Source organism: Sarcophilus harrisii, chromosome 1 (genome assembly GCF_902635505.1).
Source record: "Sarcophilus harrisii chromosome 1, mSarHar1.11, whole genome shotgun sequence".
In the NCBI taxonomy this organism is placed as follows: Eukaryota; Metazoa; Chordata; class Mammalia; order Dasyuromorphia; family Dasyuridae; genus Sarcophilus; species Sarcophilus harrisii.
In genome coordinates this window covers 573,542,251-573,614,339 of record NC_045426.1, presented here as the reverse complement: position 1 = coordinate 573,614,339, position 72,089 = coordinate 573,542,251, and the positions used below count along the sequence as shown (strand labels likewise).

At 34.8% G+C, this 72,089-nt stretch overlaps 1 long non-coding RNA gene across 1 annotated transcript; it reads left to right on the top strand.

The window, feature by feature from the left end:
* The first annotated feature begins 19,833 nt into the window (after positions 1-19,833).
* Positions 19,834-46,789, top strand: LOC116421350. Its single transcript, XR_004231682.1, has 3 exons — positions 19,834-19,961; positions 40,080-40,214; positions 46,589-46,789. It is a non-coding gene; the product is annotated as an uncharacterized LOC116421350 (long non-coding RNA).
* The last annotated feature ends 25,300 nt before the right edge of the window (positions 46,790-72,089 follow it).

The window sequence follows — 72,089 nt, the reverse complement described above, 5'->3', positions numbered from 1 at the left end:
AGGCAATACTATTCAGGAATCATCTCACTAGACAGTGAAGGACACTATCTGATTAGGGAGTTTAGGAGTTGAGAATACTTTTAAGTCTAGGGCTCCTTGCTGGGGAACAATGCTTTCAGAAAGGGAAATCAGGTAGTCACACCTACAGTATTGAGATTTGTAGGGTACTAAAAGTTCTAACTTTTAAAATATCTCTACTACTGGTCTTCCACTGTACCAAAATTCCTATTATTAGAGATATTAGAGGCATTTGCAGGAGAAAGGAGGGTTGGTAAGAGGGGCGATGGTTGTTAGGATATTGCTCCTGGGAATATACTTTTAAAATAAGTTGCCTTAGAGAAAGTGAACATCCAACAAAAAATCCTTTGGTTGTTTTTGTCTTATCTTTCCCTTTCTAAACCCTAATCAGACCTCCTCTCTTTAGTTAGTACTCTCACCTTTGTGCCTCACCTCTTTTCCAGAATATCACATATCTGGATTTTTCAATGCTTAGAAGTTTTTAGAAAAATATTGTCCAATTTCTTAGCTGGTTGGTGTCTCTCTGCCTACGATTTCAGCTGAGAGAAATATGCCATTAATTTTTCTGAGCTCCCTGAATCATGAAGTGAATGTAGACTCAAGCATCCTAGTGAGGACCTGGAGCTAATTGATCACTGAGTCAGTCCAAAGTTCCTTGTTGGTATCTCTGATTGTATCCCCTCCCCTACCATTCTTGCCTTCCCCTTACCACCCACTTACTACCTTATCTTGTTTTGGAGGTTTATAGGAAAGGGAAGAAGGGAATATTCCATTAAATAGCAAATACTACATGCTAGGCTTTGTGCCAATCACTTTATAGATATTATTTCATTTGATTATATCATAGGATCATGTATATAGGAATAGAAGGGATCTTTGAGGTTATTTAGTGGCACAGTGGGGCAGCCAGGTAGCACAGTGGATAGAGTTTTTGACATGAAGTCAGGAAACTCATCGTCCTGAGTTCAAATCCAGATCCAGACACTTACTCGTTGTGTGACCTGGATAGATCACTTAACTTTATTTGTCTGAGCTTCCTCATCTGCAAAATGAGCTGGAGAAGGAAATAGCAAACCATTCTTTGCCAAGAAAACTCCAAATGGGGTCATAGTCAGATACTATAGAAAAATGAAATAGTAGCAGCAGTGTAGGGGTCACCTAGTTTAGTGGTGTCAATTGTTGTTTCAGTTTGCATTTCTGTTTTTATTTAGGAAAGGGGAGGGGCAGGTCAGTGTACCATTTTCTAGTTGTGCCTGGTTCCTTCTTCTAGGTAGATGGCTTTTAAAGTCCCTTAGTTGTCTAATGCCATGGGTTGTTTCCTTAAATTCCTCTAACAAAAGGGCCTATTATTTTGGGGATTAAATAGATTATTTCTGGCAGTAGATTCCAACATACCTCCATGTGGATTAATTTATCATTGACTAGGATGAAGGCATATTAGGCATGCTTTTTTAAAATCTGCAGATGACAAAAACCTGGAAGGAATAGCTGACATATCAGATGAAAGAATCGAGATTACTAGTTCTCTAGACCAGGGCTGCTTAAACTTTTTCCACTTCTGACACCTTTTGGCCTTTTTTGCTACTTTGGATATGTAGGTATACAAAATAAGCATATAAACCAAACATTTATTGATAATAAAACATGAAGAAATTTATTTTAGACAATTCTTTGATATACATATAATTTCATCATTTATTAAAGACAAAAGTAAATCAGCATACAAATGAGATGGATGTGCTTGGTTATTTTTGCATAAAGAATTAAATATTGGCAGAATACTTGATACCTTTTACTATTGACAATATTTTTACAATCCTCACATTCAATTATGTGACCGATAGTTTAAGAAGCTTTGTTCTAGACTCATAAACTAAATCTAAATCAAATTATATCTAGGAAATTATAAAAGTAAATTTTGATAATTGGTTTAAAATCATCTTCAGAAACAAACAGAAACACAAAGCATGACCAGGCATAAGTGGGTATGAGAAATATCTGAAGGCTTTTGTGTACTTAAAGCTCAATAATGGAGTCAAATATAAGACAAAGAAGCAAAAAAGCCTAATGCTATCTTAAAAAATTATAAAGATAAGAAGAATGTTCAGGACTAGACTAGTAATATGTAATTACTTTGTACTGTGCCAGATCAAACCACATCTAGAGTATAGTATTTTACTGTCACTGTCATATTTTAATAAAGTAATAGATATTACACAGAAAGACCAATAAAGGGTGACTGGGATAATAAAGGACTGGAGCCATATTGAAATAGCTTGAAGTAACTAGGGATATTTAGCTTGGAAAAGAGACTTGGAATGTATGCCTAGAATGTAAATTCAAATTCCACATCAGGAATTACTAGTTGTGTGACTCTGAGGAAGTCACTTTAACCTCTGTCTGCCCCTGTTTCCTTGACTATAAAATAGAGATAATAATAGCACCTGCCTGTCAGGATTATTGTAAGTATCAAATGAGATTATATTTGTAAAACGCTTTGCAAATCTTAGCATGTTATATAATATATATTTAATAATATAATAATATGTGTGTAGTTATTATTAGCACTGCCACAGATGTAGCAGTTTTCTTCAAGTACTTGAAGAAATAGAACATAAAAGAAGGATTAGATTTATTATTCTTGCTCCAAAAGAATAGACGTGTCAGTAATTAGTGCAGAGAGATAGAATTAGATTTGATCTAAGGAATAGCTTTCTAACTTTTAGAGATACCTAAAAAGGTAAATAACAAATCATTGGAGAAGACTTTATTAGAGGTCTTCAAGTAGAAATTAGAAACTCACTTGTTTGGAATGTTATGGAGTGGCATTTTGTACCATTATAGATTGAATTCTATGGGCTCTTAGGTCCCTTACCTGTTCTGTTATTGTTTCACTTAGGATAAAATTTAAAAAGGGCCTGAAGGAAATGAGAAGTAAAATAGGTAATTTTACTCTTTTCTTAAGCTGATAATTTTGGTTTGTTTGGGTCACTCACCTTTCTCATTTATTCCTTATGTGATTTTATTTTGCGTAATATTTTGTTACGTTTATTATGTTATCTTATGCAATGTTGCATTGTGTCATATCATGTCATGTCATATTATATTGTTATTTTATGTGATACTATATTATTTGCATGTTTTCTCTCCTTTTTGATTGTGACACTTTTGTATGTAACTTTTTTTTTGTATCTCTAGAACTTAGCACAGTGTTTGGAACAGAATAAGTACTTAATACTTATTAAAAATGTTTTTGCACAAAAAAACCCCTGAAGCCCCAAAGCCAAAATTAGAAGAAAAGTGAGACTCTGAGAGACAAAATTTGATATCGTGTTTCTCTGATAAAGACTTTATTTCTCAAATATATAAGGAACTGAGTCAAATGTATCTGAATAAGAGCTATTCCTCAATTAATAAATGGTAAAATATATATGAATAAAGTGTTCAGAATAAGTCATAATTTTAAAGTGCTCTAAATTGTTAATAAAGAGAAATGCAAATTAAAATAATTCTACGGTACCATCTTCCAACTATTAGACTGTCTGACATGACTGAAAAGAAAAAAAGGTAGTCCCTGAATGGTAAGTGGAAAAACAGATATGGTTCATGGCCAGTGAAGCTGTGAACTCGACCAACCATTCTAGAGAACGATTTGGAACTAAGCTAAACTATGGCTAAAACTGCACATACCCTTTGACCTAGCAATACCATTATTAGATCTGAAATACAAAAAGATCAAAGAAAAGGGAAAGAGACTTACATGTACAAAGGTATTTATAGCATCTCTTTTTGTAGTGGCAAAGAATTTAAATTAAGGAGATGTGCATTAATTGAGGAATGGCTGAACAAGTTGTGGTATCTGATTGTGACAGAAATATTATTGTGCTAAAAAAATATTGGGTAGGATGGTTTCAGAAAATCCTGGGAAGACTTATATGAATTGATGCAAAGCAAAGTGAGAAGAAGCAGAACATTGTATATATTAACAACAACATTATATAATGAACAACTATGAATGATAGCTATTTTTAGCCATAGAATGGTGAAGGACAATTCCAAAGGAACCATGATGAAAAACCCTGAGCACCCCAAGAGAAAGAGAAAACTACCAAACTCTGAATGCAGATTGACGTATACTTCTTTCATTTACTATGTTTCTTCCTTTTTCTTGTCTCCCCCTTCAACATGGCAATATGTAAATATAATGTATTGCTTGCCTTCTCAGTGGGTGAGGAAAGGGGTATAATTTGGAACTCTAATAAAAATAAATAACATTTAAAAGTTAATATTAAAAATTTATTGATTAATTCATAGGGGACACACAATACATAGAAATGGAATTTAAAAGGATGCCCAAGATAATTTGAATTTGCTTTAAAATTCTGCTGGTAATAGTGAAGATCCATTTATACATAAGGCCAAAGAGGTTAATACAATGATTCTAAAATTTCTTTCTAGCCCTAAACCTATGGTTCTCTGTGTACTCTTGCAAGCAATCCAAACAAGACTGAAAGGACCCTTTACCTCATCAGGAGCTATTCTTTCCAATCATTGAAGCTTGGTAAATTGGTTTTCCTTCCATGTTCCGATGAATTGTAGTGATGGTCTCAGACAACTTGCCACTTCTCAGGCTACTTCTCTTTCACCTTCCCTGGGGAAGCAAAAGAACAACAACAGGGGGCTCATTCTGGTTGAGAAGCTGGGAGTGCAGAAATAGTGAGTCATGTAAAACATTTATTTTGGAGCTGGGCAGATTTCTTAACTGCTTCTTCTTTTTTAGAGTGCGTGGTGAGGGAAAAAGAAAGGGGTAATGAGGCATCATTGATAATTGTGGTATTTGGCTCTCAAGATTGGCCATGGGTGCAGCAATAAATTTGCTTCTCCCCCACTTCAATAGTTGTTTCCAATCCATACTCTAGTGACTTCAGTTGATAGGAAGGGAATTTGTCACAGCTTGTTGAATAATTCACAATGTGTTTATTTCTTAATAACTTAAAAGCCTTACAAAAAGAGAGGGGGAAGGGAAATTAACTGTGTAAATTGAGGGACACCAGTACCATTTTCTCTTCCTGCAAAGAGGAACAAAAGAATTCATTCAAATAATTTATAAGTGGAAACCTAGACCTACCAGGTAAGAACTAATCATCTAGTACCAAGAAAAGGAACCCAGATAATGGCAGCTTTATTAGAATTAGGGGCGGGGGCAGGCAGAAACCTGTCAGCTAAAATACTATTAAAACCTCAAGTAAATCCCAACATATGAAAGGGCAATCAGGAAACTCCAAAATACTCATGCCTACAGCACACCTGGTGTAGGTTTTTACTGTAACATATAAAATACAACCTATTAAATGCAATCGAATAGGTGACATTCCAACCTGGAATTCTTTTAAATATAACCCAGAGTTTGGGGGAGTATATAAATTTCTTGTAACTCTTTACTAGGATGTAAAAATATAAGAATGCAACATGACCTTCATAAGCAGCAAAGGCAGCAACAACCAGAATGAAATTCAAAAGGGAGCAAAGAAGAGGATTATTTGAATGGAGAAGGAGGAGGCTAAAAGTAACCTAAGATAGGTTAGGAACCTGGGATTTTAGAACTGAAAGGGATTGGAGACTTCATCTTTTCTAAACCTCTTATTTTATAGATAAGGAAAATAAGATCCGGAGCCATTCAGTGACCTGACTAGATCACACAACTAATAGTGCCAACTGTTAGAAAAGATGGGTTTTCAGAAAGAAATATAATAATAGACACTCGAGGTCTAAATTTAGGAGATTACATAGTTAAGAAGCAAGAAGAGGAATAGGAATCAGGGCAGATAATTGTCAGAGATACAGGAAGAAAACCAAATTTTGAAGCAGTACTTTGTCTTCGTAGTCTTCCTAGCTTTCTAGAATAAACAAAGAAATAAATGAATGAATGAACATTAATGAAGAACTTATGCAAATCTCCTAGCTCATATCATCAGCAGCTGTAGCAATATGTCTGTCCCACCAGAAGTTTTTTGCTCCTAGGCACTCTAAGACAGATATGATCTACATTGTACAGGAAGTAGACAGATTTGGCTCAAAGGTGAACATGAAGGAAGTGATTGAGGTGGTTACCATCATGAAGATGGCTTTCACAGTCATTGTAGACACTGTGGGCCATGTTCAACACTCTGCCCCCTGCTCTCATCCTATTGGCTTCCATATCTTCTAAACATCTTTGTTGATCATATCATTGGTGGGTATGAGGTGATTCTAGAGGAATTCACACAAATTCAAGACCTTTACCAAGTGCTGAAAGATAGTTTCAGAAAGTAACAAAGAAGGACTTCACCTGAATGAAAAAATACTGCTAGGTGATCTGAGTTATTGCCTGTACCAAATATGTCTGCTCCCTCCGAGCAGAAGTCTCACATGATGAGGTAGTGTCAGTGTGAATGAAAAACTAGACTGAGACAACAAGAAACAAGAGCAGCAAGTGCCTGTGTTCACTATATTTAAATGGAGTGAGAAGATTGATGTCATTAGATTAACCAATGGCAAGAATTACAAAGATGTTACTAACCTCTGGTAAATTAAAAAACTCTGAAAACCCCATGGAGGTCTATATAAGGTAGTCTAAGTCAGAGCTTTCCACTCTGCTTTCGTAGCACTCTTATCTCGTGACCCTGATGAGTTGGACAAGCTATTACCATCATTTTGAGATCAACAAAAAAATCTCCAAGATTAGTCAGGGCTAGCAGATCCAGGATGGGGAATTGATTTTCAAAAACTACATTCCCTGATTACTACCTCGTATAAGAGCATTAATCCTCTGGGAAAATTTGCCTATTATGGTGAAGTGACCAGTGACTTTATCATGCTGAAAGGCTATGGTTTGGGGGACCATGAAACATGTCTTCATCCTGTGAAAGTCTCTGTTGGTCCAGACTAAATATTGGGTTCTGGACAAGAATGGCTTGAAGTTTATCTACTCTAGCTCCAGATTTGCTCATAGCTGGTTTCAGACTGTGAAGAAGAAAGTTTTCATGAGACCACTTGAAAAAGACCATGTTGCTAAAAAAAAAAAAGGTGTCCACTGTTTTCAAATTAACTTGGAGCTGATGGATTCTCAATAAACTGAAATTATTAAAAATGAACAAACATTTTGCCTAGCACTTTGTTAAGCACAGGATATACAAATGCAAAGGCAAAGACTTCCTCTAGAGGTAACACACATAGGAGACTGAGAAACAGGACAAGATCTTTTGTTCAAAAAGTTCCAGGAAATAAGTGAGTTGAGTTGTCTTAAAAGAGTTGACTGTAAGGCTTTTAATGAAGTAAATCTTATTTTACCATTGATTTCTATTATAAATTTAGAGAAGTACTACCACAAAAAAAATCTTAGTAAGTAATGAGTTCAGAGGATGGCCCATGCTGTGTCAGGAATACTATTTTTCTATATTATCAATCTATGCCAGCTGAAATTAATGCCTGATTTCTAAGCTGATATTTCTTTTGCAGACTTAGAACATTTTCCAACACTGAGACCCCCACAGCTGATATTTGTCACTCCTGCCATCATTGCTCATAAACTCTACCCCTGTTTTTACCTGTATTAAGATTTTTCCCCCAGGCCAATAGATTGGTAAATATTTCATTGGATGGCCCTCAAAACTTTGTACATATTAAAGAGGTAAAGATCAAGAATATTCTTTTAGTATTTTGAAGTTATAATGAAGTGACCTGCAACCAGCTGGCTTCCATCTCAAGTGTGGTTGGACACCTAGGGCATGGACTTCATATGAAACGGGATAGTTGGATGTGATCTACAGGGTCTCTCTTAGCTCTAAATTTATGATCCTGTGAAGCAAGTGATTTTGGGGTTAGAAATAAAAAAAAGACCTTCCCAGATGAGAGCTATTAGCCATTTCATGTCAGATGGGAAACCTCATCTTTTGATAATTAAAACAAAAGTTGGATGCATTTTTATCTTCTTCATATAAATTAATGTAATCTACATGAAGGCATGATTTCTCTAACTATTACCAACCCTGTGATTGTATTTTCAACTCAGATTTAAGATTCCTCAAGTTCTATCCATTAGAAAATATTTTTTGGAAATGATTCAAATATCTTTCCCTTTCAAACACATCCCTAGTTTTATGTCTAATTGACTAAGAGAATGAAGTTTTTAAAAGGTTTTTGATTTGGTGAATCTCTACATTATTAAAGGCATATCTCAGGAGCTCAGTTCTGTGCCAGCACTATTTCTTAGACATTCTAACCTTGAACATCAACCTTTAGGTGTCTTATAGGGCATGTGAAAGATTATTTATGAAAATCTTAGTTAGAATGGGAATTTACAATTTCAGAATTGCAATTTTATTATAAAAATCTACTTTATATTATAAACCATTAAGTGGGTCAATAGACCAAACTAAAAGTGATATGTAAATGAGTGAATGTACTAAATATTCATAAACTTATTTCATAGTCAATATATCATTTTCATGTATATCAGATTTCAACTGAAATTATTGCATGTGTATATACACATACAAAAACACATACACACATTTAACAATGTTAACCTCTTCTAAAATTTCCTTTTCTTCCCACTATCTCAGGCTATTGGACGGCTGCATTTGTCTCAACTCTCTGTTCCAAGAGAGGTTAATTTCTTTGGCTGCCCTCTGGTTACTTTGCAAGATACTTATTAAAATATCTCTTTTTGATTAATAGCAGATAATGTGAAAAGAAGCATATTCATTTCTTCACTTAACCAGCATAGACTTAAAGATAATTGAAAAACTCTGGAAAGGATCGTCAGAATGGTTCTGTTGATATATTGTTACTAGTCAGATGAAGTAAAGCATTGCTAAAGCCAATGGATGACAGTTAAAGAGAGGCAGATTTTAACTTGATAGAACTCCCTAAAAATTGTGATGTCCAACTTTGGATTAGAATGAATGACCTCAGGAAGTAGTCAACTCTCCATTATTGAAGGTGTTCAAGTGGAGTCTGAATTACTACATGTTCCAATTATTGCAGAAGGGACTCATATTTTGTATTAGTATTAGGAGCTGGTGCAGTGGGTACTACAATGGAAATGGAATCTGGAGCGCTGGTAGGTGGCTCATTGGATGGAGTGCCAAGTTTGGGGGCAGGAAGACACTATTAGCTGTGTGACCCTGAGCAAGTCACATAATCCTGTTTGCTTCATTTTCTTCATTTATAAAATAAGCTGGAGAAGGAAATGACAAATCGCTCCAGTATCTTTTCCAAGAAAACCCCAAAGAGAGTCACAAAGAGTTGAATATAACTGAAATGATTCAACAACAAAAAACAGCACTTATCTCCTAGGGTAATGGGCCACAGTGTCCAAAATGATCCTGGAAGCCATCTTCATAATGGTAACACCTCAACCATTTCCTTCATGTTCACCTTTGAGACAAATCTGTCTGCTTCCTGAACAATGTAGATCATATCTGCCTTAGGGCTCAGTAAGGCTGTAAGGTAGATGGTCTCCTTGGAGGCATCATGAGAAGCTCTTTTCTCTTCCCTCCCTTCTCCTTCCCTCCCTTCCCTTCTTCTTCCTTTTCTCTCCCCTTCACTTCCCTCTTCTTCCTTTCCCTCCCTTCCCCTCCCCTCCCTTCCCCTTCTTCCTCTTTCCTCCCCTCCCCTTCCTTCCCACCCTTTCCTCCCCTCCCCTTTCTTCCCTTCCCCTCTCCTCCTCTCCCTTCTTCTCCCCTGCCATCCCCTCCCCCTCTCCTTGTCTCTCTCTGTGTGTATGTCTCTCTTCTCTTTCTCATCAGAAAAATGAGCGTAATAGTTCTTATTGTACTTCTCTTGCAGGTTTATTATGAAGCTTAGATGTAATACTATATAAAAATACTTTGCAAACTGGAAAGTGCTATGCAATTGTTAGTATCATCATTATTATTAATTTGTAGTAGTAGTGGTGGTAGCAGTGGTGGTGGGAGTAGTAGTAGTATTAGTAGTTGTGCGTCAGTACCAGTGAGCTGGTTCAATAGAATGATTAACCTGGAATGAGTAAGACCTGAGTCCAAATCCAAATCCAAATCAGACATCCCTTGCTCATTTGGCCCTTGACAAGTCACTCAATCTCTATTTTGCCTCAGTTTCTTCAACTGTAAGATGGGGATGATACTGGTACCTACCTCCCAGGGTTATTGTGAGGGTCAATGAAATAATATTTGTAAAGCACTTAGCACAGTACCTGGAACATGGTAATCTGTATATAAATGTTAGCTATTCTTATTGTTGTTACTAATAGTAATACTTATTGTACCGTATTTGAATAACTATGGAGGAAGTCTTGTTATGAAACCGAACTGTTCTCAGAAAAAGCTGCAATAGGGTTCTGGACCATGCCCTAAATTTCAGAGTCTACAGAGGTGTATAAAACCCTACTCTACTTCCTCAGACATTGTTTTCCCATCTTTGTGTCCTAGAAGCAGCAAAGTTGAGCTGATGAACTTTGACCAATGGCTTTGTGGGGCTTGGGCTTAATGACTACCAAGTCTCTTCTCTTGATGCAGGCTCCATAGTCTTAGCCGCCATTCTACTAAAATTAGGAGGCTATGGCATCATATGAATTACAACCTTTACCAAACCTATTACCACCAACCTTTGTTACCTGGCACATTCCAGGAAGTTTGCAGGATGAAAGTTTTGTTTTTACTTCTATATTCTATTGTAATTAGATATTATGTTTATTGTCCAGGTGATGTGAAGTTTTTTTTTTTTTTTTTTTGAAGCAAAGGTAAGGTTTTTTTTATTAACAGATGGCTCACAAAACATTTGTAATTTGAAAATAAAATTGTAAAAATGCATGTAATTGTGTCAAATGTCAAGTGCTTTTATGTGGATTTTATATTGACTGTATCCATTTCTCTCTCTGTCTCTATGTTTCTGTGCCACTGTCTCTGTCTCTCTGTCTTTGTCTCTCTCTCTGTCTATGTCTCTGTCTTTCTATCTGTCTCTCCTTCCATTAAGAAGAAAAAGTAAAAAATTTAAAATAGTTGGGAGTTTTCATGAACTATAAACTCAATAGGAATCAGCAATGTTATATGGTAATTGGAACAATGAATTCATTAACGTTAATAGGAAATATTGTTTAAAACAAGGGATGTGCTATTTCTCCTGTATTCTACCCTGGGCGTGCTATGTTTGGGATTCACTTATAGTTCCTGACAATATATTTTAGAATAAAATTTACCAGTTTAAGAGTGTCCAGAGTAAATAGGATGGTGAGGGGCTCAGGATCATGTCATTTGTGATCCTTAAAAAGAACAAAATATATAGGATAGGATAAATTCAATAAACATTTATTAAATGTCTACTGGATGTTTTCAGGTACTTAATAGACTGTCTTGTTCAGTGTGGAAGAGGAATTAGCCTTATTTTGTTGATATAACTAGAAAACAGAATCTTGATCAGTGAATGCAAGTTATAGATAGATACATTTAGATTTTATATAAGCAAGAACATTTGAATGATTAGAGGTTTCTGAAAGTGCTTGGGCTGCTTGGAGAGGAAGTGGCTACTCAGCTCACAAAACCTGGTTGAGCATTTGTTGAGGATGTTGAGAGAAATTCTATACAAATTGAGCCCCTAAGAATATGTGATTCAGTAAGATTCTACACACACACACACACAGATGTAAATGAAACAGCCCTCTGTCCTCAAGAAGCATACATTCTATAAGGGGGGAAAATATATAGACTTATAAATATATAAAAATAGCTGTAATTTATAAGTACACATGAAAGTATTGGCAAAATTCAGCAGGTACTAGAATGGATCCTGATATTGAATCTTGAGAGGTAGTAGAATGGATCCTGATATTGAATCTTGAGAATGGACTGCTTTTGCCTTTTTAAATATTCCTAGTTCTCTAGATAGAGTCAGACATTGAGAAAAGGCTTAATAAATGCTTGCTGACTTGCTGACTTGGTAAAAGTTGTAAAATCAGTGGAACATTGTCGATCATCTGAATCCTTTTCTTGAATTATCCTTTGCTGAGGGGGTGCTTATTGAAGATAACATTTTCCCTCCTATCTGGTGATAATAAAATTTCCAGGAAAAGAAGTCTGACTACAGACTACAAAAATAGAGGCTCAGCTAAAAGCCAGAAGTGAATCAACAGCAAGACAATGGAGTAGGATATGGCAGCCAAGAAAACTAATGCAATCTTAGGCTGCATTAAGAGAAGCGTAAATTCCAGGAATAAGAGGGGGGGGGGGGAGTCTTTCTGAGAGGTACTGGAGAGTGGTAGAGACTCTGCTTTAAAGATAGAAAGACCTGGATTCAAATTCTGCCTCTGAAACATATTGGCCTTTACAATCTGAACAAATAATTTAAACCCTCAGACAACTGGTTCTCTACTATTATAAGAAATTAGTTAGAGAACATTTTCGTTCGTTATAGTCCTATTGTTTCACTCATCTCCGACTTCTCATGACTCCATTTGGGGTTTTCTTGGTAAAGATACTGCATTAGTTTGCCATTTCCTTCTCCAACTTATTTTATACATGAGAAAACTGAGGCAGAGTTAAGTGACTTATCCAGAGTCACACAGCTCTAAGTGTTTGAGGCTGTATTTGAACTTTGGAAGATGAGTCTTCCTGACTCTAGATTTTGAAATTTATTCATTGTACCACTTAGCTGCCCTATCTGGATTGGTAGAAGGGTTTGTCTGTTGCTTTTTTAAAAAAATTAAATGTTCTCTAAATTGATGAAATAAAAAATCTAAACCAAAAATAGAATGAGGCACCCAAATCCTGAAGTAATCTGACAATATCTGAAGTGTTGGGTTTAGTCTTGGAGAGAATCCTTTTAATAGAAATTCTGAATGTGTTTTATGAGTATCAGTTGAAGGAAGAGGGTTTTAAAAATCAGATTAAAAGGAATCTTAACGGGGATATGAAAGATATGTTGAAGTATTTGATAGACTATAAATTTATAAGAAGGTTTAAATTTATTCTATGAGGAACAATGAGTAGATGCAAAGAAGCAGATTGAGCTTTGATATCAAGAAACGCTTCCTAAATTAATAAGTCCAATGCAAAAAGCAATAAATTAAAACCATTAAATTAATTCTATTTAGTATTTTGCAGAACATTTTTATCTAGTGTTATGGGTCAGAACGCTGTACTTGAAACAAGGATTTTTATAAGGTGCTAACTACATGGAATTGATAAGGCAATGGTTATCTAGTTTAGCATGGTGATTAATAGTTCTCTAGTTCAGTATGATTAACTTAATCTTACAACAAATAATGGTTCCCTAGTGATATAATGATTGGTTTATACTCAGTATACTATAAATGACCTAATTATAATAGAGCATATGAACTGGGACAAACTCAGCCAGGGTCAGACTTGGAGAAGAGAGATGACTGGAGGTGGGAGCTCAAGCTCCAGAAGGCCTCCAAGAAAACTAGCCAAAGCCCCAGGCAAGGAGAGACAAGACTTTGAAGGAGCTAATAAAGGATTTGGACTTTTAACAACTGACTATTCTTGTGGTGATTAATCTGATGAAATGAAAGGTGCTCCAAGACCTCCAGAAAACGAACCAGGACACTGCAATCCAGATTGTGGAAGATAAAGTGATGCTGTCATATCAAACTAAACCTTTCAAGTGGAAAAGGATTGCATGGGTTGGAATGGGCTGCCTCTAGAGATGGTGAGCTCCTCCTCTATGAAGATCTTTAAACACAGACTAGGTGATGCAGTGGATAGAGGGCAGGGTCTCAAGTCATGAAGACTCATTTTCTTGAGTTCAAATCTGGCTCAAATAGTGTCTTTTCTAAGAAAACCCCAAATGAAGTTACAAAGAATCAGTCACATTTGAAATGAATGAATGATAGAGTTTTCTGGAGCACTAAGAGATTAAGTCATTTGACCAGTGTCAAATAGCCTGGGAATTTCATATATCACATCAGCAAAACATTTTTTAAAAATAAAGATTATACCCATCTCTGTTTATATAGCATTTTACTTTACAGTATTACTAGCCCCCTTAAACAGGTAAATTGATTTGATAAAGGTCATACACACTTGTGAGTAGCCAACCCTGAATGGCAGGTCTTATGATTTTAAATCTAATGCTTTTTTTTTTTTTTTTTTTTTTTTTTTTACTGCATACCAGGTTTTCTGATTCCTCATCATAGCTACCTATTAACTTTGCATATTTTGTCATTCTATAAAATTAAGAGAAAATTAAAGAATTAAAAGAAAATTTCCTCAATGAAGTAGAAAAAATAAACTCAGATAACAGCAGACTTTGATGTTACAGTTTGATGCCACAGCATCTCTGATCTTAGGCAGTCTGGAAAAAATGTTCTGTAAAGTGATAAGTGGAATGAATTTAATGATTTTAGTTTTATTCCCTATTGCATTAAAGTCCATTTCACAAAAAGCTCAATGTACATTATACTAAAGGTCTTGGACTCCAAAGCATGGCTCATATTTAACTGGAGAAACAAAGTCTGTGAAAATGAGCCCTGAGTCTCCTGGACCTCCCTACATCCTAATTGGCTGTAGTTCTTATTATCAATAGCTGGCTCAACTCTTGGGGCATTAAATTAAAATATTATTCTTTGCTTTAACAAAAAATGGAGTGAATAGAAATAATAAAAAAATTAAATTACTTTGCAAAATCAATTTTTGGGTTAACTTTTTCATAGTCAGTATGAGCAGAGCCCTTCTATCAGATATACTTCAGATAGTTAGAATGATTCCCTACCTGATCATTCACTGTTGTTCTTTTTACACCCACGTGGTCTTTGTTTTATTTTTTTAGGTCACTATATACCTTCTGGATTAATTTATTTAAGATTCCATTGACTGAGCTGCCAAGGCTTATTTCTTCATTACTGGTCTTTGCTTAAGGGTTGTAGTTGCTGAATTTCACATCCCCTTTGATCTGCCTGGAATTTTATTTTTTTATCTCATTCATTTCTTTTCCCCCTTTCTTTGTTTATCCCAGTGGCAGAAAAGGAGGATTAATTATTTCTACAAAGCTTACACTTCCTTGTGCATCAGAGTGCTGGCAGACAGAACTCATTTATTTCAAGCGAATACATTTCTCCATAGGTTGTCATGAGCATCCCAAGGAACCATATTCATAAGACTTCAGCTTTGCTGTAGGCAGGGTCTCTTCAAGCAGATTTTCTGCACATAACTAGCCTAACTATGACAACTCTTCTGAGACTCTTCCTTAATCTAAATCTTAGGCCTGGGAGTCACCTGTTTGGGTCTCACTTTCCTCAACTATAAAATGAGGGGATTGAACTTGAATTCTTTTAAGGTTTCTTCCCAAATCTGACACTGTCAAGGTTCTGGTTTTTGTGGGTACAGTCTATTGAAAAAGGAAAATTTGCCCTATTTGTTGTTCTTGTTCATAACACTTCATTTCACAAGTGTCTGTACGCTTTATATTGGTTGTACCCCATACCTTGAGTATTTTTCTCCTCACCTCTCTCTCTTGGATTCCCTTGATTTTTTCAACATTCATCCCCCAATGCTCCTTTTTACAGGAGACTTTTCAAGGTTTTTTTTCCATCTGCTAATACTTTCCCCTTTTAGACTGATGTCCATCTACTCTGTATACATCTTATATAGATGTTGCTACTTGCATGTTGTCTGTTTTATTACACTGTGAAGTGCTTAAGAGAAAGCTATTTTCATTTTTGTTCTATTTTTGTATTCCCCAGTATTAAATATAAAGCATATATCTTAAGAACTTAATAAATTCTTGTTGACTAACTCAAGTCTATAAGTTTCAATTTCCTCATATATTAAATGAGGATGTTAATGCCTGTAGAACTTGACCAGGGCTGAGCCTGACAGGGCTATTTGGACCAAATGAGATCATGTATATAAAATGCCTTATAGAGCTTAAAGTCCCACATATATGTATATTTTTACAAGTCTAAAATCTGTGATTCAGTAGGATCCAAGGACTCAAAATCTAAGTTTATTTCACTCCCTCCTCTTCCCAGATGTCTATGTATCAGTTGGATGTTGAGTATTATTGTGAATATTTCCTCATATTAGTTTTAACTGTTTTCTTTGACTTCTCTTTAGTCTGGAAGAAAGTACTAGAATAAATAGATAAGTGGAAAGGGACTGTAGGGACCATGCGACATGAAGGAAATGGAAAAAATATTCATATACCCATAAGATGTGGGTCAAATAACGCATTACTCTTAAATATTATTGTTATTTCTCAAATTTCTATATCCTCTTTTTCTACTCAGCAACGTTGAGTGTTATATCTCTCTTATTTCCTTTATAAAATTTTTTTTATTAAACTAGATACAGAAAAAAATAAAAGGATTCAAAACATAACAATTTTTATTTCAAGAAAGCATATATATTAATAGAAGATATTATATTCATGACTGTCCATTTTTTTGCTTCCTTGTAGGTTATTGTTTTGTTTTCTGCTGTGCATTTTAAAATTTATACTTTTCCCCCCCATTTCATTCCCTCCCCCTCAATTTCAACCTTCAAAAGAAGATACTGGATGATAAGATGATTGCTTTGTTAGTATTCTTTATCACTTTTTTTTCTTAGCACTTATGAGCTACTCTTGTCTGATTGTTTGGAAATCCTTTTAAATATTCTAGATTATTAGAGTCATTCATAGGGATGGGCTATATCACATAAAGTGAAGATATAATTCATTCATTCATACATTCATTACACTGACATTTGTAGTAGTACCGGGTAGCCTGTGGGTCAGAAAGATTTTTGTTTCATGTCCTACCTGAGGAATTGCATTTGCTTTGGTGGAGGGAGTTTTCATATCAGGTATTCCCCAAGAGGAAAATCACAGATTTTTCACATGTCCTCATACTATGTGGAAGAGTCTGTGGGGAATAAAAAAACAAATGGAACATATAGCTTATTCTTTGGGATATGATCTGTTAGCAGAATCATAAATATACACTATAAGAGCAGTTTAGTGTGCAGTGGATAAGAAGGCTTCTTTTACTGAGTTCAAAACTGGTCTCAAACACTTGCAAGTTGTATGACTCTGAAAAAGTCATTTAAATCTGTTTGCCTCAATTTCCTCATCTGTAAAATGAGTGAGGAAGGAAATGAAAAATCACTCCAGTATCTTTACCAAGAAAACTCCAGTGGGGTCCAAGGAGTTGTACATGACTAATTACTGAATGAATACCAACAACAACATAACAACAACTAATATTTATAAAGATTTATTTAGGATTTGGAAAAAGATGAACAATTATACAAATTTGGGTGGAGACTCTAAGTTATTTGATTTGATTTCTATTTTGGTTTGATTATCTATTAGAATTGTTTTATTTGGATCATAGATTTGGAGCTGGAAGAGACTTTAGGTATCATCTAAAATAATTCCCTTATTTTAAAGGTAATGCACCAGGATTTGATTATAGGTCACTTGTCTCCAAATAAGAGGCTTTATCCTGCACCATGTCACTTTAGAGTTATTCCATACAACCCTACCCTCCAACACTTGTACTGAAGTTTCCAATGGAGTTCCTTTGTGTGATGTTCTGAGAAAGACAGCTTAGTTTGGATGTTTAATCCCATAGAAATTATCTCTTCCTACTTCCTTTCTCCTAAGTATCACTATATCCAGGCATCCCTTATGAAAATCACACTAATGGATTATATCATAAGGGCAATATAAATCATGTTATAGTTTTGTTTGAACCCAGATGGAAGAACTAGTAGTGAATATTGCAGGGAGGATAATTTAGGTTCCATATCAGACTAAGTTTCCAAACAATCAAATCTGTCCAGAAGTGGAATAAGTTGCCTTAGTAGAGAATAAATTGCCCATCAATGGAGGACTATTTTTTAAAAAGTAGATGCTGTTGGAGTAGTGACTTATTGGAGATGTCGTATATGGCATTTGTGATTTGGATAAGACTTGAATTCAATGGCCTTTGACATTCTTTCCCAGTCTGATATTCCATGATTCTGACAGTTGCTTGCTGTGAGGGGAAAATGTGAAGATCTGGCTGCTGACAGCAGTCAGGATCAGACTCCAACAACTCTTAAATACTTGCTCAGTAGAGAACATAGTTCCTTTCACTCAACTTTTCTGCACAACCTTTCTCCCAGGCTGGCCTCTGAAGGTAGCCATATACCCCGAAATGTATAGAATATTTGACTAGGGCATTAAAGAAGCCAACCCATGGGGGCTAGCCTTGTTCTTTGAAAGAGAGGGTTAGATATTCTCTATAGTTCTAGAGGGCAATAGACATAGGGAAGTGTATTTGAGGTTGTGAGAACTTCAGCAATTAAATCTGCACAACAATCCAGTTGACTGACTCATGGGATAGAGGATTTCCTTTTAGTTAAAATGTTCCCTCTAGCTGGAGGGCTAAGCTCCCTTCTGCACAGATTTTGTTGTTCATCCTTCATTTTTAAAGAGTATCAATGACATTACAGGCCGCCCCTCCTACAAGGGACATTAGAAGGCATCTATGTGGATGGAAGGAAGAATCTCGAAGTTCCTACTTAACTATATGATTACTAGTAGGTTCTCTTCTTTTTTTCCCTGACCCTAAACAAATCTTTTATATGAACAAAATTAGATCAAAATGAATATTAAGAGTTTCCTCAAAAGAAGGAAAAATCACAAAAGGTCAGAGAATAGCAATTTCATTTATTGTACCTTGTTAAGAATGAAGATTACAAATAAATTCTACATATGTGTTATGATTTTTAAAAATAATGAGGCAGATGGCCTTGAAAAGTTAATGAATTTCAGGCTGGTCAGATAATAATAATAATAATAATAATAATAATAATAATAATAATTAGGTCTCCCTCCTCTCCTCCCCTTCCCTCCCTTCCTCTATTCTTTTCTCCTTCCTTCCCTCCTTCCTTCCCTCCTTCCTTCCTTCCTTCCTTTCTCCTTCCTTCCTTCCTTCCTTCCTTCCTTCCTTTCTCCTTCCTTCCTTCCTTCCTTCCTTCCTCCTTCCTTCCTCTCTTCCTTCCTCTCTTCCTTCCTCTCTTCCTTCCTTCCTTCCTTCCTTCCTTCCTTCCTTCCTTCCTTCCTTTTTCTTCCTTCCTTCCTTCCTTCCTTCCTTCCTTCCTTCCTTCCTTCCTTCCTCCCTCCTTCCTTCCTTCCTCCCTCCTTCCTCTCTTCCTTCCTTCCTTCCTTTCTTCCTTCCTCCCTCCTCCCTCCCTCCCTTCCTCTATTCTTTTCTCCTTCCTTCCTTCCTTCCTTCCTTCCTTCCTTCCTTCCTTCCTTTCTCCTTCCTTCCTTCCTTCCTTCCTCCCTCCCTTCCTCCCTTCCTTCCTTTCTTTCTTTCTTCTTTCTTTCCCTCTTCCCCCCTCTCTCCTCTCTCTTTGTCTCTATCTCTCTTTCTTTCTCTTACTCTCTCCCTAAGGGGCTCATTCATGGTGCTTCTTCTCCCTAAACATTCCTCCTGTCACTATTCACCATGGTAGTTCAAAGAACAAACAGGTGAAACACCTTGGACAGTTCCCTTTTAATGACAGTTCAAAGTTTGTGGAAATCAAAATAGACTCTTTTATGGTGATCAAATGCCATGTCATCATCAGATGTGTTGTTACAACTCAGAAACAGTTGGAAAAATAGTTTAGTAGCATAATGGATAGATCCCTGGCCTTGGGAATCAGAGCCATAGCTGAGTTTGAATGCTACCTCAGACAGTACCTGTATAATTTTGGACAAGTCTGTTAATCTCTTTCATCTTTAGTATTTTGATGTATAAAATGGGGATATTAATGGTACCTACCTTGTAGAGTTGTTGTGAAGATTCTCTGAGATAATATAGCTTATAAACAATTTGCCTTCTTTAACTATGCTTTGCTTAATCCTTTGTAGATATTGCAGTTTTTAAAAATCAAAGGTTTGTGGAATCTCTGCTTCAAGCAAGTCTATCCAACACCATTTTTCCAAAGCAGGTGATCATATCATGTTTCTGTGTTACATTTTGATAATTCTTATAACATTTCAAACTTTTAAATTATTATTATATTTGTTATGGTGATGTGTGATCAATGAGCTTTGTTGTTACTATTTTAATTGTTTTGGAAAGCCATGAACTGTGTCCATATAAGACAGTGAACTTAATTGATAAATGTTATGTGTTCTGATTGCTCTACTGACCAGCTGTTCCAATCTTTCTCTTTCTCCTCATGTTTCTCTATTCCCTGAGACATTACAACATTGAAATTAAGCCAATTAATAACCCCACAATGGTTTCTGTTTTCAAGTGAAAACTATGATGTGACACACTTCATTGTTGTCTTACTTTAAGAAACTGTTATCCTAATCTTCAGAAACTTCCATTCTAATCAGTCAGGAGCCATAAACATCAAGGTAAGACCCTCCATCAGCAAAACATTGAAATTCATTGAAACTCACATGATGGTTAGCATTTTTATTTTTTAGCAATAAAGTATTTTAATTAAGGTATGTACATTTATTCTTAGATATAATATAGTTGCATATTTAATAGACTACAGTATAGTATAAACCTAACATGCAGTGGGAAACCAAAATTCATATGACTTGCTTTTTTTGCTCTTTTTACTTTATTGTGGTGGCCTAGGATCCAATGTGCGATATTTATGAGATATGTCTGTCTGTGTAAAGCACTTGTTGGCTTTAAAATACTTTATAAATGCTAGCTATTAATATTGCTGTCAATGTTGTTGCTATTGGAGTCTACCCTGCCTTTTAGAACTTGGATGGCTGAACTTCAGTAAGATAAAAACCAAAACCAAAATCAAAAACATTACATTTTCTATTAAAGGAGCTGAGAACAGAATGCTGTTGAAGTTCCTAGATTCCATTTTCATTTTTAGCCTTGAGCAATTCTACTTGAACTTGAATTCTATTTGATAGATTCCCGTTTGCTAAGTTTTCTCCAACTTTAGTTTCCTGACTTAGCATTTCTAATGTTAGTGATTTACAGTAATAAACCATGAGCTAACACCCAGGGTATGTGAGTCAGAGGCAGCCTGAAGTCGACAGTGAGTAGTAAAGAGGACTTGAGAGGTACCTATGCTGAATTCTGAAAGCTTCTTAATGATCCTAAGTGGTTTGGATGTTTAGAGGAAGTTCAAAGGCACCAAATCAATTGTACATCATTTAAAAATACAATATGAAACACTTGGGAGAATCAGGCAGGGCAGCTGTTTTCCTCTTTAGTAGCCTGGAGACTCTAAGGTGGGTGGCAGCAAGACAAATGTTGGGAGCCCTGATTTTCAACCCTGGAAGCTTAGTCTACATGTATGTTTTATTACACGTTAATGGCAGGATGCCATATGCTCCTGAACAAGGATGAGTGAACCAGGACATATTTGGGGATCATTGAACATCTCAATCTATTTTTCAAATGTCTCATGTTCAGTAAAACCCCAAATATGTTCATCTGAATACCATTCCACTGTCATTTTTAAGTCTATCTGCAGTTTGAAAGAAATTGAATCCTTATGTTTTCAAAGCATTTGTACTTAACTCAAACTTTAAAAAAAATAAAGGCAGCTTGATGCCTCAGGTATTTTGTCTTTTAGAGCAAATTCTTCCTTTTAGGATGTTGTGAATGGAGTGAGATATTTATGGAAAGGCATTTATTATCCCCTTCCTTGGACTTGCCCATGACTCTTGGAATTCTGGGTTCAGAGCATTAGGTTTTGAACTGAAGGCTAGAATATACACATATGATAAAGCAAAATCCTCTATCTATTGTAAGAATTTTAAAAAATCTCCTTAGGAAAATTGTGTATTTGTTTTATAAGTGCAGATATATGATTTTTATTAGTATGGAAAATTCCTCTTAATTATTAAAAATATGCCTGTTTGTAATTTATAATCTTAGAGAATTGCCTGGTCACTGAGACTTTAAGTGATTTAAGATCATATCATGGATTTGGTGCTGGGAGGGACCTCAGAGTAGGACTTCTTAAACTTTTTGAGTCCATGAACTTTAATAGATACAACAGTATTTCAATAGAATTAATGTCCTTTGAAATCCTATACTTTGTGGATTTAAAAATATTACTCTGGGAAGGAGTTCTAGGCTTCATCATACTGTCAAAAAAGTCAAAGAACTATTATTTCAGAGGTCACTGAGTCTAGACTCTTATTTTCAAGATGAGAAAACTGAGTCAAAGGGAAGTCAAGTAGCTTCCCCATGGTTACAAATCTAGTTTATCAGAGGCAAACCTTACTTGAATGAAGGAATGAAATAATAAGCATTTATTACATATTAAGTATTGGGAACAAAACAGAAAAGCAAGACAGGTCCTGATGTCAAAGAGCTTACATTTGCCTAGGAGAGACAATAAAAATTGTAGGTTTCAACTGTAAGATAGAAAGGTTCCATAATTTTAGATTACAATGGGAAAAAAATTATAATGTGTATTTTAAAATGTTATCTCCACTGATAAAATCATATATATTTCTAATGTTGAACTATTCAACAGTGCCAAAGATTTCATTGGTAAGAAATCTTTGCCCTCTCCCCCTAGGTCTTTAATAGTTTTTTTTTCCCCTGCTGAAGAGATGGGTAGGAGAGGAGGAAACACATACAGAAGCATTTGTTAGGTAATGTCTCTACAATAATTTTTCTCCAAGAAGATGGCTTCAGGATCTAGGCTGAAAATGGGGAAATTGGTCTTGGAGATAGCTATTTTAGAGGATTTTAAGATTTTCTGTCCATCTAATCAAAACATATTATTTCTATTTTATGTGTAATTTCTTTGGGCCTGTTTATTCTTTCACAATATGATTAATATGGAAGTATGTTTTACATAATTGTGTATATATATACATATATATATATATATATATATATATATATATACACACATACATATGTACATTCATTTTCAAAAACATTTCACCATCAGAAAGTGCATTTTTTAGTGGACTAATACAATTTAGTGCAAATTTAGAAATTCCAGAAACTCTCTTAATCCTCCCTTGTTCACAGGGTACGGATGGTGTTGGCAAGGGTAAGACAACATTTCTGAAGCTCTCAGCAGGAGAAAATTTGGTCCATTTTGTTAGTCAACCCTTTGACATTTGTAGGATTTAGTGGAATGTCATGGGTCTCACTCTTGGCCCTTGATTCTATTCCCCTGTGACTTGAAAGGGAGATTATTGGTCCATCAGGAAATAGAACCTTTCTGCAAGCTTATTTGACAATCCCTTTGTGTATATACATCAGCTGAATAAACTGCCTTCTTTCACTCAGCTGCACCCTTTGGGGGACCCAGGTGGTATTCTTTCAGTGTCCAAAGTCCAAAGGAAGCCCAATACAAATAAATACAAAGAGGAGTTTTCCTCATCTTTTTGTTTGTCTTTGCAAACTTTATTTCATTGCTCTCACATGAAAGTGATTCTGATACTATATGTTCATACTGACCAGAACAAAAATATTTTTTCAAGGTGCTCTCATGTTTCAACTATCTTTCCAAACATGCTTGACACTATTTGTCAAGTGGGGATGAAAAACAAACTTCATTGCTGTTACTTCTACTTAATTGGGGTCAAGTTCAAAATTGTTTCAGAATGTTGGGAGTTGAAGGAACCCTGGAAAACATCTAGTCTACCTCACTCATCTTAGTGATAAGACAGTTCAGGAAAGGAGACCATTACTTAATATGATCTGAGATGGGAAAGATTTAAAATTTTCTTCCTTATTTACAGTGGCCACCTTCATGGACTTTTCTGTTGCATTTGACAAAGCTCACCAAATCTTGTCCCTTGGTCTGAACAATTCAATCCAACAACAATTTATTAAATTTTGTATTCCCTATACAATAGAAAAGGGATACAAAGAAAGTTCATGTGCTCTACTGTGTAACATATAGGAGTATAAATAAATTCATGATGATTTGAGAAGCAAGAAGCCATTATCAAATGAGGGAATCAAGAAAGACTTCTTGTAAGAGATAGTATTTAAGCTGAGTTTTGAAGATAGCTTAATATTTAAAGAAGTAGAGGTAAAGAATAGTGCATTCTAGTCCTGTGGGAAAGGAGTGGAGGTGTGGGGGGTATAACCTGAGCAAAGTTATGGAGATAAAAGATGGAATATCAAGTTAGAAGAGAAAGCATGCCAAAGCATATGAATAGGCAGTTTTCAGATTAAAAAAAATCAAAGCTATGGAAGTGTTCTGCATAACTTTTGAGTAGAGAAATGTAAATTAAAACAATTCTGAGATAACACCCTACATCTGTCAGATTGGCTAATATGACAAAGAAGGAAAATGATAAATGTTGCAGAAGACATGGGAAAATTGAGACACTAGTGAACTATTGGTAAAGTTGTGAATTGATCCAAACATTCAGGAGAAGAGTTTGGAACTATACCCAAAGGGCAACTGAACTATGCATATCCTTTGATCCAACAATACTACTACTAGTTCTGTATCCCAAAAACATCACAAAAAGGGGGAAGGACCTACATGTGCAAAACTGTTTCTAGCAGCCCTTTTCATGGTGGCAAAATGTTGGAAATTGAGAGAATGCCCATCAGTTGGGGAATGACTGAACAAACTGTGTTATATAAATATAATAAAATATTATTATACAATAAGAAACAATGAAGAGACAGATTACAGAAAAATCTGGAAAGGCTTGTATGAACTGATGTGAAATAAAATGAGCAGAAACAAGAAAATATTGTACAAAGGATCAGCAACATCAGGTGATGATCAATTATGAGTCACTAATCTCTTTACAGCAGCATAATGATCCAAAATAATGAAAGGATTCATGAAGAAAAATGCTAACCACATTCAGATAAAGAACTGATGAACTTTGAATGCAGATCAAAGTATATTTTTTTCACTTAATTCTTTTTCATGTTTTTCCCTTTTTGATCTTATCTTTTTTTTTTTAACAAATGTGACTAATATGGAAATATGTTTTACATGTATAACCTATATCAAATTACCAACCATTTTATCAAGAGAGGAGGGGAGGAAGGGAATGAGAACAATTTAGAACTCAAAATCTTATAAAAATAAATGCTAAAAATTGTCTTGATGTAATTGGGAAAATAAAATCCTATTAAAAAAAAAGAAGAGAAAGCATGTAGGAAATTGTGGCTATAATATAAAGTCTGTGAATCAGAGTAATGTGAAACAGTTATGGAATGGTAGATTGGAGCTCGATTGCAACAAAATTTTAATGCCAAATTACAGTGTTTACATTTTATCTACAAATAAGTCATTCAATATTTCTGAGCAGGTCAATAGTAAGACCCATACTTTAGGAAAGCTATTTTGGCAGCTATTTGGTAAGTGGATTAAAAAGCAGAAAGACTATAAAATAAAAGTCCAATTAGAAAGCACAGTTCAAAACACAGTTAATCACAAAATGATTTAAACTAAAAGAGTAGCTATGTTGGTGGAAAAGTGCAAGTTAAAACATTATTCTATCTTGGTTTTCTTTCTATATTTCCAATAAGTTTTTCTATTTCTTGCTTCAGTGGCTCCTTTTCTTTTTCTATACTCTTGGCTGTGGGTATTTCCTAAAGCTCAGTTCTTTTCTCTCTATTCTTCTTTCTTTGTATTCTCTTCACCATATCATCATCTAATTCTCAGTTTTTCCCACCTAATTCTTCTTATTTCTCACCTTGCTATACTACTTTGAGAGTTTCCAACTTTACTACCATGTTTCAGGAAACTTATTGTTGGTAAAGTTTTATCATCCTGCAAGACCCCATTAGCTTTAGTATTCTAATCCATGACTTTCAATTTAGAGAGGGAGCATAGATCATTTCCACCATGTCACCATATTGGGTAGCTTCTCTGATGTCCAACCCACCTCATTTGTCAGCTTTCTTTTGTGTTTTGTCTTGTCTAATTAGATTGTAAGCTTCCTGAGAGCAAAGAGGATCACCATCCCCAGTGCATAGCACAGTGTCTGATGCATAGGAAGCACTTAATGACTAATTTTAATGTTGAAAGTTCCCAAAGCTGTATCTGCAGCCTCATCCTTTTAATGGAGTTCCATAAGCATATGTCCAACCATCTAATAGATTCTTCTACAATGTAAACAATAAGCCATTAGTTTAAACTTTACTTTTCCCAAATTGAACTAATTCCTCCTAATCAATTCTTCCTCTCTTATTTACAGTCTCCATACATAACATTGTTATTTTCCTACTTACCTAAGCTCAAAAACTTGGTATTTAATCATCAGTTTCTATTTTTAATAACCTCACAGGACTATTATGTCCTTGAATGTGGTTTTGATTTTGCAAATTGTAAAAAGTATTTATCTTTTTGTTTTCCTTATATAGCACCAGAAATGACAACTAGGTGTGACAGGCATAAATTCCTTAGAGACAATTCTACTTCAGCACCTCATTGAAGTTTGGAGGTCACCTTTGATTCTCAAAGATGATGCTAGTGAACAAGTTTTCACAGATTCACTCATGCTTGAGAGTTTGTTTTTAGAAGTGACAGTTTGGGTTCTAATTTTTGAGGTCCAGTCTAATAAGTAGCAAGAGACTCATTGACAGCATGGTGTTCACTAAGAAATTCTATTTACAATTGTGGTAGGAGAAAGTTATGAGGGAGAAGAAGCAAGATAAAAGCCTGAGTTGAAAAGAGAGGATAAAGAATTGCAAAGAATTTTTTTGAGGGTTTCTTCTGAAGAATACCAGAAACAGAATTTGGGGAAGGGACATTGGGAAAGATATGAAAATTTGGAGAAGAATAAGGCCAAAAAAAGAACTTGCCTAGAAAGAGGAAGATTGGAGTTGAAATGAAAGAAGTTTTTGATTCAAAAGAGAAGCCTTCAAAGATTAGAAACAAAAGAGATAACCTCTAAGATTCTATCTCACATCCATCAGATTGACATAAAACAAAAGAAGAGGAAGATGCCATTGTTGGAATAACTTTGGGAAAACAGGAATACTAGTGCACCATTGATGAAATTAAGTTGTTCCAACCATTCTGAAAAGCTAATTAGAATTACATTTACAAAGTTACCCAAATATGCACACCTTTTGACTCATGATGGGGCCTGTCCCCAAGGAGATCAAAGAAAGAGGTAAAGAACCCATTTGTATAAAAATATTCATAGCAGTTCTTTTTTTCATAGTCCTAAACTGCAAATTAACTTGATGCCCATCTATTATGCAGCTTAACAAATTATATTAAATATGAATGTAGTAGAATATTGTCATACTATAATAAATAACAAAATTTATAGTTTCAGGAGAAACTGAGAACTGAGAAGACTTCTTTGTGAACTAACATAATTCATGCAATGACAACAGTTATACCAAAAAACAACTGTGAAAGTTACTAAAACTTTAATTGATGCAATAGCAAAACATAACTCCAAAGAACTGAAGAATTCTACTTATATCCTGACAAAAAGATGCGTCTTAAAATATGGAATGAGCCATATTTGTGGACATGGCTAATGTGGTAATTTGCTTTACTGGATTGTGCATATTTAATACAAGGATTTTATTTTTCTTTTCAATAAATTTTAATAGGAAGGCAGTGGAAGGGAAAGACAAATAATTGTAAAAATAAATAAAGATGGCTAGGCAAAGAAACAAATAAAAATAATAGCTAAAAAAAACAACAAAAGTGAATAGATAGGTGAGAGATAAGGGTACTGTAAGGAATGCCTTACTTAAAGCAGCACCAGCCATGGTAAATGGAAGATAGAAGTCTGGTTGGATTAAAAGCCGTCAAACCTAATACTGTCATTTTATAAGTGAGGAAGCTAAGGCCCAGAGAAGAAAATCAAATTAATGATTACTTGATGAGAAATTCTGTACTATTTTCATTGAACTATGATATTTAAATATTGTCTTATGAGATCACTTTATTTGATGATATTGCATCATGGAGAACAAGCTGAGTTTGAAATTAGGAAGAACTGGAACGAAGTCTTGCTTCTGATACACTAGCAAAGTGGTCCTGAGTAAGTCAGCTTCAGTTTTCATCATATCACAGAGTTGTTGGGTGGATTAAAGGAGATCATAAGGAAAGTACTTTATAAATCTTAAAATATCTTGGAAATCATCATCATCATCATCATCATCATCATCACAATACTGGTTAAGTTGCTTAATCTTCATGCAATTCTGGCAATTTGTAGAGCCAGTTCCCATACCATGATTTTCCCACAGTGCTGAAATCATGAATACTTTCATTCATACACTGGGGATTCCAAAGAGCTTTGCATACATTATTTCATCCTGGTGCATTGTTCACTGCATTTAGTGTGGATTCCCACGAATAAGTTCTATGAGATCTGGAGACAGAGAATCTGGGTTGCATTCCTAGTGGTACTGCTTTCTATCAGTGAGAATTTTGACAAATCATTGAACTTTTCTGGGTTTCAGATTCTTCCTGTGCTAGTGGGTCAAACTAAGTGATGCTTTTAGCTCTAAATCCATGCTCACAGAATCCCTTCCAGTGCAAGACAATCCCATCTAACTCAACCAATTGCTATAAGTCAATTCAAAGCAGCACCACTTTGAGGGGTGGAGGCAAGATCAAAGGCTTTACATAGTCTTTGATTAGAAAATATTCCTTATATGCACATTCTCTACAAGAGTGAGGAAGGGATAGCCAGCTCTCATTAGACTCCCTATCAATCTCAGTTTGAATCATCTTTGTTCATTACAAATTAAGAAGGAAATTTTGATCAAGGGCCCAGAAGATTCGTATTTTCCTTCTGGGGCTATCAAAATCCATCACCTGCTTGAAAGAGAAAGTCTTTCAATATCAGAGGGATATCTATTTTCAATAATTAATTGTTTATGTGTTTGTGTGTGCAACCTAAATGAAAAAATTAATATATCCTTAATAGAAAGAAAGCATGATGATGTGGTTAAAGAAAAGCATTTTTAATCCATATATACATATAGCATGTATGCACGCAAGTAAACGTGCATAATATATATTATATAATTAATGTACACACATCTATATATTATATATATACATATACACCCATACATATATTTAATCTAGAATTTAATCTAGAAATATATATATATATATATATATTTAATCTAGGCCTATAATTTTATTGCTATAAGGAAATTCCCTTAAGCAATCAAGACCAGCAGAAGCCTTAAAGAGTTGCCCTGGACTTCAAAAAATTACACTTGGACAATTGTAAAACTTTCTTTAAAAATCTCTTTAATCCTCCCTTTCCTCTACTCCAAAACTTTTAATCCATTTCCACTGTCAATGTAAATTAAATCCAGATTTTTTAACCTAACATTTTAGGTCCTTCACAACTTGGTTCCAATATATCTTCCCAGAATTATCTTCTTCTAATCACTTATATGGATTCTAGGCTATAACCAGAATGGACACACTTCTTTTTGTTCCTGCCACTAAGAATGCCCTCTCCTTTTCTTCTTTACTCCTATCCATCTTTCAAAGAACAGTTCAAATGTCATGTATTCCATGAAGACTTCTCTGATCACCTCAGCCTCATAATAATCATTATTTCTTTGGGACTTTTGAAGAACTCCTGGCTTTTCTATGACAATCTATTTTTTTATGTCTTCAAGCCCAAGGACAGAGACTGTGTCTTAGTCTATTTAATAACATCAATAAAATCTTGAATAAGGCCATAAATACAATCCTTGGAAATGATATATTTAGTAGTGGTCATTTCTACCCTTCAAATCACAGTTTTTCTGTAGTAGCTAGTATTATAGAATTGTTGTGTATATGTGTGTATGTGTATATGTGTGTATGTATATATACATACACACATATACACCTAAAATATATGCATTCATGTATATATGTATATAATTGTACACATATAATTTGTGTATTATATGTATATGTACAAACACACACATTATATGTATATGTATATGCGTATGTGTATATATGTACATACATATGTGTGTATAATTTTTTTTTGTGTGTGTCTGTTTACGTATGTGTAGTAATAACATAAGATGAACCCTTCCAAACATAAGTTGCCTTCCACAGATGAGAGCCTTCCACTGATTTTATTACTTGCTCTGTTGCTGAACTTTTCCCCTTTTTTGATAGTATCTGCCAGAATTCATCTTCCACATATAACCTTCAGCTAGGAGTTATCTCCATGCTATGATGAGGAATAAGGACTTTAGTATAGATTCATGAAGGAGATACTAATAAATATATGTTGAATGAATACTGAATTATATGCAACCCGTGGAAATGAAGATATAGGTAGTATGTTTATCATTTAGAATTTATGTCATGAAATTAAAGTCATCTATAGTCTTATGAAAAATCCTCTAAATCACTATTGATTAGAGAAATGCAAATTAAAACAACTCTAAGGTACCACCTCATACCTCTCAAATTGGCTAAGATGACCAGAAAACATAATGATAAATGTTGGAGGTGATGTGGGAAAACTGGGACACTAATACATTGTTGGTGGAGTTGTGAAATGATCCAACCATTCTAGAGAGGAATCTGGAACTGTGCCCCCAAAGTATAAAACTGGGCATATCCATTGACCTAGCAGTGCCACTACTGGGTCTGTATTCCAAAGAAATCATAAAGGAGGGAAAAGGACCCACATGTGCCAAAATGTTTGTAGCAGCTCTTTTTATGGTAACAAAGAATTGGAAAATGAGTAGTATCAATTCTGGAATAGTTGAATAAGCTGTGATATATGAATGTAATGGAATATTATTGTTCTATAAAAAATAAACAAGCTGATTTTAGAAAGGCCTGGAGAGATTTATATGAACTGATGCAAAGTGAAACAAGCAGAACCAGGAATACATTCTACACAATAACTGCAAGAATGTGCATTGATCAACTATGAAAGATTTGGTTCTTCTCGATGGTTCAGGACAGAAAATGCCATCTGCATCCAGAAAAAGAACTAAGGAGATTAAATGTAAAGCAACATATGCTATGTTTACTTCTTTTTTTCTGATTTTTTCCTCTCCCATGATTTTTCCCTTTTGTTTTAATTCTTTTCTTCCAACATGACTCATAAAGCAATGCATATAAAAAATAAAATTAAAAAAAAATGTGTCATTCACTACACAGTATAATTGATTGTTAAATTTCCTTAAAAGACAATATTCCAGTGGCACACTTTTATATGAATCTTCTTTTTTCTGACCATGTAAGGGCAGAGGAGTGGAGAGAGTTCATCATTTCTTTAATTCATGATGCTTTGCCTGTCTTAATTTGGCCTGCGATAATAATAGCTTTTTTGGTCTTATATTAGGCTTTTTATACATGAAATCTTTTCTCTATAGATTGTCGTGACTTTTTTCAAAGCCAAGTGTAGGACTTTACAATTATCTTCCTTTGTGTTTTTGCTTTATCCTTATGATCTAGCCCATTGAATTATTTTTGGATCCTGACTTTATGATTTGACACTTATATAGCACTTTAAATAGATGATTTTATTTGATAATATGCTACTTATTATTTCCAACTTTATATCAATGTGAAATTTAATATTAATGCACCATAACTTCATCTAGTATTAATGATAAAAATATTTTAAGAGCACAGGCCAAGAACATGTCTTGTAGGATTCTATTGAAGAGCTCTTTCTATGTTGATATCAACTACTAATGGCTACTCAGGATTCCATCATTTGATCAGTGGCTATTAAAGAGATTTTAGGAAAGTAGAAAGTACACTGGACATGGGGTCAGAAGTTATTTGTTTGAATTCCAATTTTGATGCTACTTAGCTATGTGATATTTTCCTTTCTCCAATTCTATGGTAACTTTCATTATTGTCAAATTACTTATGTAGCTCAGCAATTATATCCTCCATTTTTTTCAGCCTTGGTAATATGAACTTTTCATGGGTAACTAGATGTTTTCTTATCATCTCTCTTCTTATCTAGATGCGTCATTACAATCTTTAACTTTGTTGTTTCTATTCTAATCATAATTTCTTGTTTTTCCAAGATGGAGGGATATTTGTTTCAATTCAATAACTCTTCAGGATTTTGTTTTCAAAAACAGAGGGCTCACATCTAAATCTCTTAGAGGATTTGTTAGAGATGAGGGAAATTGAGAGAGGAGAAGGAGGAAGAGGAGAAAAGAGTAGTCATAGCAATGAGGAAAGCAAAAAAAAATAGAAAGGAAAAGAAAGGTAGGGGAGGGGAGGGAGAGAATCAGAGAAAGAAGGGGAGAAACATAGTGGATTCAGTTTCAGACCTACAGTTAGCAAAATCTGAGTTCAGATTCTAACACTAACATTTACTAGTTCTGTAATATGTCCGTGGACAAACCAGAATCTCTATATATTTCAAACAATTATGTAGAATTAATAAACCAGAAAAGGGCTGTGATTTGCTTTGGTGGAGGGATTGGTTTCATAGGGTTTCTCACAGTGATGAAATCACATATCCTTCATTTGTTTGTGACCATCAAACACAGTGGTTATCCCAGATACAGTTACTCAAGATTCAGAAATACTCCCTAGGCTGGCATCTCCTCAGAACCATAATCCTTGAGTCCTCACTGATATGTTTACTTCTACTAGTCAGTCAGAAAGCACAATTAGCTTTAAATGAAGGCAATTAATGAAAGAGCATAGTAAGAAAAGCAGCAATAAAGCATTTTTTTCTATAACCCTGGGACATGCTTTTCTACAGTTTCATATGTTATTAGTGAAAAGAATGGACACATAAAAGGAATATGCATGGAGAGAAAAACACATAGGAAACACTTATACACAGTGTGAAACATGGAGGGACATACATGGAGAACATATCTAACCAGCAAGTGTGTGAAGGATCAACTCATAATTCCAACACTAAACATTCACCAAGACCTTCTGGAAATATTCTTTTGCTGTTCCTTTTATGCCTATTCTTTGCTGGTCTCATGAACAATGATATCTTTCTGGTCTTGCAGTTTTTTTCAGATTTGTAAGTGTGTCATGGCTAACATGGCTACTGATAGTGTCATTATCATTGGTAGTGGTATAGATCCATTGGATTGGGCTACTGGTGTAAGCTGAGGTGTTATTTCTTTTTATTTTTTTTGCTGTTTATTTTTCAAATTACATGCAAAGATAGGTTTCAACATTCACCCTTGTAAAACCTTGTGTTCCAAATTTTTCTCCCTTCCTCCCTTTCCCCCTCCCCTAGACAGAAAGTAATATAATGTAGGTTAAGTCAGTTTGCTTGTAATGTGTATATTTAGTCAGTGACAAGTCATTCTAGTTATATAGATACTTATAGACTTTCAGTAAAATAAATATGCCACCCATATGGTTCATAGAAGCTATTAGAACTATAAAAATGTCTTATAGCTAGATGATAATTATACTGCCCACATAGTATTAAAAGGATACCATACATGTGGTTATGGTGTTGTTCAGTGGTGGAATGTTTGAGCTGATGGTATCCAAGATACTTCTAACTTGAGATCATTCAAGATTCAGGACAAGTCAGCACACAGACATATAACTGATGGCTTAGTGGTTTCATATAGTTGCTATAGAGCTGAGTTTTTATAGTCTTCCTAGAGGTCAAAGCAAAAATTGTATTACGTAATGAACTGATTGATTGATTGTTGTTGTTTTTACATGATCTAATGGAACATTTTTTAAAAGGATATGCATATCAATAGCTCTGCCTTTTAGTTTAGGGTATGTACAATTTTCTGTCCAGGCTGTAATAATTTTAAGATATCATATTATGACATTATATCATTTTTGTCACTTGTGTAATTTTTATCTAATCACAGAAGACACTTCACATCCTACTTGTCATTCATCAATATATCAGGGTTTTCTAACAATGTCTCTGCTCTTCTACTATATGGCTATTCCACCTCCTTTTCAATATCTTGCTCTTACTCTGGAAATAATGATTAAATTGACGCTACCATTGTTACTTGAAAGAGCATGGCATCTACTATCGTATCATTTCCCCAACAATCCCTGCGACAGCTTAGACTAAAATATCCTTTTCTTAGCTACCAAATAGATTATATTCCATTATGAATATACAACCTCTTTAAAAGCAAGAATCGTTCATGTTTTGTCTTTGTATCATCATCATCATGGAAGATATTTATATGGCATTTAACATGTGCTAGATATTTTGATAAGTGCTTTAAAATTATTTAATAATTTAATAATAATATATTATATGATATAATTATATTTTATAATATAATTATATAATAATATATTAATAATAACAATTTGATAATAATAATAATGATTTACAATTACCTCATTTTGATGCTCATATCCTGGTAGGTAGGATCACATAACTAGTTGGTATCTAAGGCCAGATTGGAATGCAAGTCTCCTGACTTCAGGCCCAGAAAATGCTTATCTACTTCCACTTAGCTACCTCTAGGGACTAGCACAATGTATATAGTAGGTACTTAATAAATGCTAGTTTATTGATTGTTTAATTTCATCATCATGTATATAGGCAATACACACTAAACATACCTTGTTTGAGCCTGTAAGTTTCTGGTAATTAGTAAATCAAATTTCTAACCATATATTAGTTCAGAATATCTCCTAAGATAAGACTTTAAGAATTTCGCTTTCAAAGATCGTATTCTTTTATCTTCATGAGGTACTAACAATATATAGATGTATCATACAGAACTAATCATTTGTTGCTATTAAGAATGTTTCATTTTAAAAGCTTCATTGCTGTTTACAAGATGAATTCACATCTATTATCTTTTGATTACCACAACAAATCTATAGTGCTGAAGGAAGATGTTATCTCCATTTTAATTCAACTAGTGAAAATCTGTTATAAAATACCTATTACGTGAGAGGCACTCTGCTGGGCACTGAGGGTACAAAGACAAAAACAAAACAGCCTCTGCCTTCAAAAAGCTTATGGTCTCAGGCTTGTTATAGCAGAGGAGCCAAAGAATATTGTCTGAATCTCAGCTTTGGTCTTTACTGTTTCTGTGACTTCAGGCAAGTCATTTCAACTTTTTGGGTGTCAGTTTCCCTATCTAAAATGGATAACATTTAAAGAACTTTTCAGCTCTATATGTTTATAACTAAGATATATAGAGAAATGGAAAATTAATTTCAAAAGGGAAAGGATGCTAAAAAGTGACAGAGATCAGGAAAGATCTGGTATGCAACAGGGAAGCTAAACTGTGCTTTGAGAGAAGATATCCCTTCTACTGAAAGGAGGGGAAGATATTCCAGATACAGGAGCCTGCCTTCCAAAGGTACAGATGGTCACACAGATGTGGAGTGGCAGGGCAGCTAGATGAACCCTGGTCCCCTGAATCTAGTTTTGATTCTTCATATGTTATCTGAATATACGCCGTCTGTGACGCATAAAGGCTAATATTGTAAGTGCAGAACTAGAAGGGTCCTTAGGGGCATAAAGCCCAAGCTCCTCATTGGGCAGATTCATAGTCTTCAATCAGAGATCTAGAGAGGATAATGGCATGCCTAAGGTCCCACAGGTGGCATGTGGCAGGGCAGGGATGTGAACTCAGTTCTCTACTCCAATTCAGGGTATGCTCTCTTTGCTCAGTTGTCTCACATGTACACAAATGCAGTTTCTTTCCATGCTTCCACAAAATGCACAAGAGTTTGATTTCTTCACTTGTCAGGCTTTCTTTCTTTCTAAGGACAAATTTTGTTTCCTATAGATCCAAATGTATACGAATGGGTTACTATTTCTAGGCCAGCTAGGCTGCAAACACAAATCTTCTCATTTCAGCAGCTCCGGTGAATAATTGGGCCCTTGAGACGCTACTTTCCATCTTTCCTGAGAAGAGCTCCCCATAAGCTCTCAGTGTGCCCCTGGGGAGTGGGGGGGTGATAATACCATGGCCCCAGGCCTTTTCCTTCCTATATCTGCTTTGTGGGACTCTGAGCAAATTGGAATTGGCAACACGGAGCAGGCAGAGGCTGTGGAAATGATGATGTCCTGGGTCTTCCCCTCCTCCCTCTCCCTCCCACCCTGCCTTCTAGCAACCAGTACAAGGGAAAGAGTGAAAGGCAAGACAAGGGGAAAGCAAAATGTAACATAATTTCTGAATTGAGACTCTTTTGAACACTCATAACTTGAAATTTTCTGGTCTCAAAGAGCAAAAGGCCAGTTCAAGAACCCATTCATTCTAAAAAGTGATGTGCATCCTCCAGTTGGCTAGAAGGCAGAAATGACATGCTAACTCCAAACTGAATGAAAATTCGATGACATAGCGTGTACATACTTCTACCTATATATGTGTATATACACATAATTACCGTATTTCTCCTCAAATCAAAGGTTTTCCAATAGAGAGTACCTTAAGTTCAAAGTCTTGATGGATCTCTAGCCATTCAAAATTATAGCTCATGAGTTCCTATAGGTGTGTTTACATTTATTAGTCAGCCAGAGGACATAATTAGTCCTTAGCAAAGGAACTTAATGATACAACATAGTAAGAAAATGCTTTCCTCTTAAAGACAGAGGACGGACAAATATAGACATACTCTCAGTGGGAAGAATAGATAACCTTTAAGCAATATGTGTAGAGAGCTGTGTAGGGAATGGGGGTGGATACTTGGTATCTGTGGAGGAGGGGGCCACACAGGGAAGGAAAACACATGGCCAGGGAACATATATATGCAATGGAAAAAATATTGATTCTACTCTAGAGAGCAACAAAGACCTTTGGAGGATGCTGTGGCACTGCTCCTACTGATCTATTCTCTCCTATGTATGATAGGTGGCCTTTACTAGATGTGTAGTAAACCTATTGTGTTTAAGTATTGATAATTAATTCAGAAAGTTCACCTCAGAACAGAAGCATTATATGATAACATTAGTAAGTCTTTTTATTTAAACATGAACCCTCTAGGTTTATAACCTATACTAACTGGGATTGTATTCTTCTCATAGTCTTTGACATCTAATCAATGACCAATGTATCTTTTTAAAATTATGTGGCATTCCAAAATGACCCTTTTCTTTAAAAGTGCAAGATCAGTTCTAGAGCCCAACTTCTTAAACTGGGGGTCATAGCCCCATATGGTGTCTAATAACTGAATATAGATGTTGCAAAATTATGATTTATTTTCAGTAAGTATTTATTTTATATAAAATTTTTATATACATATATATCTAGGATTACATAAAAATTTCTTGCATGAAAAGGGGTGATGAGTTGGAAAAATTTAAGAAACCCTGCATTAGAGTACTTCACATCAATGTAGAAAGTACATTTTCTATATTCTCATTGATAAAAATGTGGCCATGAGTGATTAATGTTTAACAAGCCCTGCTCTAGAGGGTACCATTAAATATGGGGTAAGTAGCCATTTTCCTTGTATGTTTGTCTGTGTCTTAAATAGAGTGGGGTTCAGGGCATTCTAAAATTCAGGTGTCTATCTGAATTCTAGCACAGCTTTTAGGAGTAGCCCTGAATAATACCAATGTCTTTCTTTGTCCTAAATTGTCTTATATTTAACTACATTTGTATAAATACATTGTATTTATTCCCTTTACAATTGTGCTTTATACATTATCATATGTATTTGTTTCCATTACTAGAATGCAATAAGAATTAGAAATCAGATTGACTTTTCCAGTAAAGATTTTTTTTGTTGTTGTCTTTTCTAAATGGCAGCAAGCAGTGTTTGGAATATGACAAGTGCTTAATAAATTCTTATTGACTGACTGTTGACTGAGGTTATCCTTTATGATAGAGATTTCTGTAGATTGCCTTCAAACTGTTTTCTTCAACCTTCTCCAGTCACTTCCCAAGTTGATTTTTCTAATGTATAAAGAGTTAATATAGGAATTCATTAATATTACAAGTCTACTTCTTGATAAACATGCAGCACATTTAAAGCAGACTGATTTGGGAGGATAATCATTATATCTGCCATCTCTAATTTATTGACATTTATTGCCATGTACCTACATATTTAACAAAGATCAATTACTGAAGTATCTTTTGATGCGGAAATGAATGTCATTCCAATATAATAATCTTGTCCCTTTAAAAAAATGCAATTCTCTTTCATTGTTTCTTCATTGCTCCTTCATTGTTCAAGCAATGGCATTATCAATACTAATATGAATTTTTCATCACTTTTGCCTTTACAATATACATGAGAATGGATTTTTTCAAGTTCCATAGAGTATATTAGTAAAATTATCTGACCATCAGCCAGAGTGGGAGAGTGGGATGACGCCAATAACATTCCTGGTCTTGATTGTCTAAACCTCTTCTGTCTTATAAAGGGCTCCAGAGGGGGAGAGACGAAGGGCTAATTTATCTCTCTCACTATTTTGCTTTAGTATTTGTGCTTGAACACCTAGGGTAGGGGGTGGGGAGAAGTGAGTAGAGAGGAATAACCCATTTCAATGATGTCATGAAGCTTTCAAAATGAATCTAAGATGATAAATATCATAAACAATTCATAGAGGCAGGATTAGCATCTGCATTTTATTGGTGCATCTCTATACTTTTGTTGTGCAAGTGGGGAGAGGGTGGGCTTTGCAATGCATAAGGAAAATCTGGGTGAGCAGAAGTATATAGGAGTATGGGCCAATGTAGATTGTATGGGTTATGTCATTTTGCAAATTGATATTTGCAAAACGGTTTCAGACTCCTAGTCAAGAAGCATTTAACTCTTTGTTAAGCACTGGGGATCCAGAGAAAGGCAAAAACAATCTCTGCTCTGAAGATGATCAGGTATCAATAAGAATGACAACTTTAAAGATTTACAAACAATAGATAGAAGGCAATCTGAGAAGGGAAGGTACAAGCAATTGATGAGTTGATATGATAGGATACAGCCAAAGTCCAGCTGGCAAAGTTGAGATCTGAGGAAAGTCTTAAGGGAAGCTAGGGAAAATAAGGCAGTACAGGGGATAGAGCATTCCAGGTAGAGAGGATAGGCAGAACAAAGGCAGGGGGCAAAATACTCAATGTCATGTTTATAGGACAGCAAGGAGATAAATAAAGCTGAATCCTAAGGTTCATGGAGGGGAGTAAAGTATAAGAACAGAATGGTAAAAAGGGTCCAGGGTATGAACAACTTGAAATATCATCACAGGATAACTTTGTGTTTGATCTTGAGGGCAATAGGGAGCCATTAGTGCTCATTCAGCAGGTGCATGGCAGGGTCAGATTTTTCTTTAAAAACATCACTTTGGCAGATGAGGGGAAGATGGATTACAATGGAAAAGACCTATCTGATAGGATGTTATTTCATATCATTGCATGATCACTTTTGGGGAAGAGACCTACATAGCATAAAATGAAATAAGAAAAAATAAATCATATGTGACCATATTCTTTTGTGATCTGACCAAGAAGTTCTCAGTTTCTGAAATAAAAATCTAAAGAGGGCAATAAAGCTGTATTTTTCCTAATAGAGCAGACTATTCTGTGATAGTGTTTGACTTCTTCACTTGAGTTTCATCCTTCCTAACCTAAACTGGATTCATGAGCCCAGGTCATTTGAGTAACCATATGCAGTTGACTGTATAAGGACTCCCATGGCCAAAGTGACAATTGGTGCTGGGAGGAAAGGGGAAGGGAGGTGGGCAATGAAAATTTTGCTGAGTTGTTGGGGCATAAGTCCATGAGAAGATTTCAGGGAATCATTGAACTTGGATGAGAAGGAAAAATTTTATCTGGATTTCAACATAAATGGTTGAAATATAATCTTATATGTTGTGTTTTATGAATTTAAAGATATTATTCTGAGAAGTCCATAGGCTTTATCTGTCTTCTACAAAGGCAATGATACAATAAAAGATTTAAGAATGCTTGAGCTAGAGTCATGAGCTGCTGAAATACACAATTTGATTCTCAGATGCTGAGGAGAAAGGATATGGAAGGGTAAGCTTCCTCCTGAACTAAGCTGATATTAAGAAGGAAGACTTACTTGGAAGTTGTAAGGGTCATGTATTACTATCTGCTGGGAATAATTCTCTTTGATAAAATTCAACAAAATTTAGTATATGGAAGAAATTTAGAGCAGGATTCTATCTGGTATTATATTGTGATGACCCAGAGATAGTCCAAGTGTTTCTACTAAGATAAATGGGCCCTACATGTTTCCCAGCAGGTCTGATTGCTGCCTGGAGGGACTTTGCCTGAGAATGATATAATTGGATGAATAAAATAGATGGAGAATAGTAAGCAAAGCACCTTCACCCAAGACTGCTATGTAGACTGTGATGGGACATGGCAATGGGATAAGGTAAGTACTTCTTTTTCTGGGAGTAAGGACTATAGAGAGGCAGAGAGGATCCAAACTATACAAAAAGCCACAATATCTTAGTATAAGCTATGTGATAAGGGATCACACATCTGAAGGAAAATCTATCCAAGCTATCACCATAAGAGAATGAAATTCTGTAGGTCATTTGGAAAGGGTTACATAGAATGAAATTTTATTTCAGTGAGACTTTATTATGTTATTTCACCAAATATTATTAGGTACCATATACATGGTAGTTTACTAAGTTCTAGGGAACATAATTCAAAAACAAGTTCAATAATAGTGCCAAAATCTCAAGGAGCTTCCATTCTGCTTTAGGGATTACCAATTACACAGAAAATAACTATTTCTTTGCCATATAAATTTTATCTTTGAGATTGGTGAATCAGATGTTAAAAGGGGAATTGGAGATAAGACTTTAGGTTATGTCAGTAAAGTTGCAAAATATGAATGGGGAAACAAACCTCTAAATAATGCTAAGACCTTTATATGATAGCTATATTTCATGAGATGAATGTCTTCAATTCAAGAATCTATGGTTCATTAGAGTATTCTGTAGCAATGTAGAAAACACATTTTCATATGCTCATTGATAACTGCAGTAATTGAAAGAATCATCATTCTCAGTCAACCTGGTGATGAGACTTCATGAAGTCAACTAATTTAAACCTGAGATGGTAGACATTTAGTCTGCCACTAGGCTATACTCAAAACTAGGGGTGTGCTATAGTCAGTTCTAAGGGCTTGAAGAACCATTATTAAATTTTCATTATGAAAATTACATTTTACATGTCAGAAAATGCCCAATTGCTATTGTTATATTAGTTGTTTAAACTTTAGAAAGTTTAATAATGTACAATAAAAGTGTGTGCACATTCATATTTTCTCCTAGAGAGCTTGATTATTAAATATTTACCAGCACACTCCTAGTAAAAACCTTACAAGCTTGATGGAACCTGCCAGGTCTTGCAGTCCACGGGCATAAGAGATTAGATTTGATTCAAATTCACCTAAATTCTAATTGGTCATTCAACAATTAATGCAAGGATTCTACTTAGCTATAGCATGGAAAAGATACTCAATAAGGATATAGTATTATCTTGAATGGGCAGGTAAGTGATACAGTGGACAGAGTGCCAGGCCTGGAATAAGGAAGACCTGAGTTCAAATATGACTTCCAGCACTTACTAGCTACATCAAGTATGAAAGGTTTGACTCCACAATCAACATTCCACAGTCTGGACTCTTCTATAACCTTTGGCAACTAGAAAGCCAAGCAAACGACAATGTAGCTTGAGCTTTAGCTCCCAAGTCAGGCAACTCTCTGAGACTGTCTTTTTAAAAAAGAACTAGCCTGCTCTACATGACAGAGCATCCCTATAGGTACTGTTCCTATCACAACTGATAGAACTTTCATGAAATGCAATTTTTCTTTCCACAATTGTGTAAAAGATTTGATACAAAATGCATCTTTTTTTGAAGAGTTGAGGTTATAGTCTTTATCAGTTAAAAGTAATGAAGAAATCATCTAGTTCAGTTCCTTAATTTGACAGATTAAACCAGTATAAGTCCAATGATTTTTTTAAAAGATCAATAAAACAAATGGAAATGGCTTGCCCAAAGCCAGAGAAGTAATAAGTAGCAGGCTCAGGATTTGAACCTAGATATTCTGAATCAAGATTTAATACTCTTTTTCACTATACTATACTTTATCTTTTTCAGGTAATACGAAAAAAATTAGTGGGACCATAGAATTTTAATCTCAGTATAATGATTATTTTCTCCATTTTAAATATAAGGAAACTGAGATTTAGAAAGAATTGACTTTCCCCAAATTATATAACTGGTTAGTAACAGAAAAACCACTAGTTCTTTTCTCTACATCATGATGCCTTAGAACAAAGTTAAGTAGATAGCTAACAATTTCTCATAACAGAGAGTTCTCAAAGTTCTTTTCTTTTTACTTCTTTGTGTTTCTCTTGAGTTCTGTATTTGGAGAAATGAATGAAATTCACCTGTGTCATTGAATGTCCATCTTCTTCCCTGAAAGATTATATTAAATTTTTCTGTATAATTGATTCTTGGCTTCAATTCAAGTTTCTTTCCTTTCAGAATATCAGATTCCAAGTCCTTTGATCCTTTGAAGTGGAAGCTGCTAGATCCTGGATAATCCTGATTGTGGCTGCTTGATATTTGAATTGTTACTTTTTGGCTGCTTGAAAAAAATTGTTATTTTCCTTCATCTAAAAATTCTGAAATTAAGCTACAATATTCCTTAAAGTTTTCATTTTGGGATCTTTTTCAGAAGGTGATTGGTGAATTCTTTCAAATGCTATTTTACCTTCTGGTTCTAGGACATCAGAGTAGTTTTCCTTGATTTACTAAATGATGGCTCTTTTTTCATTATGGTTTCATTATTATTTTCAATAATCCTTAGATTGTTTGTCTTAGATCTATTTTCCAAGTCAGTTGTTTTTCCAATGAGATATTTTACATTTTTTTCTATTTTTTGGATTTTATTTGATTGATTCTTGATGTCTCATTGAGTCATTCATTTCTACTTGTTCAGTTCTAATTTTTAGTGAATTATTTTCTTCATTTATCTTTTTTAGATCCTTTTGTATTTGCCCAATACTATTTTAATGAGTTGTTTTATTCAATGGATTTTTTCCATTTCACAAATTCTGTTTTTCAAGGAGTTGTTTTCTTTTTCCATTTCATTAAATTTATTTTGTAAGAAATTATTTGCTTTTTCCATTTCACTAAATCTATTTTAAGGAGTTTTCTTCAGATAATTTCTGTGTTTCCTTTTGCAAACCCTCTTGCAAAGTTCTCATTTCCTTTCCCCATTTTTCTTCTAACCCTCTTTTAAGATCCTTTTTGAATTCTTCAAAGACAGCTTTTTGAGATGGGGACCAATTCATAACACTCTTTGGAACTTCATCTGGAGATGATCTATTTTTAGTGTCTTGAGGGTTTGAAATCTCTTCTCTTTCTCCATAAAAACTATCTGTGGTCAGAGTTCTTTTTGCTTTTTTGCTCATTTTTTTTCTTAAAGGTTGAGGTCAGCTTTTAGAGCAAAGGGGAGATTGTCATGCTTTCTCTACAGGTGACAGTGGTTGGATAGGGTAGGTGTTGATTGACTTTTGGTGCTGAGTAGGTATGGCCAGGTCCTTTGTTATTCTGGGGTTCAGGGGCTCATCATTTGCCTTTTGTATTTCTGTTGGATGTTTTACAGCTAATCTGCTGATCTATTGGCTTGCAACCAGGACAGAGTAGCCAACACTGCAGTAGATTATTTCCATTATATTCTCTTGGAACTGGGCCCACTAATGTGCCTGCCCTTGGTCCTTCTCTCCATGCTCAACTGAAACAGACTTTCTAAAATGCTTCCAAAATGTCTTCTGCTGGAAATTTATTAAACTCCAAATATTTGTGGGTTCTGTCACTCTAAAACCAGTTCAGAGACTTGATTTGGTATTGCTCTGAGGAAAAATAGGGAAATTTCAGATAAAGATGTATTTCTTCTTCACCATCTTGGCTCCACTCCCCAGCTAACAATTTCTAAGAGAATTTATAGTGACTATGTCACTGGACTCCAATCAGAAAGACCTTGGTTAAAAAAGGATTATTAAAAAGAACAAAACATGCTGAGACATGGCTACATAGAACTGGCACATTCCATAGAATCAAAATATACCTCACACTCTATACTCATGAATGAATTGTTTTACTTAATCCATTAGTGTTGACAATTGATTTAATGATTATGCAATTATAATATTTATTAATGTCATAACATAATAAAATATAAAGAATACTAAACTTATTCTGGACATAGTTATTCATTTGTTTTTGGCATGTCTTCACAATCCCATTTGGGCTTTTCTTGGCAAAGATATTGTCATGGTTTTCCATTTCCTTCTGTAACTCATCTTACAGATGAGAAAACTGAGGCAGAAAGGCTTAAGTGATTTGCTCAGGGCACACAGTTAGGGTGTAAAACTGGATTTGAATTCATGAAGGTGAGTTTTCTTGATTGAAAGCTCAGCAATCTTTCCAATGCACCATCTACCTGCCTATATGGGATACAACTCAGACTTTAATGACTTAAAAAGCATGATGGGATTATACATTTTTTCATCATAATACATTTGTATGATATTGACTAATCATGGCAATTAAGGCTTTATCAGTTATCAAGGTCTGGCCAGATCAAGGTCAGAAGAGAAAAGGTTGCCTAATACTTTAAAAAAAATGATTATAACTTTTTATTGACAGTACATATGCTTGGGTAATTTTTTTACAACATTATCCCTTGCACTCACTTATGTTCCGATTTTTTCCCTTCCCTCTCTCCACCCCCTCTCCTAGATGGCAAGCAGACTTATACATGTTAAATATGTTACAGTATATCCTAGATACAATATATGTGTGCAGAACCGAACAGTTCTCTTGTTGCACAGGAAGAATTAGATTTAGAAGGTAAGAATAATCTGGGAAGGAAAACAAAAATGCAAATAGTTTACACTCATTTCCCAATGTTCCTTTTCTGGGTGTAGCTGCTTCTGTCCATCATTGATCAATTGGAACTGAATTAGATCTTCTCTTTGTCGAAGAAATCTACTTCCATCAGAATATATCCTCATATAGTATTGTTGTTGAAGTATATAATGATCTCCTGGTTTTTCTCATTTCACTCAGTATCAGTTCATGTAAGTCTCTCCAAGCCTCTCTGTATTCATCTTGCTGGTCATTTCTTACAGAACAATAATATTCCATAACATTCATATGCCACAATTTACCTAACCATTCTCCAATTGATGGGCATCCATTCAGTTTCCAATTTCTAGCCACCACAGAAAGGGCTGCCACAAACATTTTGGCACATATAGGTTCCTTTTCCTTCTTTAGTATTTATTTGGGATATAAGCCCAGTAGTAGCACTGCTGGATCAAAGGGTATGTGTAGTTTGATAACTTTTTGGGCATAGTTCCAGATTGCTCTCCGGAATGGTTGGATTCATTCACAACCCCACCAACAATGCATCAGTGTCCCAATTTTCCCACATGCCCTCCAACATTCATCGTTATTTTTTCCTGTCATCTTAGCCAATCTGACAGGTGTATAGTGGTATCTCAGAGTTGTCTTAATTTGCATTTCTCTGATCAATAGTGATTTGGAACACTCTTTCATATGAGTGGAAATAGTTTCAATTTCATCATCTGAAAATTGTCTGTTCACATCCTTTGACCATTTATCAATTGGAGAATAGCTTAATTTCTTATAAATCAGAGTCATAAATGAATATACAAATGACCTGTGGAATTAAAATACTTAAACAAACCATCAATGACTTCAAAGTTTTTTGTAAGACTAACATCCTTCTCTGGAGCCTCATTTTGTCATGAAGGGACACTAGGTTTCTGAAAGACTAGGCCACTGGCAGGCCAATTGGTTAGACATCTCATATAACATTGTAATAACTTCAAGCCTCTCTAGGTGACAGACAGTTTATGTTTACTGGATGAAGTTTAACCCAGCTAAATTGGAAAGGCTGATCACCATGTTAGTTGGGGGAATGATGAATTTGTTGAGAGCAAGGATTATTTTAGGGAGGGCATTTTTTGTCCCTGATGCTTAGCATAGTATCTGACCCATAGTAATTCAATAAATACTTGTTGACTTGCCTATCAAGCCATAGAGAAGTTATGTAAGATACTTTAAAAATTGAAGCAATATGAGTAGTCCCCTGAAATTTTCCTTAGAACTCTCCTGCTGGAAATCTTTGCTATTTTCCTAGGTTTAGGTAGAGTTGATTTGGGTAATGGATTTTGTAAGTCATGGCCTGGGTCTCTAGCAATACCTTTGTAACACTATTCATGGACCATGCCAAACCTATAAATCTAAAAGCAAAAGTATTTGCAATGTAAATAAAAAGGAATATAAATGAGTAGAGAGAATTCAGTAGAATCATTTTAAGAACCAAAAAGCATAATGCCTTAGAGACTTCAAGGGGATTCCCCCCTCCTAATTTTTTTTTTCTCTTTAGCTAGCACATAAGGGGAGAAAAATAATCTCTTTAGGACTTTATTGCTTAGTGGTAAAACCTTAGGGTTAAGAAACCTTTTGAAAAGCATCTCAGGGAAGGAAAAAAATTGCTAAAGTATCATTTGTTTTCTCTGCTATGATCTCTGGTCATCCCATTTCTACTAAAACTCCTGGGTTTGGGGAATATAATGGCTATATTTTCCTCTTTTTTCCCTCCATTTTGTCTGCAGTCTTTCACTTGACTTTCCATTTCTGCAGCTTTTTTCTGACCATCATGCCAATGAATCTTCACTCTTTTTCAGATGTGATTTTCTCAGTAATGTCCAAGCAATTTCACCTGATTAAGAATTAGTTCTGGAACCTAATAAGCATCATGAAAAATGAAGAACTGGGCTTCTTCTTGACCAAGCTTATGACCATGCTTATCATTTTATGATGATACTTTAAGAGAGATAATAGTCATTTCTAAGCCTGCATATTGAGTTTTCAAAATTCCATGTAGATATAAGGTAAGTTTAAGTAATATTTTCTGCCATTTAATCTGGTTCTAGAATTTCCCCTTTGAACTAATCCCCTTATTTAGAGTTCTGATTAACATTTAAGTGATACAAAAATAGCAAAATTTGGAGTGTGTTATTATATTAAGTGATGGCCATTTTGAACAATGGGAATTCAAAGAAGATATACATAGCTTAAGAAATTCTATTATCCAAGTAGGAACCAGTCAAATAAACCTCATGTATATTCATTTCCTAGCTGCCTTCTCACCATGCTGCCTATACTTCTTCCATCATTTCCATCTCCCACCCAGCAACAAACTTGAATTCTTCCTCAGTGTCCCCCAGCTAGGAAAATGAATTTTTGCCTTATTTTGCAGGGAACTTAATTTCTATTCCCACCTACTTTCTTACCTTCCTATAGTAAACATTTCATTTCCTTTCATTCAGCTCCATTTTATGTATTGACTTTTTGCCATTAGAAGGGAAAGACTGTTCTTGAGGGCAAAGACTGCCTCATTATTTTTATATTTTTATTCCTACTACAGAGTACATTATTTGGACATAATAAACACTCTATGTTTAGTTATTTATCTGTCTGTCTGTCCATCTGTCTGTCTGTCTATCTATCATCTAAGTAAAATTTGTACAAGTGCCATATATAGTAGTTTATAATGAAATATCTTTCTCGCTAGCAAGACATTTATTTCTAAGAATTATCCCCCTTTTAATATTTCATTTCCAGTAACATGTTTCCTTCCTATTGGAAAGCCATGAACCATTATGTGCTTTATTGCTCATATCAAAGATACTGAAAAGTTAACACATGCACCATTGATGGATTAATCTCATCATGAAAGTCTGATGACCCCATTTGGGTTTTAAAGCAGGGCATTTAATAACCACTGCCTTGTTAAAAGATGGAAAATGAACTGGCTGGTGGCCCAAAAGGGCTAGATTTTATTGATTTCACAGAGGCCTTTGACTTAGGGGATCAAAGATTTCTTATGGACAAACTTAAAAGGAGGCATTAAGACTGATGAGTAATTACCTGTCTGATGGATGTCATCCTGTAAGTATTCAGGATAGGGTATTTCTTCCTCCTGGGTATTTATAAAGGGGGTGGACTGTGGGAAGGACTACATAGAAGTCTCCTCTTCAGATCACTTTGAGTTCTCCTGCCCATTAATTAGTTAGCAAAACTCCATCAGAAGTATTCTTTTTTCCCCTACCCCCCAGCTCTCTATGGATATTGAGGCTGTCAATTATAAAGAGAAAGTCAGTCTCTGTTTTAACTAGATTTTATGGAGAGATATCTAAGTAGTTACATTGTTACTAAGATAAAACAATTTTAAAGGGAAAAGAAAATGAATAAAGCATAATAATAACAATAATAAAGCAATAAAGCATGTGGGAAGCAACTGTTTTTGACATCTCTTTGTAATCTTTTTTTTTTCTTTCATGGTAAAAACAATTCAAATGTGATTATCAACCTAAAATTGAAAAATGAATCTAAGCCTATTTAGGCCAACCTTCTCTTTTTTACAGATGAGGAAATCAAGGCTAGAGAAGTTGTCACAAGTTTACACAACTAGTAGGAATTAGAAGTGAGATTTGAATCCAGGTTATTAAACTGAAGATCCAGAACTCTTTCCAACATAACAAGAATTTGCTTTCACTAAACATCTTTCAGACTATAAAAGTCAATTCCCTGAAATAATCTAGGTAAATAAAAATCGGAACATAATGAAAGGCCATGATGTTTTATTTTTTTCTTAAATTAGTATTTATCTACACAGCTAAATGATTGAGTGAACAGGGCACTAAATCTAGAGTCAGGAAGTCCTGAGTTCAAATCTGTCCTCAGACACTTACTAGCTCTGGGAACCTAAACAAGTCATTTAACCCTGTTTGTCTCAGTTTTCTCACATGTCAAATGAGAATAAAAATAACACCTACCTCACAGGATTATAAAAATCAAATATTTGTAAAGTGTTTGGAATAGTACCTGGCATATAGTAAACACTATGTAAATTTAATTCCATCCCTTCTAAACTATTCATGCAACAATAATTTGGTATTCTTTAATAGGCATCAAAAGTCAATATATGTGTGTATGTAGTTGCTTAGAAACAATTTTATATTATATATTTAATCTATAGTTTTCTATACAACCCTTGATAATTACATTTGTTAATATTAATATTATGTTTTAAGTTTTACAAAGATTTTTCACTCTTTCTGATGTTATATTGATGTCTTCCTAATTCTATGTCCTAGGGTTAGGAATCTTTGCTGCCTACATTTATAGTCCTAAAGTGTAGGTAGAAGCAGAAATATCTTCACAAAATATAGCTACACATCAAAAGTATGCTCATATGATTATTAAGGCTTGTGTTTTAGTAGGGAAAATTGGACAATTTATTCTGTCATTTCTATGGCACTTCTTAGCAAAGTGTATAGGTTTTTCTCCTAATATCTACACTGCAACTTTCAAATCATACTCTTTAGGTGTTAGTTGAAAGCATTTAAACCAGAAATTACCCTAATATTGCTATATTTATGAAGGAAGCCGGTGTTAGTTTTTTCCACTGACTTTACTGAAGGCAATTCAACCCACAGTATTTATGGTCTATCTGATGAAACTCAATTGTACCAAAAAAGAAAAAAAAACCCACCCACAATTGAATGTTGTATCAAAAGATAAACCAGCAGGTTTGTCATTTCACAAAAGGAACTTCCAGAGGCTGCAATCCCTGTAATCTGAGAGTAGTTCATTTAGTATTTGAGACTCTGGGCTAATGTCTCATTTTTCAAATAATCAGTAATCTGTGATTATGGAACTAGACAAGCTTTTGAATGGAAATAGAAAATTTCACCAGCACCAGCAACCTGGATATAAGATCCATTTCACTTTATAAAAAATGTAGGAAAGAGCACAATGGAGAGTAGGTGGTGGGATGGGGGAGAAGGGATGTCACCTTGAATCTAATCCTTATAAAAGACTGCTCAGCCTGAACCAAAAAAGTGGAGGAGGGGAGGAGAAGGAAGTATGTAGTTGAGATATAGGGAGGAGGTGGGGGGGAGGACCCAGAGGTTTGTTTATTATAGTTTTACTTCATTAATGTTTTATTCTCAGGTGCAGAACTTGGAGAGTCTCACTGAAATCACACACTGCACTGATTGGGGTATTTGTGACAGTGCCATAGGGCGTTTGCATTATTTATCCCAGCCTGCTCTATCCATCTAGCTTTCTGGGAATATTTTCAGATGGAATCACTAATTAGCACATATGTGGAATTCTCTCAAAGCTGTTGGGAACTCTCCTCATTACTTTTTAATTTTTTTCTATTTGCCTAACTTATGTCAAAGATGAAAATTCAAAATGATGTTGAGAGGGATTTTCAGAAAGAAATTCAGAAGTTTAACTAAAGTGAATCATGGTGTAAGGGCACTTTAATCATACCAGAACCCACAGTAAAATGGACATGTGTTTAATTTAGTACAAAAGGTTTTTGATGGAATAATTTATTAGCCAGGTTTGCAGAGACTTTTCTAAAGTTCTACCTCTAGAATAGACTTTACCCATGAACATTTGGCTTGATCCAGCTGCTCTTACTGGCTTCATTTTCTGAAATGACATTTTTACCTCCTTGTATCAGGGCTGGAGGTATTTGAGTCCAGACATGGGGGCTCCACCATCATCAAGTGTTTGAAAAATGAAGCAAATTTACTCTGTCTTTTTTCTATTGTTGTTCTCCTCCCTCCATACAACCTGATTTCATCTACAGTTTTCTTGGGATGACTTGACTTAGGTGTCAAGCCAGGTTTCATAGACATTACCTCTCTACATTTCTTCCCAGTTTCCATAGTCTTCCTCCATATTTCTGTAATATTTTGTGAATGAATTAGTATACTAAAGCAGTTCATCACTTGGCTGCTTTCTTTCCACTTGCACAAAAAAAATGACTCAAATAATACTATCTAGGAAATGTAAGATCAGCAAATATGGGAGATAGATTATTTAGCAAAGGACAGCCTTAGTGCTGTACTAGTGCCAGTGGAATGTAAGCGACTTAGAGGAAGAATATCATTCTGGGCTGTTGATATTCCATGGAAGATTGATGGGAACAAATGTATAAAAATTGAAAAGGTATGACTGAATTGCCATCTTCATTATTGAATTGAATAGCAATATAGAGAACTAAAACACTGTTTTAACATTAGTTATGCAAATATTCAATATGATTTGGATATTGTTTCTATTTTCTAGGGGTACACTCTTTTCTTTTTGTTCATCTCTAAGCTTTTCTTTAACATCCCAATTGTTGAAACTGGCCTAGAGTTATATGTGTTTTCTATAATTATTTGTAAAAATATATAATTTCACATATAATATATGTTATAGTTTCACATTGGCATGCCATTTTATTTTCAAATTCTAAATATGGAAAATACATAAAATTGATTCTTTGTATATCATTTCCAAAGTTATAGTTTATCATAGTAAGATAAAAATAAAAATGATTCTGGTTTTTAAAAAGCAATAGTATGGTATAATGGAAAATAAATTAATTTAGGAAGTCAGAAGTCTGATGATTTTGCAATACTTAAATGTAAAGTTTTTGAGCAGTGATTTTTTTGAAGACACAGAAAAAGTTGATTTCCCAAGAACAAAATATTGTTTTGTCAGAAATATTTTCAAAATAGATTATTAAAAGATAATATTTAAATTTAGAGATAAAACATCATCAAACTTGACAAAAGTACTTTGAATCAAATATGTTGTTATTTTCAACTTCTCAGAAGTCTAACTTCCCAGAATGCCCTGCATAAGGAATGATAGCGATGTATTAGTTGTCAGATTGCCATTTATGTATCCTGTATAGTTTATGCATTACTATTGCTTATCATGTCTGAGACAACAGTGGATTTGATTCTCTATAGTGTGTCAGGACTGACAGTTTCTTATCTCCCAAGTGAGAACCTTGCCCAATGACCAATGATGTAACAGTACTGGAGCAAATAAATCAAATCAATATTGACATTTTTTCTATTTATGAAACCAAAAGACAAAGGGAAATAATAAATAAAATGAAAGGATGGTTCACAAGGTATGGAGAATTTGAATTATAAGAGACCTTATAAAACATTAAATTTTTCCTGTGTTTGGACAAGAATATCTATCAAGTTTTAACTTCAAGATTTCTACTAAGGGGGCAGCCCCTACCTCCTAAGGCATCCTACTGCACTTTTGGGTAGCTGTTATAATTAGGAGACTTTTTGTTATGTGGAAGTTATTTTTTTTCTTATTGTTATGTTTGTTTTGTTGTGTCATCCAGGCATTCCTCTATAAAATGGAGATGATAAAATCTCATAGGGTTAATGTGAGGATTAAATGAGCTAATATCTGAAGAGCTCTTAACACAATGCTGGCACATGGTAGGCACTTACTCAATGCTTGTTCTCTTTCCTCTCCCTCTTTCCTGACCTTCTGATTCTATCAAGTGACACATAAAACAGAATGACCCATGCTTGTCAAAACTTTTTGTCACTGATATGGAGGTTGTCTGGTACAAATTCCATATAGTAGAAGGACCTATTGACTAGAGCTTGTAATATTCTAAAATGTTCAGATCATTTTCAAAAAGAGCAAAGTCCTCCAGATGCTCCTGTTTAGAGATGACATAGTGTTGATGGCAGCAAGCCCTGGAATATTACAGAGTCTACTTAATGAAATATAAAATCATTTGAAAGAGTTTAACCTATTTATACACAAAAGAGGATGCTGGATGAAGAATTTTGATTGTCTGTTATCTGAAATGCAGTTGGATGTCCCTTAAATTAATCCACTAATATATAAATCTATCTTAAAGAAGGTAGACAATGAACTGTGCCCAGAATGGAATAGAAAGAAGAGATATGTCTGTATTATTTTGAAGTATTTCTCAGAGCTGGCTGAATTCCCTTCCCTTTTGGGAATTCTGTAAGCCACAGTAAAAGATGAATGTCAGAGATCACCAACAATGTTTTCCTTCCCACTGGGAATCCTAGGGAGCTGTAATAGGAGAAGATACCTCTCCTGTTAGTAGTTTGGAATTAACCAGGTGAAACTTCAAAATGAACTAATAAATCTCAATCAATTCTGGTTTATATCAGAATACACACACACACACACACACATATATATATATATACATGTGTGTATATATATATATATATATATTCAATAAGTACTATGTGACTATGAATAGGTCTGATTCTACTGGAAACATGTCCACTTTGGGGAAGTACATTGAGTATTTCTAACAGCTAGGGACATGTACAGTGATGATGAGAAGGTAATTTACAGAATTTGTCCAAAACCTCTGTTTATTAACCCAGTTTCCACTGGCAAAGCCTCAATTACCTCAAGCATAACCTACAATAAATTTTTTTCCAGTGACCTTTGGCAAGGCCCTTATAGTATAAAAGAGAGAAGACAGATTTTATAACTAAGCCAAGCCAAGACCTACAGAGTGTCCTCCAGAGGATATATCTCCTTTGAAAGTTCATGGAGCTCAACCAGTAGTTGAATTGTTATCATCAACATAGTTTAGTCTCCTTCTTGCTAATGTAGTGTCTGCATTATGTTTGAAGACCTTATTCCAAGGGTATCCATAATATCCTTGGGCAGCTAGGTGACATAGTAGATAGAGTGTCCACCTTAGATCAGAAAGAGTCATCTCTTATTCAAATCTGGCTTCAGATTAGCTCTGTGACCCTGGGCAATTTCTTTAACATTGTTGCCTCAATTTCCTCATCTGTAAAATTAACTGGGAAAGGAAATAGCAAATACTTCAGCATCATTGCCAATAAAACCTGAACTGGTCTCTGAAATGACAACAACAACAAGAAAATAATATCTAAATTCCATCAGCATATGATGGTGCTAGCTCTCCTGGGCTGGACCCACTGTATATTTTTGATTTTAGGACTTGTGAATTGACTTCTCAATATGCAAGAACTACTTTAGTGGGGCAAACCAAGGGGTGGATTATGTTCTGCAAAGCATTTTAAGACTATATATTTTTTAACATTTCAGCTTTGACACATACCCAAACACTACACACATTAAAAAAAATTTTTTTTCAACCCACATGCACTTCAAAGGAAATTGAATCCATATGTTTCTGATTCATTTACACACAACTCATCAAAATGTTGTTTTACTAGAGCTAAACTCAAATCCCACAAGGTCTGAGTGGGTTTTCCACTTGGCAGAGTGTTCTACTTTCTCTGATTATTTCTAAATGCAGTCAAAGTGGCCCTAGTGAAATAGGAGTCCTTACACTTCCCAGTTCTGAAACCAAAATTGGACAGCACCTTTCTTTGAGATTCAAAAGTAATGTGGTAACTTTTCTTACCTCTCCATCAGTTGTAATTTACATAGCTGCCATTGCATTGATGTGTTCGTGTGTGTGTGTGTGTGTGTGTATGTGTGTGTATGTGTGTTTTATCCCAGCTAGATGTATAAATGCCAACAGAAAAAAGAAAGACAGTCTTTACATTGTTTCTAGCCAGGAGGGATGGATCAGAAATTCTATAAACCCAGGAGCAAGATGGTAAAATCATAGACTTGGAAAGAATCTGGAAAAGTCATTTATTCTATCCTTGTGACTTCAATCAAGATCTAAGATATCCCCAAATAAATAAGAATCCTATTCTTTCTATTATTTCCATTCCACTCACAGAATCCCAGTATTGGAAGGACTTCAGGAATCCTCTGTTCTCATGTATTCTTGATCAAAGTATTGCTACTACAACACAATCTGAGTAGTCATTTAATTCAAAATCCTTCTATAAAAGAGAATACACTATTTCCTCCTCCAGCCCATCCCATTTGTTTTAATTCTCATTGTTAGTATTTAATGTCTTTATATCAAGCCGAAATTTGTGATCTTTGGAATTTCTACAAATTTTCTTCAGTTTCACAGCTTGGGGACAAGCAGAGTGAATGTAAATCATTCCTCTCTCCCCTCCTGTTCTTCAAAGAGTATTTTATTTTCTTGAAAAAAAAATATAAGTGCAAATGTTCTCCCTCAAATTCATTTGACTCTAGGCTAAATATGACTACTTTCTTCAACCAATTCCCCATGTCATGAACTTAAGGCCCTTCACCATTCTGGTTAATTGTAAGTATTATTCTAATCATCATTTATTTTCTGAATATCTTTGAAAAAGAAAAAAAAAATTCCCTCAATGCAACCTTGCCCCAGTTTTACTAACTGCTCCTATCAATGGCTTTGTGTCAGTCAGATATTTAAACTCCAAATGTTTGTGTTTTCAACCAAAGCAAAATTCTTGAGAAGCAATAGATATAATTTGTCAGTATTGAATACATATATATGTATATATATATTCATATATATGTATGTGTAGTCAATTTCTCCTTAAAAGCCCATATATTTCTGTGTATGCATATGCATTTTATGTAATTACTAATAATATATAATCATATATGTTAAATGGTTAATAATAATTGTTTTCAATCTTGTTTGACTCTTTGTACTCTTTGGGGGAATTTCTTTATAAAAATACTGGAGCAGTTTGCCATTTCCTTTTCCAGCTCATTTTACAGATGAAGAACTGAGACAAATAGGGTTAAGTGATTTTCCCCGGGTCACACAGCTAATAAGTCTCTGAGACCATATTTGAACCCAAAAGATGAATCTTCTTGACTGTAGGGCAAGTGCTCTATCTACTCTACTACCTAATACCCTAACTAATAACAATACCTAGCATCTATATAGTAATTTAAGTTTTGCAAAACTCTTTACAATTATTATTTCATTTTATCTTCAAAACCATGGGAGATTGGTGCTATTATTATCTCAATTTTACAGATGAGGAAACTGAGGCAGTGAGAGTAATTATCCATGGTAACAGCTAGGAAGTATCTGAAGTAAAATTTTTTAAATTCAGGTCTTTTTGACTGCAGGTATATAATACATTATAGATTATGCTGTATAGATATAAACAATGCACATACAGATACATATATTATATTATGCATATGTATCTTTGTATATATATATATATGTGTATACATTTATAGTGAGGGTGTATGTGTGTGTAAAATCTAGGGATATTTGAGAATGCCCAATTAAGCTAACATGGAGGCATCCTTGAGGGGCCTTTGGAGAATGTCCAGATTGCCAAACACGGAGGTTTCTTCAATTTCTTCATGTGAGTGATAGTATTCTTTGATTGGTTACCTACATCTTTAAAACTGGCAAGTCATTTTTTTGTTATATATTTGGTCATTTTTACCTGCTGTATTCAGACAATAAAAATCACACAGTTCACTGTGTATGCCATGAATTGAACCAGTGAGAGAGGAAGGAGGTGATGACCTTAAAGCTAGGACTGCAGGTGTGATGGTATGGTCATTTAGCTCAGCATGGAAGCCCTGAGAATCCAGGAAACACATGTACAGGAAAGGTTTTTGTATCTTTTGGGGCTGCTCTACAGGAATCTAGTTAAATTAAATTGTATAAATGTTCTTCTAGTAATGCATCAAATACATTATATATATATATGTATAGTTAAGGTGTGAAATAAAATAAAATATATATTAAATAATATAAATAGCATATGAGAGCAATACAATTAAAAATTTCATTATTTTGAAATTCTTGATTGGAAACCATTTCCCAATAGAAAAGAAGGTTAGTCTCAAAAGACATTCTCAAAATAATTGCAAATTATTAACAACCATGAAAGAATGTTCCAAATTACTAATAAAAGAAAAATGCTAATCAAAACAGCACCAAAGTTTCACCTCAAATTTAATAAATTGGCAAAGATGACAAAAGATGGCAATAGCCAGTCTTAGAAGAATTGTGTGAAGATATGCACACTAGTACATAGTTGGTAGAGCTGTGAATCAGTACAACCATTTTGTAACGTAGTTTGGAATTATGCCAATAAAATACCTAAAATTTCCACATCCAGAGATTCTATCCACCAGACTTACACTCCCAGAAGGTCAATGGCAAAAAAAAATCACCATTTATATCAAAATATTTTTAGTAGCAAATATGTGTGATGCAAAGAACTAGAAACAAAGTAGATGCCCAGTAATCAGGGAGTGACTAGACAATTGTGGTACATGGAATATTACTATTCCATGATAAATGGATGATAAAAATGAAAAAGCAGAGAATATCTATATAAATCATGATGCAGAGTGAAGTAGAGAGTCAGGAAAAATATATATACAATGTCTATAATAATATAAATAGAAAGAACAGTCATACACACAAAAGTCAAAAGAGAATGTTATCAAATTATTTTAAAAAACGTGATTAGAGAGAAGAGACACACTGCCATTCTATGCTTTTAGAGAGGTGGAATGTCCACGGGTTTGCAAATTACATTTGTTTTCAGACTTTTTAAATGTTTTGATCAATATCTTTGTTTTTGTCTAAAAAATACAGTTTGTTATAGGATACTATGTGCTCTTTGGAATAGATTTGGGGAAAGGACTTTGGGAGAAATTATAGTCATATAAAATCAATAAAAAATAAATACTGGCTTATTTTTAAATTAATAAAAAATATTAATTTAACACTGTGTTGAATTGATTTGAAATCTTAGTTTTATTATCAGCTAACTTTGATACTTGGTTTTTATGGCTGCTTTTTAAATAGCTTAATCAGTCAGTTAACCAATCAACAGACATTTATTATTAAATTCCTAATATGTGTCAGACACCATGCTAGCTAGGCACCAGAGATAAAGATAAAGGATGAAATTGTTCCTATACTCACAGAGTTTCATCCAAAAAACAGACCTAACAAAATCATGTAAATTCAATGGAAAAAAGTCTAACATTGGCTGTGGATAGTTTATTTTTTCAATCCTATTCAGGTACTAAAATCTCATCTTCCCTTGTATCAGTTAGTTGTCCTTGCAAACTAATCAGAAAATATTCCACTTTTATAAAGAGTGGATTCAAACTACCAAAATCCTCCATTTAGAAGATTTTTAAAAACAGATTTGAAAGTTTTATTTCCAAGTTTTTAAAGTGTGAAATAGGAAAGTTTGCATACATGATATACTTAACATTGTTCTCAATAACATAATTATACAACCCCAGTGTAAAAGACTGGAGATACAAGTAGCAAATTAAGACAGTTTCTACTTTAAAGAAATTCAGTTTGGGAGGCAGAGCCAAGATGGTGGAGTTAAGGCCAGCTCTCTCCCAAACCCCTCAAAATACCTTGAATAATGATTCTAAACAAATTTTAGAGCATCAGAACCCATAAAATAGATGGAGTGGAACAATTTTCCAGCTGCGGACATCTTGGGGGAGTCAGCTCTCCAGAGTAGGAGAGCAGTGCAGTCCCAAGGCTGGCTGCAGCCCCAGTCCCAGTAAACCAGGAGGAGGCTGGGGGCCACTGAATCAGTGGCAGCACTGGCAGTTTCCAGATCTCTCCAGACTAAAGATGAGACTTGGAAGATTGGCAGAAAGGGTTTATTTCACTAGGGTGAGAGGGTCTTGGAAACCAGTGGCCAGAAGTAGATTTTGAGAACCACTGAGTCAGCAGCAGAGGTAATGATGGTGGCAGTAGCAGTGGTGGCAGTGGCAGCAGCTTCCACAGGTCTCAGTCCACAGGGTAAGGAGGTTGAACAGCTGATCAGAAAATAGTCTCTTTACTAATATTGAAGCAGAGCTCTGTTGCTTTTTCCATATTATGATCTGTGACCTAGTCCTGGCTCACAGTTCCAGGGCAAGGAGAAGCATTACTACACTAGACCTTACAATCAGAGTGGACTGGGGACCCTCCTCACAGTTCAAAGACAGAAAAGAGTGCCTGTGATCACTCACAGACCAGAGCATAGGCCAGGAGAGTAGTAGACACACTGCTTTTTGGGTATACCACTTTGGAAAAACTGAAAACTTATAGGTCTCTGGAAAGATCTTTGAAAACAGCTGCACAAAATCCCTGAATCTTGGGACATCGCACCATCTGCCCTGGAAACAGAGACCTACTTTAACAAAGTTCATAATCTTTTGGGAGACAACAGACATAGAAAGTTTCAGCTAAAAGTGTGATAGAAAGACTTTATGGCCCTTAGGTTATAATAGAAAAATAGATGATAATGAATCCCCTTTAATATCACTTCCATTCATAATACCATATCAAATTTGAAATTTTAAAAGTGTTCTCTCCACATTATTTTTCTTTAAAACAAAACAAAGCAGTGATTTTTTTTTAAATCTTTACCCTTACTGGAACATGAAATAGAATTTTACTTTTTCAAATGGTTTTTTAGTTAGCATACTCCTGACAGACACTTGTCAGGCTGGGCCATTGATAGTCATCTTGTCAATGGGTCTTAATGAATCTAAAGGAGAGAGTGATACTGACATTTTTACACAGCTCTGCCACACTTAAAATCCAATCCAGTCACAAGTCAAGACATCACTCCCATGATATCATTGTTACTTTTTGAGAATGAAGGACAAGCAACAACTCTCGTCATCACCCAAAAAGGTCAGAAAATTTGTAACTTGTTTTTCTGTAAAAGACAAATGCCTAACATTCATATGCTTGACAACTCCTTCAGGCTCTTTGCCCTAATATAGGCAGAGCCTCTATGTAGGCAGTACAAAAGATTTTCATGGTCACTCCCCATCTCATTACAAAGCATTGTGTAGACTCTATTCTACAAAGGCCTTGTTTCTGTCTAATTAATCACATCAGTGACATCTTATAGCATTTTGTACATTTCTGTCTCCAGTTTCTTTTCTGCCATGGTTTTCTTATGAGTGATGGAGGGAATGAATTTCATGTGTAGTTCTATGTCTATAGCCTTAGCCTTGATTCCTTTTTTTTTTTAATTACTCTTTAAACAATTACTTCATCTGTAGCTATTCCTACACAGCTTTTCTATAAAGTCATTTTAAAAAATTAAGTCATTTCATTGAGATTATATCTTTTCTGATATATTTTTCTTGTTTTGATTCACAAAAAACTGGTTTTTATATATTTCATTATTGAAAAGGAATTGAGCCAATATCATGAGCTAAGACGTTAAAAAAATCTGTACTTTCATTAAATTCTATAATAAATATCTCACACTGTGTAGTAATTCCCAAATCATTTCCCTAAATTCAGTCTCATCTCTTTATAATCTATTAGGAAAGAGGATCTGTTCCTCTACTTTGCCTCTGCTGTTCTGCTTGATGTCAACTCTATGAAACAAGATAGTATCAACTTGCTGCTAGTTTAAGCCTTGATTGACACCGCCTCCCTCAGCTTACTCTCCCCTCTGATTGGAATGATGGAGAGAAGAGTAACAAACTTCTCCCTCCCAATCTTTTCCCTTATAAAGGATGGAAACTGAGCTCTCAGATCACTTCACTTTTCATCTGTTTTTCTGCCTTGGTTACATCTCCACGGAAAATGATGCTTTCTTGTTGGGCACCTCCCGATTTCTCTTCCTCACACTTTTTTATATCTTTTTGGATATTGTCTCTTTCCTTCTTCCCATTAAGTTATAAGATCCTTGGGGCAGTAATTGTCTTTCTTTTTATTAATTGTTCCCTAATGATTAGAAGAGTGTCTGTCATATAGTAGGTATTTAAAAGTGATTATTGGATTTGTGAATCTCTTTTAAGAACTTCCCAGGTAAATTGAATGGATGCCCATCAATTGGAGAATGGCTGGGTAAATTGTGGTATATGAATGTTATGGAATATTATTCTGTTCTGTTCTGTTCTGTAAGAAATGACCAATAGGATGAATACAGAGAGGCTTGGAGAGACTTACATGAACTGATGCTAAGTGAAATGAGCAGAACCAGGAGATCATTATACACTTCAAGAACAATATAAAGATCAGTTCTGATGGAAGTGGCTCTCTTCAACAATGAGAAGATCCAAATCAGTTCCAATTGATCAGTAATGAACAGAACCAGCTACACCTAATGAAAGAATACTGGGAAATGAGTGTGGACCACAACATAGCATTTACATTCTTTCTGTTATTGTTTGTTTACATTTTTGTTTTTCTTTCCAGGTTATTTTACTTTCTTTCTAAATCTGATTTTTCTTGTGTAGTATGACAATTGTATACATATGTATACATATATTGTATTTAACATATACTTTAACATATTTAACATGTATGGGACTACCTACCATCTAGGGGAGGGGATAGAGGGAAGGAGGGGAAAAGTTGGAACAGAAGTTTTTGCAGGGGTCAATGTTGAAAAATTACCCATGCATATGATTTGTCAATAAAAAGCTATAATAAAAAAAGAGCTTCTCAGGTAGCTGTATGCTAACATGACATAAACAATGGGGAAGTACGCTATCTTTTTGCAGTGTATATCCAGGATATGACAGAGAGCCTCCTAAGACTTTTCAAGCTAGATGATAACTTTGGAAAGCACATGGGAATACATATTACCACTAGAAACATATATATATATATATATATATATATATATATATATATATATGAAGTTAAAGACCTAAGAGAAATAAGTAGTATTCTTTAAAGCTACAGACTGAAATTGGAAGTTTTAGATGTAAAATGAAGATTTAGCAGGTAAACAATTGATTTATAAAGATATCTGAAGAAAGGATTTAGCTTTAGTCTAAACATATATGATCATAGGTCAGGGATGGAGTGTGATTGACAAGAACTAGCAATAATATAGAATATTTGTAGAGATTCACAAATCTGATCAAGAGGGCTTTAAAGGGAATTTAAGGTAGATAATTAACGATGCATACCTGTTAAGTTTAATAATATAACAATAGAAATAACATTGGGAGAAAAATACCAGTGAAGAGCAATAATCCACAAGAATCCATTTTCAAGAAATTGGTCAATGTGGCCATAATAACAATCATCCCTCCCACAAATATACTTTAATTGGGTATTAAAGAATCTTAATCTTAGACAAATCTTAGATCTTAAGACAAATCAATTATTAATTAATCTGTAAACTATGTCAATTATGTTATACTGTCCAGAATTTGAAATAATACTCACATTGTACTCAGCCCCAATCATATCATCTCTACATATCTTATACCACAAAGTTATTGAAAATATTGAAGCATATGGAGATATAGGAACAGGATTAGAAATTGACCTGCACAAGAATCAATTGAAGGAACTAGAAATGCTTAGTATAAAGAAGAGAAAATTTGGAAGAACATGGTTGCAATCATTAAATGTTTGAAAAGTAATAATAAAGAGAAGGATATCTCTTTTGCTTGGCCCTAGAAAGGAGATCTAGGAGCAATGGATGAAAGTATTGAAAGTCATCAGCAGCTGATTTCAGTTTGATTTAAGGAAAAAAGAAAAAATGTTCTTGTAATTAGGATTATCTAAAAATAGAGTAGATAATGTCATAAATCAGTGAGTTTTTTTCCTCACTAAAGGTCTTCAAGAAGATGCTGAATCAACACCCATTACATATATTGTAGTGGGGATCCTTGCTCAGGCATAGTTGAACCAGAGAAATGATTTCAAACTCAAATAGAAATAGAGATCACTAAATTTATATAAGAATCCTTGTATGCCACATAATTGACTTAGAAAATCATACATTGTCATTATTTCTGTTTTATTACATTTTAATTTATTTTAAAAAATATTTTCAAATTATATTTTAATCTCCCTGGGATCAAATGTGAATGTATTTGGCATCTCTGAATTAGAGTATTCTATGTCATTCCCTAGAAACCTGTCCACTCTGCCAGCTCACTCCTACTCCAGATATCTCACATTGGAAGTATCTTTTGCTTCTCTGGCTGGCTTCTCCCAAGAACCCTCCTTTCAAATAGGGAAATGCAGGACATCTACATTTTCACTATTTCTAGGATGCTTTTCTTATTCTACTCTTGTATTTTCTCTACAATGTTCTGGAGCTTTATCTCTCTCCCAGTCTCTGTCCAGATTCCTTTTATGCATTCTCTTCCCCTATTAGAATGCAAGATCCTTGAAGTCAGTGATTGTCTTTCTTCTGATATTTGAACTTTACCTCTGACCTAATGCTTGTGCTTGGCAATGGCAATTTACTTGGGCAAATCATTTCTCCTCCATGGACCTCTGTATCTTCATCTTTGAAATGAGGGAGTTGTATTATTAAGTCTTTGGAGTTCTCTTCCAACTCCATTTTTATTTGTTTTGTATATATTCCATACCTATACTAGTGTATATTCTGTTACCTTCCAATTCTGAGATTTAGTGTTTTAAATAATAATGATTCATAGCAGACACCACATAAAATAATTATATAAGGTATGGATGATAAATAAGGTAAAAAAATTCCAAATTTTGATCTCATAAGTATAACTTAGACTTAATGCTAAAGAACTTTTTGCTGTAATATGAAATGAGAACTCAAATCTGAGTAGATTTGATATATATATATATATAGAGAATATATATCTTATTCAAAAAGAACAGAAAGTTTAAAGTCAAAGGGTCCAGAAGCTTAAAGAAAGAAACATGTTGGAGAACATTTGGGTCAAGATGATTTGATACCAAAATAGATACTTTGATTCATAACAATTAATGTAACAGGTTTAAAATATGAGAATTCATTAGTATGAAGAAATTCTGTTACTTGGCACCAACGCAGTATCATTTATTCAGCTAAATTCTTATTTTCTCTAGGGAAACCATGACTAGCTTCATTTGTGAACCCAAGTATGTATATGGAAACATATAGACCCGATGTTCTTTCTCTCTTCCTTTGTCTCTCTCTGTCTTCACTATTCCTTCTCTCCTCATTTTAAAACTTCCTTCATATTATGATTTTATTAACCTTACTAAAATTTTCTCCCAGAGATTCTGGTAAAAATGATACTGATATAAAAACCTATTAGATCCTTACCCCCTACCCCCATTTCAGTGTCCTTATAGAACCATGAAGAATACTATTTTGCATTTTATTGTGTTATAAGCTCACAATAAAGTGGTATAACTAAAAAAATATTAATACAGTGGAGTCTGCCCCTTCTGACAGATAATTTTAAAATCAGATCATTATCACAGTTTCAGTATGACAGGGATATTGTCATTTCATGTTACAGATGAATACCTCAACTATAGGCCCTTTTCACTGTCATATGATAGTATGTTCTTTGAAAAATAAAAAAATGAATTTATGCTTTATGATTTTAGACTATAATCATTTCCTCTAATGTTACCACATGTAAAGTTACCGCATGGTACCTCCTTTATTACAAACTTTATGTGTGTGTGTTACAAATCTGCAATTTCACTAATAAAAGAATCTCCTGGTGAGGAACCTCTCTACAATTACATTCAGCAACTCTTCTCTAGAATCCATAATAACATCTCTATATAGCCTTGACCCTTACAATCCAAGGATGATGATATTAAATTGGATGTTTATTCCTTTATCTATCATGAAACAGGGTCCGCTACCAAGAAAAATATTTAAGCCAATCCAACAGTCAGCAATGAAATCCTATGGATATGCAATATAGAATACATTCCATGATGAAAACTCTCCAAATCTGAATTAAGAAAAATGGATGTGCTTCATTGTTTCTTCTCTGGTACTGATGTGGCAGAAAGCTAGGATAGTGTAGCATAGAGTGTTGGATGTGAAGTCATTAAAGGATTAAAATTCTGCCTCAGATACTTACTAAGGGAAATTACTCTGGTAGTTACTTAATTTCTGTTGACCTCAGTTTCCTCATATATAAACAAAAGAGGTTGGGTTAATAACCTCTAAGGTCCTGTCTAGCTCTAAATCTATGAGGTTGATTATTCCAATTAATTTGGTTTTGAATGCATTTTCATTCTTTTAGTCATCATATGTATTATAATCTTGGCTGTGCTGATTTTGTATTAATTTAATTCAATTAACTTCTTGTAACCTTAATTTCCTTATCTATAAATGACTTTCAAAGTTCCTTTCTGACTCTAAATATATTATTCTAAGATCTAAATGTTTCCATATTTCTTGGAATCCCTCATATGTGTTTCTTTTGGTTAGAGGAAGAAATAGAGAGTAAAAACAGAAAGACATGCATAGTCCTGTAGAAAACAAGTATAGAGAGTATCAAGAAAAATGATGGCTAACAGCTTCCAATGCTGATCAGAAATAAGAAGAAAGAATGAGTCATAGTTACAAAATGATTAATATGGATCTCATCTGATTGTACTCTTTCAAAAGGTTGAACAGTTCAAGGAGAGGAAGAAATGAAACAGTAGTCCAAGGGGATGGCAAGGTCAAAGGCAAAGTTTTTATACATGGGGAAATCTGAGAATAAAATATTATATTCCAAGGCAGCCCCCTCTACATTTTGATACCTTGATTTGTTTAGCTAATAGTCTCTGTCTCTTTGAAACTTCTACCAATTGTTCTTAGTCCTTGAAGGGGACTAAGGGGAGCAATTGAAGGGGAGCAAAATGGGTCCTAATTTCTCTTCTGTGAAAGTTTTTGAAATATTTGATGACAGTTATAATGACTACACTTATCCCTGAGTTTTCTCTTTAATTCTGAAACAGATTCTCAGTTGATCTAGGGTCAATTCCTGGTTGCCCTCTTTTGTATGGTCTCCAGAATTTTCTAAGATATGGCATCCCAACCTCATCAAGACTATGGGTAGATGAAGTCTAACTACAACCCATAGCAGCAGAAATATCACCTCCCTTGTGACCCTCTCTCAATGTATTTTTCGATAACATCTTTTGGCTACCATGATACACTGCTGACTTATATTGACTTTTCAATACATTAAGACTCTCAGATTAGCTCCACAGGAATTTCATCTAGTCTTCCTGTCCCTGTCCTGTATTTGTGAAGTGATTTTATGAACCTACATATAAGTATTATCTTTGTTCTAATAAGAGTACTGTATAATCCCAGGTACTTTCTCTAATCAACAAGGAATCTGTGATTGATTGTAAGTAACTCCATCTTTTTTTTTTTTTTTTTTCATTTTAAACTTTAGACTTTTCTTCCTATAAACTACAACACAGTTCCATTAGTCAGCCATACTGGGAAACCATTTGTAAGCAATTAAAGACTTCTAGTTACTAGTTCTTTAATCGCTTACAATTAAAGACTTCTAGTTACTAGTTTTCTCCTCCTCAAGGACACTTTTCTCTCCTTTCAGGAGGACACTGGTCTTGCCTATAAAAAGACACTGGCCAGATGGGCTTGCTCCATGAGACCAATGAAATAGCAGGTTGCAACTCACTAAATTGATGAGGGATATATACAAAGGAATTGAAAGGTTATTACTTTATTTGCTGACAGTAACTCAGGATCAAAAGTGAGAAGTAAAGTATGATACTGAAGGAGGTGCGTAGCACACCCAGATACACTACCAATTAATACAAAAGATATGACTCAGCTGACCCAAATCTTATGGGATCTCTGTCCTGCCATCAGGAAATCTTCATTCTAGAGGAATTAACCTACTTAGCTTTGGCATTCTGTTGTAGGTCTTTAGTTGTCCCGATTGGGAGATAAGGACAGGAGGTCAGGGAAATGAAAGCTCATCCCAACTCACAGTTCCTAACTGTCTCCAGATAATATTTACATGTTTGACTTCTAAGCTACATTCACCAGTCCCTTGCTATTCTCCTAGCCAGCTATAGTCCTCTTCCTTCCCATACCATTTTTTTTACTTCTTGCTCTGGTTCTGGAGATGGTCATCAAGTCAACAGTACTAGAAAAATTGTAACAATAGAATAGCAATTCAGGGGTCTATTCCAAATCCCCACTCCACAGACAAAAACTCCTTCCCTAGCATTATCCCAATTTTCTAATCCCCAGACTATAATATATAATCCTGGTGGGTAGTAACTACCTTATTTTTGTATTTTTATCCCTAGTACTAAGCACAGTGCCTGGCACATAGTAGGTATTTTATAAATGTTTATTCTTTTATTCACTAGGAATCAGGTGGAGAACAATAGGAAAAAAGAAACGCAAGCTCCTACTTCTATATATGCTGAATGCATAAGCCTCCTTGGATACTTTAACCTATTTTTCTTTGCTTTATAAACACTTTTTCTGTGAAATACCTGACCTTAGGCAAAATGTCAGTGCCGTTTATTCCTGCTTAGGACTATATCAGAATTTAGTGACATTTTCCAAAGTAGATGAATGAGTATCTTCCTTTAGCTTAAAAACAGATGAAACATTTGTTATGAAAGTGGCTATGAGGTAATGTTAGGAAAGTAGATTTTAAAAACCACAGCCACTGTTTAATAAAGAGTTCCTTTACTTAGTGAAAATACCTTCAAAAAACCCAGCCCAACCCCGAGCTGTTTTACTCAAAATGAAATCTGCTGACTGGTCCCAGTTCAGTCTTTTGGTACAATTCAGTTGACATCTCTCCACATTCAGACAAATGCACATGACACAGGGAGACAGGCCAACATAATTAAACATTGGCCCAGATCGTTTTCCTTAATTAGCTTTGAGTTTCTATAATGAAAATACCTGGAGACTTAGCAGACTTCAAAGTCCCATTAAAGCTGTGCTGTTCTTGTTGCTTTGAAAATTTGGGAGTTTAGGGCTTGCTGTCTCATACTCATTAATGATAATCATTATATGATGTGCTTAAAAGTGCCTTTGATCTCTGGATCTCAAAGCACTTCACTGAAGATATGCATTCTTGAAACCCCTGATGAGACCTCTCCTTGTTGATGGAAACTCTTTGCTACAAATAGATACCTTATTCAGTTTCAGTGGAAAAATGATGGAGAATGTTGGAGAAAATATAACATTTACATATCACAGGCTACATTTTCCAGCCTTGAGAGTTAATCTGTTCCAATGACAAGAGAAAAAAAATCAAGAAACTAAATAATTTTGAGCCCAATGGCCTAAAACAATGGATTTGAGAACTCTTGTAGTACTATAGAGAATGCTGAATTTAGTCAGAAGACATGAACTTGATTCCTACATCCTTCTACTTTCTATCTGTGGGGAGCTTGGGTAAGTTACCTCTCAGGGTCTCATTTTTCTTATTTGTAAAATGAAGAAATCAAGTTTGAAGATCTGATTTTCTTGGTTACTTACAGTTCCAAATCTATGATCCTTTCATCAAGCACATCTTCAGAAGGCAATTCCAAAGAAGTGATGAGAGGCAAGTAAATCTGGTTATTCAATTCAATTCTAAAGTTCTCTTGTCTTTCTGATATTCCTATACTAAATCTCAATCTTCCTCCCTCCCTCCCTCCCTCTCTCTTCCTTCCTTCCTTCCTTCTTCCCCTTACCCTCCCTCTTCCTCTCTCTTTCTCTCTCTCTCTCTCTCTCTCTCTCTCTCTCTCTCTCTCTCTCTCTCACACACACACACACACACACACACACACACACACACACACACAGCAGGTAGATCTCAGTGAATAGAATACTGGCTTTGAAACCAAGAAGATCTGAGTTCAAATTTTGCCTCAGACACTACATATGTAATCTTGGGCAAGTCAATTGATTTCAGTTCCAGTACCCTCACCTGTAAAATGTGTATAATAAACTCCCCCTAACTTCCTCCACAATTATCCAGTTTGTGAAAATCAAATAAACTTATCTGCAAACTTCAAATAACTATGCTATTGTTACTATTATTTTTGAAAATTACAGATAAATAATTATGTGTCCACACATGAAGCTGTCCCCTTTTGAATTTCTTCCTTTTTGTCTTAACTCTTAGACAAGGAGGGACATGGATCATTAATGGGTTTTTTTTTAACCTCTTCAGCCAAGAGATGAGTGAGAAATAGTACCTTATTCTGAATTTAAGAATTCATCAGGGTTAAGTAAATTCTGGTGAAGAAATGCTCTATTGATGGGAGATTAGCAAATATTCAATGTCAAAAGGATTTAAATCTTAAACTTTTTGATTCCAATACTGATTTTTTATCCACAATATTTCATAGTCTGAGAACCTAATCAATCACTCAATAAACAAATTTTTATTAGACACCTACTTTTTGCCATGCAATGGCCCATGGGTAAAGCATTGGGAGATAGAAAAAGAAGCAAAAGACAAATCCTGTCTCAAGGAGCTTATATTGAAGGGGGTTGTAAATAAATAAACTTCCCTAAGGTCGTCAGGAAGTAAACCATTCTACGCAAGTCCTGGCCTATTCATATTTATTAATTAACACAAATTTATCAAGTACCTCTTGTGTACCAAGCATGATGGTAGATCTGATCAAATGCCCCATGAGCTTTACTTTTATGGTCATTTCAGGTCAGAAATTTATGACTTTCAAAATAGGAACATCTAGCTTGCATGCATCATTTCCCTGTTGAGTGTCTTTGCCCTTTCTGTGGTTGCAAGATGACCTTTTGGGATTCTTTTGAAGAAGGGCTATGTTTAGCAACCAGCATTTGTGAACTTCAAGGAAGCATTTGTGTGATGAGCACAAGTGGGTGCCAACAGAATATTATGAGTGTATTTCTATAAACTGGATCTACTAAGAAATCATACTGGCCTTTAGAAAAATCATCATTGACTTCCACTTGGAAAGTAGTTGTGGTGTAGTAAATAGAAAGCTTTCCTCAGAATTAGGAAGTTGGATTCAAATCTTGTTTCTGACTTATACTGCCTCTAGAATCCTGGGCAAGTGGTCAGTCCCAGGATTCTAGAGGCAGTATGAGTTCTAGGCAATTCTCTTAAGACCATAAATTGTAGAGGAAAGTGCCAGCATGTATTGCTAGAGAATATTCCCTATGTCAAAGAAAACAAAAGGTCAAAGTCGGTCTATATGCATTTGAAAATAAATTTGAGGGCAATTTGTGAGATCTCAGAGAAAATCTGGGGGCCTGTAAGAGGCAGGGAGAGGAAGAACTTTAGGGGCAAGGTCAATAGGTGATTTGGAAATTAAAAAGAGCTATTAATTGCATTTTCATCTGGATAACTGATTGTTGCCCTGATACAGATTTGGTTTCCAAAGGAAACCCTGACTTCTACCAAATAAAAATGATTTGACATTATGTCAAATGGCCTTTCTGTGAAATAGTAAAAGAAGTCCAGAATAGTCTAGCTAATATTCTACAAGGTTGGAAGAAGCTTCCCAGATGGGTCTCAGTGTTTAAAAGTAAATTAAATGGGTGCATTGAAAAAATATTTGAATGCTCACTAGATAACTCCCCAGAACTGAAATGTCTGGATTCATTCATTTAATTCGCTTATGTCTTGAATGACTCCATAATAAAAGTAAAAAGTGAGTGGGCTTGATTAGAAAAGTACTACAATGCAAAAATGCCCAAAAGGCAAGTCATTCAAAATGAAAGTAGTGATTTTAGTAGTGCTGCAATGGAATGAACCAGCTAGAAAAAATAAAAAGGGATCATGTGCATTGAAAAACCCTAAAGCTTATACAAGTCAAGGAATTCAGCACAAACTCCAGTGTTCCATATCCACTTCATAATAAGGTATGGGCTATGCTGAACTTCTTTGCCACTTAGAAATAATATTACCATTGAGGCATAGACAAATGTGATTTATAATCTCTCTATCTAACCTGAAGGAAAAGGTACGGGTCCAATTTTTCCTTCACTTTTAGCTCTGTGCTATGGAAAATGCACCATTGGAGTCAGCCTGGGTTTGAAAGTTAGATCTTTCATTTAGTAACATTTTTACCTTGAACCAGTCACTAAATTTCTAAAGGCTTAGAATTAATAATTTGCAAAAGGAGAGAGTTCAAATAGTTGACCTCTTCTGTCCCTCCCAAGCATGAGATACAAAAGACTACTTGTTTAGGCTAGGCAGAACTGATTGCTAAAATTTCTGTGTGATCCCACTTACACCTTGAAGTTGACAGATGCTACAAGTCAGAGCTTGATTTATTGTTTTATTGAGTGTCTAGACTTAAGAAAATAATAGAGAAGGTGCTAATAGTTAAAATTAAGCTTAAAAGTGTTGTACTCTTTAAGAAATGATTGTTAAACATTTACCAGAACATTCCTGCTTCCTGCTTTAAAATTCTACCATCAATTATAAAAGCATCATGATATGGTAAAAAAGAGAATTGGATTGGAAATTATGAGACATGATGTCTCCTTAGTGGAAGTTTTCAAGATTAGTCTATGTGACCACTAGACTATGATGTTATAAAGAGAATTCTTGGTTGGTTATGGGCTCCTTTTAGATCTCTGAAGTCCATTTCAGCTCTGACATTCTTTCTACCTCTGCTGTTTAAAATCTTAGTGAGCTTGAGGACATTTCCCTCTGTGCCTCATTTTCCTCATTTGGAAAAAGAAAAGGGTTAGGTTTAATGATCTCCAAGCTCTTGTTTTGATCATTCTGGCATGGGCATTCATGTGTCAAACATTGTGAAGTTTTGACTATTCCACTTTAAAGTGAAACCAGAAAATAAAAAGGATCTAATTCTCTAGAAGAGGCAGAGCCAGAATTATTGCAAATAGTTCCCTTGGTGCTAGGTAGGGAAGCCCTGACTGTTTTAGAAGAAAATGGCTAGATACATTTGGACAGTTACCTTGGATCAATTAGATGTCATCTATTAAGGCAGAGGTTTTAACCTTTTTTGTGTCCCTGACACCCTTTGACCATCTGGTAAAACCAATGAACTATTCTTCCCATTCCCAAAACATAATGTCTTCATCTGCATAAAATAAAATACAAAACATTAATAAGAAGTTAATGATACTGATATATAATTATCATTTTTTAAAGTTCATGGATCCCAGATTAAGAATCTCTATTTTAAGTTATGTACTTTGTATGTGATAGATGCTCAAACAACTGCTGATAACTTAGGAACTCCTGCTGTCTCTGAACTTTGTCCTTTTCTGGAAAAAAAAATCAACCTCATAAAAAAGCAGTGAAAATGATCAGAAAGGGTTATAACTATTTTAAAATTTGGTTTGATATTCTTTTCATAAGAAAGATTCATATTCTAATGGCAGTAGGACATGACCAAGCATACATTATTGGCCCATTAATGCACTTGGCTTTGGCCTTATGCCTCATAGGGCTCCAGAGGCCTGCAGTAATGGCCCTGTAATACGACACACCCTATCGTGTCTTATTGCTTAATTGGACTCCAGACAAATTCAGTTAAACCACATATGCTGCTCTTTTATTGTGACAGCTAGGCCATTTTTATTTCTTATGTTTGCCGGCATTTTTGGAGGTGTCTGAGTTCATCAAAATGCATCTCCTGAGAGCCTGGATTGTGGCTGCAGAGTGGAAGCTGGACCTCCCTCAGCTATTTGCTTTCCAGATGCCAAATGGATCCTTGCCCTGTTGGGGGGTGGGGAGTACATG